The sequence below is a fragment of the Mesocricetus auratus genome, unplaced genomic scaffold, assembly GCF_017639785.1.
Source record: "Mesocricetus auratus isolate SY011 unplaced genomic scaffold, BCM_Maur_2.0 Super-Scaffold_100707, whole genome shotgun sequence".
In the NCBI taxonomy this organism is placed as follows: Eukaryota; Metazoa; Chordata; class Mammalia; order Rodentia; family Cricetidae; genus Mesocricetus; species Mesocricetus auratus.
In genome coordinates this window covers 359,959-432,047 of record NW_024429269.1, presented here as the reverse complement: position 1 = coordinate 432,047, position 72,089 = coordinate 359,959, and the positions used below count along the sequence as shown (strand labels likewise).

General features: G+C 43.2%; 2 protein-coding genes and 1 pseudogene across 2 annotated transcripts; 2 read left to right on the top strand and 1 right to left on the bottom strand.

The window, feature by feature from the left end:
- Nucleotides 1-22,321: 22,321 nt before the first annotated feature.
- On the top strand, nt 22,322-26,081 carry Nefl (neurofilament light chain). The gene is made up of 4 exons (XM_040740592.1): nt 22,322-23,537; nt 24,237-24,361; nt 24,758-25,077; nt 25,526-26,081. Exons 1-4 carry the CDS (start codon nt 22,491-22,493, stop codon nt 25,639-25,641), a joined length of 1,608 nt encoding a protein of 535 aa, XP_040596526.1. The 5' UTR covers nt 22,322-22,490; the 3' UTR covers nt 25,642-26,081.
- A 23,621-nt stretch (nt 26,082-49,702) lies between these two features.
- Nucleotides 49,703-50,324, top strand: LOC101830790 (annotated as a pseudogene).
- A 9,400-nt stretch (nt 50,325-59,724) lies between these two features.
- Nefm (neurofilament medium chain) lies at nt 59,725-64,899 on the bottom strand. Its single transcript, XM_005075222.4, is given in 4 exon segments — nt 59,725-60,609; nt 60,612-61,540; nt 62,893-63,017; nt 63,774-64,899. Coding segments are annotated over 4 exon segments (2,526 nt in total). The 5' UTR covers nt 64,848-64,899; the 3' UTR covers nt 59,725-60,211.
- Nucleotides 64,900-72,089: the final 7,190 nt, after the last annotated feature.

The following is a 72,089-nucleotide window of genomic DNA, read 5'->3' as shown; positions in this document are numbered from 1 at the left end:
GGCAGAAGCTGGGCCACTGTTGAGTGTGGTTAGAGTCAAGGCAGATCAAAGTGTCTTATTAAAGATGTTGCCCATCACAGACCTGTCAGTGGTGGCGAACGCCTTTAATCCCAGCACTCGGGAAGCAAAGGCAGGTGGATCTCTCTGAATTCGAGGCCAGCCTGGTCTACAAAGCTACACAGAGAAACCCTGTCTAGAAAAACCAAAAAATTAAAAATTAAAAAAAACGTTACCCATCACTGAGAGTGACTAATGAGAAAGCATCTAATCTATGGTTCATATCCTCCGTGCATTTAGGTTTCTGCTCAGATATAACTCCAAGGAAGAGCCCCTTCATCTGGGACATGCTACCCTGCATTAGTTTTTCTTTTTCAGTTGTCCATAAGACATTACAGACTCATTATTGTACATAGGTAATTTTTTGTGAGACTTATGTCGTCTGTCCCTTCAGATTCTAGAAAGGCTGCTTGAGAAGGGAAAGGACCATCCTGTGCACACTGTGCTTCTGGGGGCGGGGTAGGACTGATCTGTTGGTTGGTGCTTGGTAAATACAAGGCCACTGGGCACCTATACCAAAGTAATGTTTCCTTTCTCCACACACTGAACTACACCCTTGAATCACCCAGCCCAGGCTTTCCATGGCGATCCCATCCTTCCAGGGACACCTGTGTTCCTCTTACTAAAGCTGAACACAGATGTCTTCCTGACACCTTTGAGCTTCTCTCACCTCAAGTTCTCAATCCCATGACTTCCTCTAACTAACTCACAGATTATATTATCTTCAGACTTAATACAATTACATGCCATGAACTTCCTGGACTGTACTGGGGGATACTTCATTAATTTGCATGTTTATTAGGCATCCCGGTAGATTCTCGTGGGTTCTTGCTCAGTGAAGGTTGATCATCACAGTGTCGGTTGTCCCTGTTGGGTCCCTTACTCTGTGCTACATACTGTACCGTTGGTGCAGGTATTATGGTCCACCCCACTTACAGACCTGGGGACGGAGGAGGCTTGCAGTAGCTGGGTGTCCTAACCCGATGCAAGACATGCACGGTGAAGTGGGGGGGGGCAGACACTGAGTCTGGCCAGCTGCCACAAAGCTTTTCAGACCTCTCCTCTGCCGGCTACAGGTCCTGCTGTGAACCGCTCTAGACGGGGTGGGGGGTGAGGATGGGGGGTGGGGGTGAGGGATGGGGGCTGGGAGTTGGCAGGTGTCTGCACTTCCTCTTCTCTCAGCTTGGCAGAGGAGAGGAAAAGTGCATTACATAGAGAAATCTGTCAAAATTCTGCTTCTCATGTAATGCTTCAGTGGTCTGATATTTTATTTTATGCCTGCATCTGCAGTTTTGGGAACACCAATTGATCTTTCATGTCACAATTAGTCCAGTGACAGCTTTCATGGTTTATGGTTCTAAATGGGAGAACTACACCAAGATTCTTGTTAAATATCTTTCCTCGAGGATCACAGGATCTAGCAAAGTATATTGAATTACCTAACTATCTGATATTTTTATTTTGATTTTTTTTAAGAAATGGGAATTCTTTACACAGACCATAGGAAAAAAGTCAATGCACACAGCACTGAAGATTATAATCAACAAATGACTGCATACTTCCAGATCTCCGAGGACAGGATTTTTTTTATTTAAATTAGAAACAAACTTATTTTATATATCAATCCCAGTTCCCTCTCTGTCTCATCCTCCCATGTCCCCCACCGACCCCTACCCCATCCTTCTTCTGTTCCACAGAGAGGGTGAGGCCTTCCATGGGGGATCTTCAAAGTCTGTCACATCATTTGGGGCAGGGCCTAGGCCCTCCCCAGTGTGTCTGGGCTGAGAGAGTATCCCTCTATGGGGAATGGGCTCCCAATGTCCACTCATACACTAGGAATAAATACTGTTCCACTCCCAAAGGTCCCATAGACTGCTCAGGCCTCCTAACTGACACCCACGTTCAGGGGGCCTGGTTCCGGAAGACAGGATTTTTAACCCAAAAAAAATGATGAACGTCTGAAGAGATAGCTCTTCCAGACATCTTAGTTTAATCATTATTGCATATTGAAAATGTCATATCTCAGCCCATAAACATGTGTCAATTAAGATACATTTCAGAAAGCTACAGTTAAGAAAGATTTAGCATGCATTTCATAACAGAAGATTTTGAATGTTCCCAACACGAAGGATGGTAAGTGTACACATATATTAAAATATCACTTCAAACTCCACAAACACGCATCATTATTTTACATGTCAATTAGCAGTAGTGCCAGAGGAGGACGATGGGAAGCTTTTCATGGGCAGGTGTCTGTTGAAGCTGCTTTCCCAGCCCTAATCATTTCCCAGGGCTCTAGAAGCACCTCTTCCCTCCAGACGCACCTGGCTTCCACCTCCAGGCCTTAACGTGTGCAGCTTCACTGATCTTAAACGCTTTTCCACAGTGACCTAACCACTGGGCGTGATGGACTAACGCCCTGCTTCTCCAGGCTCCTGGAGACGCACAGAGCTACTGCAGCGGGCTGGAGAAGCCCTGTTAATTTCGGTGTCATAGACCTCCCTGGAGTTCTGCTTCTGTGACCTCGGTATGTACCTTAACGTCAATGAGGCTATGAGAGGAGACCATATGTGTGAGATGGCTAAACGATTCAGGGGCAATTTTACCACTGCAGGGAAGTGGGCACTAGGTGGATGTAGGCTGCCTAGACTCTAGACGCCTTTCCTGTCTCTCCTCTGAGCAGCCTTGCTGGTGTTCAGTCCCACCTGCCACAGGAAAGAATGGCCTCCATTTACATGTCTCTTTATTTGCATTGGGAACCCTTCAAGGACAACGGTTGTGAATTCAACTTCTTCACTTAAATGCCAGGTGCAGTACCTGATCCTGATATACAGTAGGCATCTAGTAAAGAAACGAAAGAAGAAAGCAAGTTATAAAGTGCCTCTGTTCCTTTGCTCATTGCCTGTGACGTAACGCCATCTCAGTTGAAATCCTGTGACAAAGGTCTGGCAGTCTGGGCTTTATTGCAGATGCCTTAATCTGCAAGACAAGAAAGCCAAGAAGAATGCAGTTCAAGAGCATGGGTTCTGCCTTGGGCCCAAGTACTTAATGTCTCAAACATCACTTTCCTGGTCCTTGTGATAGGGTAGGCCAAGATACTTAGGACAGCCTAGTGCCAAGTTCTGTGTGGCAGATCACCCTATGGCAGCCCTTATTATGGAGCTGAAACCGAATCCTTCAGTACGTTGCAGATGGCAAAAGCTCCAGAATGTATCACAATCATTCTTGTGGAACACTGTCCCCTGAGCATGTAACGGCGATTGCTTTTTCAAACTCCCTGCACCGGTGACTACCTCCATGAGAACTGTACACGATAGGACCCATTACATTATTGTTCTGTAATGGTGGAATCTCATGAGGCCCTATCTTCCTGAGGATTTATAGGCATGTCTGAGAGGGAGGAAGGCATTTTCTTCAGCTACCCAATAGCTGCCTATTCTCTGGTAAATAACCGTAATTAAACTCATTGATTCACCAAGCTAGACTTGGGTGGGATAATTTTTGTTTCTTTGGTTTGCTGTTGTCCTATCTTGGGGTGAATAAATGTTTGTTGTGGTGGTGGTTTGAAAAAAATGCGTCCCATAGGCCCATAAGGAGTGGTACTATTAGGAGCTATAGCCTTGTTGAAGTAGGTGTGGCTTTGTTGGAGGTGTGTCACTAGTAGGTGAGCTTTGGAGGTCTCAAAGCTCAAGCCAGTTCACTTCCTGCTGCCTTCGGATCCAGATGTAGAACTCTCAACTCCTTTAGCGTCATGTCTGTCTGCATGCTGCCATGCTTCCTGCTATGACAATGGACTTAACCTTTGAAACTGTAACCTAGCCCCAAAGAAACCTTCCCCTTTATAAGAGTTGCTGTTTGTAAATTTTGGAGATCAGCCCTCTGTCAGATGTGGGGTTAGCGAATATTTTTTCCCATTCTGTGGGCTGCCTTTTTGTCTTGCTGACTGTGTCCTTTGCCTTACAGAAGCTTCTCAGTTTCAGTAGGTCCCATTTATTAATTGTTGATCTCACTGTCTGTGCTACTGGTGTTATGTTCAGGAAGCTGTCTCCTGTACCAATTCGTTCAAGGGTACCACCCACTTTCTCTTCTAAGAGGTTCAGTGTGGCTGGATTTATGTTGAGGTCTTTGATTCATTTGGACTTAAGTTTTGTGCATGGCAATAAACATGGATCGATCCGCATTCTTCTACATGCCAGCCTTCAGTTATGCCGGCACCATTTGTTGAAGATGCTTTCTTTATTCCATTGTATATTTTTAGCTTCTTTGTCAAAGATCAGATGTTCATACATGTGTGGGTTAATATCAGGGTTTGATTTCATTGGTCTATTTTTGTGCCAATACCAAGCTGTTTTCAGGACTATAGCTGTATAATAGAGCTTGAAGTCAGGGATGGTGATGCCTCTGGTCGTCTCCAGGTATACAAATGGACTTTGTACTCCCATCCAACAATGTGAGATGCACTCTCACTCTGAACTCTTGGGGGAGGGTCTAGGCCCTGCCCTGGATGAAATGACAGACCATGGACACCCCCATGGAGGGCCTTACCCTCCCTGGGGAAATGAGGGGATATTGGAGGGGGCTGGGGGTAGGGCACAGGAGGAGGGGAGGGAAAGGGAGAGGGACCTGGAACTGACTTGTGAAGCAACCTTGTTTCTAATTTAAATTTAAAAAAGAAACCTTAATGTAGAACCTAAAAAAAAGTAACATTCCTATTGGGTAAAACATATGGACTTTAAATAAATTAATAAAATAAATCGAAATGTTAAAAAAAGAGTTGCTGTTGCCATGGTGACTCTTACTACCACAGTTGTCTCCCTCAGAAGTGCACACAACGATCTCCCAGCAGCCAGTCTTAATAGAGATAAACCTGTGAGAGGGTATGAGTCTCGTCCCCCAACCTGTATCATAGACATTTTTCTGTGAAGAGATACAGGGGGACAGGCTTCCTCATTCTCTCTCCTTCCCCAAATCTGTATCATAGACACTTTTCCGTGAAGAGATACAGGGGGACAGGCTTTCTCATGCTCTCTCCTTCCCCATCTCTCATCTGGAGTCATTCTTAGCAGAGATGTGGCCACTTGCACCATGACTTCATCTTCTGGCCCTAACAGCTTAAGTCAGGCTAGTCACAGATAGCTTCTTCTATGCATCGTCAGTTCAGTTCTAACAGTTTTATTATGGAATGGAACCACTAGAGCAGATCAAAGAAAAAAGAAAAGCCAAGGAGATGTGATATTATTAAGATGTTTCTTACATTCTAAGAGACTGGAACTTGTGCTGGACCTCACAGCCATGGTTAGTGATATGCCTTGGGTCACTTAAGAATTAAGATCACTATCCTACTAAGTACTCAGCCCATTTGTTTAATCTGTCTTTAAGAGAACAATGTGACAATCAACCTTACTTATCTTGGATTTCCCTACAACCTAATCCAATGCATAGCTGCAATCTTAAATTATGTAGTCTTCCATGCACCTGGCCCAGATCAATGCATATGTGTTCTGAGTTACCTTTAGAAGCAGTAAGCCTAGAAATGACTATCCATCATAAATATCAAATGAAACCTATGGACAGTGCTCTATAAACAGTGACATTTGTAGTACTGTGCTCTTTGTGTCTGAGTCCCTACTCGTGTCATTAGAAAGGGGGTTTAGAGACTGGCTTATAGGTGTCTCAGAAGGAGAGAGATCCCCAAATTACAGAGCAGAGGAGGGGAGGCAAGGTAGGAAGGAATCACTGGTGTCAGAGGCTCAACCCTCTACTGCCTCCCCGCTGAAAAATTTTATGCATTAAAATAAAACTGATCCTGAGATGTAAATGATAAAGAGAACATCTCACAAGGGCTCCAGGTAAATTTTATAAATTCCAGAGAAAATATGTTTATTTGCTAAGGCAGCATGGCCCCAAAATTAACATAAAAGTTAACTTACTCCCTATTAGAAGCCTTTTTTTTTTACATTAAAATTAGTTTGAAGCATCAGGAATTCTGCTCCATAGTAGCAGAGCCAGAAAAAGAAAAAATTCAAGCTATATCTTTTGCATTGATATGAAATTCCTCTAAAATACAGTAATTGCCACCCTGGTGAGCCTTCAGAAGAAAGCTGCGTCACCATGTCCTTTATTATGTAAACCGAACACCTAGACTTTTATTAAATGACAGTTTGGGGGGAAGCGGGGAGGTCCTCTACTAGGAATTCTGGTTTTTGAGAGACTGTAGGTGTCTCCGGAAGTCGTCCACACGTTCCATAAAATCTAGAGGCTAAATTCATCCTGCACTGTACAGCTTTCACCACTAGATGGTGGTCTTGTGGCTTCCTATCTTCGAAATAAATTAGGCTTCCAGATACCAATGTGAAACATGCTGTTAGATAAAGCGTTAAAAAAAAAAAAGAAAAGAAAGAAAGAAAGAAAGAAAATTCCTTTAAAAATATCCAGCTAATTATTTGGCTGTTTTTTAAAAAACATTATTTATTTATTTATTGTTTCCTTGTTTATGAACGATGTGCATGCCACAGTGCAAGTGTGATCAGGGGCTCAGTCAGTTGTCTCCTTGTGTCACGTGGGTCCTGGAGAAGCTAACTCAGGTCTACAGGCTTGGTAGCAGGTGCTTCTATAACCTGAGCCATCTCACAGTTCTTAACTAGTTCTTAGTAAGTATCATGTGATATAAAAACAGAGAAGTCAACACAAATTAGTCTTGTATACTGGATGCAAAGTTTGCTGTACTTTTGAGGAGCATAGAAATTTGACGTCAGCCTAGGCAGCATAGCGATATCTTGTCTCAAAAATAAACATAATGAAATATAATAAACTATATCACCATAACCCAATAGTTCCAAGCCAAACCATTCCAATCTAGTGCTTCCAAAACCACTCAGATCCATGTCCAGAGTCATACGTAAGTGACCTGGGCCATCTGTGAAGGGTTTGGCAAAATCTAGACCTCAGATGCTAACATCCAATGTCTCATAAGTTTTCCCAGAATCTTAATTTTTCAAACTCATCAGCCTGCAGTTTGCAATTAGCTAATTTGTGTTTACTTGAAATAAATTGTTCTCAGTTCACTAAGAAGCCTGTTTCCTGATGTCTTTTTTCTACTCCCTTTCCACAACAAAGTAAAAAAACAAAAAAAAAAAAACAATAATGTCAACTGTAAAGTGAATCTGTCCCTTTGATTTGTGGGTGGTCAAACTGTTTGATTCAGCAGGACAATCTCTTATCATTTATAACCACCTAGCTCAAGGAAGATTTATCAAACTGATGGGAAGGCTGGGGATAGGTGAGCAGTCCATTTGGGGAGAACAGAACACCAGTGGATTTTACGTTCTGATTCCATTTCTGAAACTGACAGGTTGCAAAGTAGTATTGATTCCTTGTTGCTAAAACCAACCCAGAATGATGCATAATGCATAAAGAAAAACTCATAAAAGAATCAAAACACAAAGTTTCCATTTAATAATCTAGGACTCAAGATTAAGACCTTGAAAATAAACCAGCAGTGGAAATGCCAAACACCACCTGGCATCGCTCTCCCGGCAATTGGATGGTCTGCACGCATTGCCTTCCTTCAGCTTCGAGCATGCAAGCTGGGCAGCTTTGATTCTGCTTACAGATTAGAAAGGGAAAATCCCTTGTTCAGACCTTCCACTTAATTATGGAATATAGAGGTGTTAAACGCCTGGTCCTTTTTTGTCTCCTATAACTTGTACTGAGGAAATAATGTACATGCGAACAGTAATTCACTGTTTGAGTGACAGGTGGATAAAGGGCACTGAAGGGTAAAAAAAAAAAAAAAAACCAAGGGAGAGCAAGGCACATGGAAGGGCTTTTAAAAATGATAGGAATAAGTCATCTGTGGACATGCACACCTTTGATCCCAGCATGAGGCGGGCAGGGGCAGGCAGACCTCTGTGAGTTCAAGGTCAGCCTGCTGTGCACAGCAGGTTTCCAGGAGACATTGGATAAAATTCCAAAATCTTCCACTAAGTTTTGATGTTGTGTAGCTATTTCCTTAAGACTAATGACTTTTGGGGGCTTGGAGAGATGGCTCAGTAGTAAACTGCTTGCTCTTCCAGAGGACTGGTATTCAGTTCGCAGCAGCCATACGGTAACCCACAGCTGTCTGTAACTCCAGTTCCAAAAGACCCAACACCCACGGCAAAACACCAATGCACATAAAGGCAAAACAAAACTAAATAAAAGACTCATTAAAAAAAACTAATGACTTTCTCGTTGAGGGAGATTCTTTAAGACTAGGGGAATGAATAAACCTAATGAAGTTCAAGAAGTAAGTAAACCTCACACGTGTCAGAAAACTGAACACTGCATGATCTTCAAGACCCCTCCCCAGGGTTACACAAGCAGTGAGGACCCTGGTTCTCAGTCAGATTGTGCTACCTGCAAGTCCTCTGGGAAACTCTGCAGAGATGCAGCTTTCGTGAGTCGTCACCCGGGCTGGGTGACACTGTGAAGTGACACAGCTATCTTTGAGTCACCCATCCTCCAACTTTGTGAGATGGAAGCTTGCGGAGTTTTACTCTATAGCTATGTGAATACTTGACATGGAACTGTATACTTAAAAATTGTTGAATTAGGGAACTGGAGAGATGGCTCAACGGTTGAGCACTGGATGCTTTTGCAGAGGACCAGGATTCAGTTCCTAGCTCCATGTGACAGCTTACAACCTGTAACTCCAGTTCCAAGGGATCTGATGTCATCTCTGGCCTCTTTGGGTACTTACTTCATGCATATGATGGGGGAACGTACATGTAAGCAAAACATCCACCTCCATAAAATAATCTAAAATATGATTGGAGATAGTATATTATCATGGAGTTTCTACCATACTTTAAAACTTTAAACAGAAGACACAGATAAACAAGGAAGGCATACCAACCCCTGCACCCCCCAAAGAAACACACACATGGAAGAAGGAAAGAGTCTACCAACGCCAATGACTTTATTGATAAAACTGAAAATTTACAATGAACAATTGATTGTAAAAATATGGGTATTGATGTATACAATGGGAGAGAGAACCTAATGGTACTACAACCATGAGGATAGTTTTTCAATAGTTCAAATTCATACAATATGAAAATACAAACCTGGATGATTTTAGAAATAAATTTAATGAAACACAAGAAACCAATAGCTCAGTGGTCTATGAATCCTCCAGAAATTAATACATGGCAGGACTCTGCTGGGATCAGTTAATGAGGGCAGTACAACCTGTTCTCCTGATCAGGCAAGAAGGGACTTTAAGAGAAAGCAGAGGAAACCTCACTGGATGAATATAAATGCAAAACTTCAAACAGATATAGACAAAGTTCACAGAGGAAAAATTAAATGTAGATACAAAGAAGAGTTTCATTCTTTTAGTTGCATTTGTTTAACTCTGTGAAGCTGTGCTGCTTTGCCTGTCTAAAACACCTGATTGGTCTAATAAAAAGCTGAATGGCCAATAGTGAGGTAGGATAAAGGATAGGCAGAGCTGGCAGGAAGAGAGAATAGATACACAGAGAAATCTGTGAAGAGGGATTGAGGAGCAAGAAAAGGAGGAGAGGAGGACTCCAGGGGCCAGTCACCCAGCTACACAGCAAGCCATGGAATAAGAAGTAAAGAGAGGTACATAAAATAAAGAGAGACAGATGGGATAATTTAAGTTAAGGAAAGCTGGCAAGAAACAAGACCAGCTAAGGCTCGGCATTCATAAGAGAGAATAAGCCTTCACATGTGATTTATTTGAGAGTTGGGTGGCGGGTCCTCAAAGAGCAAAGAGCAAAGAGTGAAAAACAACTAACTACATAAGAGTGCATCAGAAGATAATGTTCCCAGCCTGAAAAAGCCGATTCTCCCAAACCTAAAGAAAAATCTATCTTATGAAAAAACCTTTAAGAACATTTCTTTTAAATTGGGGAAGAAATAGAAAAGGCATGCTATCAGAATTTAAAATAGGGAGCAAAATGAGATAAAGAATTTAAGGTTCTAAGGATTTGAAAGGATGCAACATAATCATGTTATTTATTATTTACAAACCTATATTCTGTATCCACTTTACCTACAGATACGACTTTCAATAACATACAAGAGAAGGAGTAACATGGAATCAGTGTATGGTTTGCCTGTGGGACAGAGAGGCAGGAAGGGGATGGAGTAAAGTTATGTAGAGGTCTTTCATTATGCCCACAAAACTTTAGATCCTAACTAAATCTTACAGAGCATTAAGGCTTGACAAAGCATAGGCTCTGTGATGTTTATTATAATACCTTTATTCTTTTCTACAAACTTCAACAAGAATTATCTTGGCAGTGAACTCCACCCATGTGTGCCTAGGAGTTTCTCAATAAAAATTGTTTTTCATATTTATTTTATGTCTCTACTTGGGACTTTTGAGACAGGGTCTTGCTTTGTAGCCCTGACTATTTTTAACTTGTGTGATCCTCCTGCCTCAGATTTCTGAATGCTAGAGTCACAAGCATAAGCCATCACTCCTGACTGTCACCTTCTTTTTGGATTTTTATCGAGTCACAGTTCTCTGTGTAGCTTTGTGAATCAGGCTGACCTTGAACTCACAGAGATCCACCAGCATCTGCCTCCCGAGTTCTGGGATTAAAGGCATGCACCACCACTGCCCAGATGGCTGTCACTCATTTTTAAAAGGACTGTTATCATTGTCTCATCTTGAGTGAAACAGCCTGGTGAATATGTATGATCTTCAGATGCAGACACAAGAGAGCAGTTTTTGGGGCCACTGACAGTGGGGCCAGGATCTATCCTTAGTACATGAACTGGCTTTCTGGAGCCTATTTCCTATGGAGAGATACTTTGCTCAGTCTAGACACAGAGGGGAGGGCCTTGGTCCTGCTTCAGTGTGGTGATGGAACTCCCCATGGAATGCCTTACATTCTCTGAGGGGCAGATGGAGTGGGGGGGAAGACGGTGGGAGCAGGAGGAGGGGAGGGAAGGTGAACTGGGATTCATATGTAATAAACAAACAAACAAAATATGAAGACACAAACCTCTAGGGAAAAATATACATGAGGATGCATAGGTATATGTGTTTACTTGTATTTATGTGTGTATATATGCACATATTTATACATATATAAATGCATATTTTATGTGAATGCTTCATGTTCATGACCTCTGATTATCATCTCTCAGGCCCAGCTCTTGGACTTATGAAAAATGTGAATAGATTGTAACACTTTATATGCAAATTGGTTTTCAATATTTGAGAAATGAAAATGAGATAATATGGCTGTCTGGTTTAACATGGAATATTTATTTTGTGTATTGAGACACTATTAAAATGAAAATTAAGAAGTGAAAAAATGTACATTTCCGCAAGTGTTCACATGGCGTGAGTGAGAACATATAAGTTCGACACGTTCATGAAACCTCGTAAGAGGAAGGGCAACCAAAAGCATTTGGAAGGAAGCAGGTCATCAAAAATGCTCGTGAAATAATCTGAACAGAGTTTTTTTTAAATGCCTTTATAAAAATTCACTCTTTTAATCTATTATATTAAATGGTTTTAAATATATTCATATAATTGTGCAACCACCCAAATAATCTAAGTTTGGATGATTTCAACACTTAAAATGACCTTGTGTGGGTGTTTCCTGTCATGACCCCTTTTCTCCCAGTCAAAGTATACAATTCCAAATTATGTTTTCAGAAACAAACGATAAACCCAAATATTATTCTTTTGTGAAAGTTTATCTTGTAAGATTTTTTAAATGGTAGCAGCTTTCATTTCAATTGTGAGTGCTGTTTCTAAAGAAATATTATGTGGTTCTATTAGACTTGCTGAATTTCATGAATGCAGAAGGAATGTAACCACTGGGTTCAGCAGTCTAACTACTGGTAATTATTTCAAGAATAGCACACGACATTCCTGCTCTGTTACAGCAGACTGATTTTATGAAAGAATATAGCTGATTGGGTATGAACATGTATAGTTGGAGTTTCTTTTCAGCCTGATTCCTCAGCTGATTAGCCACAAAATGAACACAAAAAGACTTACATTAACTTATAAACTGTTGGTCAGTGGCTGGGCTTCTTATTGGCTAGCTTTGTCTTAATTATTAACCCATTCATATTAATCTAAGTATTTTCATGTGGTCTTATCTTGTGAGAGAAGGATCTAGACATGTTACTCCTTCCTTGGATACATGCCATCTCTGGCAGCCTCTCTCTGCCTCTCTCCCTGGCATTCTCTTTGTCTCCTAGTCCTACCTATCTTCCTGCCTCTACTGGCCAGTGTTTTATTCATCAACTGGTAAGAGAAACATTTATACAGAAGAACATCCCCCATCAAACATGCCTGTAAGACCAGTCCTGATGCAGCAGGAGGCTGAGTTCAAGACCAACCTAGGAACATAGAGTGATTCCATCTTAAACATAATTAACTAAAAATTAGATTATAACCGGCTGCTTGATGCTTGGAGATCCTCTAGCATGCTCTGTGCCTGTGAACCATGGGACATTGCTCTAGACTCCCTAGGAACAGTTCAGCTTGGGGACAGTTGCACTTGGTTGCTGGCAGAGCTAGATCTAGGGTCAGTTCCTGGGCCCCCATGCATTGTCATTTCAATCATATACAATTGTTTCCCCAAACTTTGAAATAGATGGGGCGTGGGAGGGCAGTGATCAAAATGTGATAGACACACTAAAGGCAGTCACAATAAAACTCACCGTTCTGAATAACGAACACACACACACACACACACACACACACACACACACAAAACCATCTGCAGAGAAATAGCAAGTGTACAAAATACAGTTGTTAGGCGAACATGACAATGCATTTAGACAACTTAGGTGATTTTCCAATCACTGTGCAGGATGTGTTTCCATGGTAACAATTACAGATTATTCTCCTGTCCTCTCTATAAACCTCAGACTTCAGGGTTTATGAGTCCCTAGCCATCGACTTCAGACTGTTCGTTTCTATTTTTCAAAGGGAAAGCAACCCATAAATCTCAGGAAGATATACTGAAAAAGAGAGATGAAGGGTGAGGGATTCTTGGATTTCTCACACTGGACTTTGGTCCTAGATGAGACCGGTAAATAGATGGCAACCTGCTTTAATATGTAATCCTGAAGCTATAGTGAAAAAGAATATGCTTTTCTTCCCTAATTTATAAACAATCCACGAAAAGAAAAAAAGAAATGGGAGCACGGATTCATCGTCCTGTGGGAGGGCACCAATCTGACTGATAAAATAAGGGCAGTCATCCAGCTGTTTACGACTCGGCCCCTCGCGCAGGAAGGGCAAATTTATGCAGATAAGCAAATGTGTATGTCCCACAACGACTCCAATTAATAATTCCCTCCTCAAATACCTCATTCTGCAAGTTCCTGCTCAGAGGTGGCCAGGTACTCTCATCTAAATCAAACACATGCACGCCTTATCCTCCGAATAACGCTGGACTTCCAAACCCTCATCACTGGTCTCTGGGCCTCGTTTGTTCAGTATTTCCTGCCTTTTTGTTACTTACGAATCAGACTATCAGGCTGACCGAGCACCGGTCAAGGCCAGCTCAGAGGTGCAATGATTCTTTCTGAAACGCCCTTGCCTCATCCTTGGGGCAGCCCTTCCGGCTTGAAATGGAGCCGGGTCTCCATGCTCTGTAGCTGCCATCCTTCTGTGTGTCCCACAGCAGCCCGCCATGCCCTTACTTAGGTAATCTTTCTAAATTTCACTTTGGAAACTGATTTGGAAATCAATTTTAATTTGGATGACTTCTAAAGTATATCTTAATCATAGTAATGGGCAGAGCATCTTTTTGTTTTGTTTTTGGCAGGAAGCAAAGGGGCCACTTTGCAAATTGAAACATCTAAGGCCGTTCAAAAGCGCATCTGTTATGCTAACATGATTTGGTTGGTGTGCTATTAAATTTGTAGGGTAAAGTGAAACTGAAATATTCAGGGGATTTTTTTTCTAGTGTGCTTTTTTTCTTTTTCTGGACAACCCAATAAAAAAGAGAATTTCTGGCTAGCAAAAAAGCATCCAGCCTGTATCTGAAGAGAGGTCTCCGATACAATATAGTTCTTATAATTATTTCAGTGATGGTTATCTACGTTAGGAAGCTTCCAGTAGAGTGATATATGTATTTGTAAAAGGTTTGAAAATTCTTGGCTGAATATTTCAGCTTTGAAAAACCTGAATATATGTTTAAACTTTATAGGGGGGGGGAAGAGATCTTATTGGTATAACAATTCCCCAGAACATTCTTGTACTTTGGTCATAGCAGGAAGTGTGAGAATTCAGAAAGATCATGACTTAACTGTGTGACCATGATCAATACTCCTAAACTCTCCGAATTTCATTTTGCTAATTGTAGAATAAAAACAATTCTCACAAATGTGAAGATTTAGTGACTCAGAATGTCCACACTCCTTAGATGTAGTGTTTAAACTCTTTCTGCTTGCTGGCCACTGCACCTCAAAAGTGAGCATGATTCAGGTATTCAAGTCATTGTGAGTTTGTGATGATGAAATGAAGCTATCCAAGCAAATCACTTTGCACAGTCCTTGACCCAAAGACATCATTAACAAGCATGACTGATAACACAAAAGTGTCCTAAAGCAAATCCTCCTTTCTCTTCTCCTCTAAGAGTATAGGATTATGCTTTCATTTCCCATCAATCATTCAGGGCTGAATACTGGGTGTGGGGCTTATCTGCCAATTTGTTTCTTCTTTGTCTACTTCCTCTCCTTTTGTTTTTTGTTGGATGACTTTCAGGAGTGCCTAGGAAATAAAGTTGAGTTGAAACCTGCACGTGTCAATGCCCAGATTTTTTTTTGGTTGGGAATGGTATCCCCAAAATAAAACTCTAAAGTGCTCTCCTAAAGATCTGAACTCATCCCAAGATGAATTGGTTAAAATGAATTTAGATGTCACCCTGGACCGATGATGCTGCAGACACCGAAGCCTTTCCTGGAACGTAGTGAACTCCAGTCTGCAAGGAACGTTTTGTCTCCATCACGGCTAAGCTTCTGATTATTCAATGGCCATACACTTCATCCCACAGGGATCACGTAATGCTCACTGTTCAAATGCTTTCAGCATTCTCTTTCCTCTCCTTTCTCTCTGAAACTATTCTGCTTAATCATAGACACAGAGCAGAGGTATAAAGGTTAATCTGTACGATCTCCCTTGGCAATGGTCTTTTAACAGTGAGTCAAGCAAAGGGAATGGAGTTCTTATATTTGAGCAGTAACACATTAGATAGCATCGCTAAGTAAGGGCAACCTAAGTCTTCCTGATCTTTTTATTTGTTCATTTAATTTAATTTTTTTGAGAAAAGCATGTATGAAGCAGACTAGAGTATCGTGGAATTCTTCATGTAGCACAGGCTAGCTTTAAACTCTAGATCTTCCGGCCTCACCATCTCAGTCTCTCAGTTACAGGTATTCACCATTACATTTGGATACTCCTTTGCCTTTTCAGAATTGCACTGTGATGAGGCCTGACACACAAACCTATGAAACTACAAGATTTGGAGAAAGAACCACAATGACAATGATGACGGGAAATCTGGATGACAGACCTGGCTTTGAGGCTATAGCACTCTGAGGTACTTCCTCAGCCCTCTCTGCATCCCCTGGGGACCAAACACTCCCAGAATCATCTCATGCCTCACAGAAATGCTGCGTGGAGTCAGTACCATAGCTCACAGCCTTATCTCCCTGAAACGTCTCTACAGTTGCCCATTAGAAACAGAATGCTGTAGACTCACACGGAGAATGAATTAAAATTTAGGGGGAAGGAAAAAGCATAAACCCAAAGTTGTTTTTTTGAGCATCAGTGTTCTTGTGTGTCTTTAGAAATGTCAGTGTCTGCTCCTCTTAGAAATAATGTCTGGTGGCTGCAGTATGAAAAACCAGAGAGAAGGGTTAATCCACAACTTGGGAGAGATAAATAAAGCAGATAAAGGTTAAGTCCTGAGGAAGTCAAAGAAGCAGATAGAAGACTTGACTGAAATCATATGAATTATGGATCCTTGTAGCCTCTAAAATAGTATATAAGGAAGGACTCTAAGAGTGTTAAGCCGAAAGCATCGTTACCCTGAAACAGAATCTATTATCCAGTTTAACCTGATGTTGGGAGGTTTTGAATTATTTCATCAGGTTTGAATAGACCAAGATATTAGAGATCAGAGTTAAAGAAAATGAATAATAGTTACATCTTAGGATTTTTAAAAAGATTGTAAATAGATTTTAAAGCTTTTTAAAGTCAATATTAACTCAACATGAGGCAGCAATGTGAGATTGAGCTGAAAATTTCTTTAATGCTACATGAAGCCGGGGTAACTGAAATACAATACCATGCCTCTCTAGAACAGGAAAACATCCTCTACTTAAGCTGTGTGAGTTTTAAATATGATGCCTGCAAGGCATGGAGAATGGGAATCAGCCACACAGACACCAGCTCTGGGCCACTGCCAAGCTTTCCTTCCCCAAATCATATCAATCACTGCTCATACCCGTCTCATCCTTATGACAACTCTTAGGATTTTGCTTTTTTAACTTTTATATCATTCTTTGAAATTTCATGTGAATAAGATTTTCTCTGTTTATCTGTTCTTGAAACAATGTCCCATATTTATATATTTATAATATATTCAGTTTTATAATTATTAATATAAACATGCACACATCCATGGCTTTATTTATTTCTTCAGACACGAGTAAATTCAATAAAATGCGTGGCTCCTAGTGGCTTGCTCCATCCTGACAGAGACAAACCCCAAGTGCACAGTCCAAACTGCTAAGGAATAATCACATCATCATGAAGAAAGTCCCTTTGTCATTTTTTCCTTTGGTGAAGCAGCCACTGCTCTAATTTCTCCTAGCATGGGTTAATTTGTCTGTTGTAGAATTTCATGGAAATGGAAACATACAGCATGTAATCCTTTGTCAAAGATTTATTTCAGTAAGACCCCAGCTTTCTATCTTTGATATTCATTTGTGTCCTGTGTTTTCAGTAGAAGCTTCTTTTGATCATGTTCAGATATTTCTTAAGCTCTTTGAAGGCTGTGACTGAGTTGCAACTCTCCATACCCCTGAGACATTTGCACAGAATTTTGGCACAGTCTATGTGTTTTGTTGACATTTTGTGACTCAATGGGTAAACGAACTTATGAGTTATTTAATCAATTGATAAGCATTTAGACACAACTTTTGTAAAGCAAATGGTGCCTTAATGTTCAACTTACCAAATAACCTGACAGACACATGGTTTCCATAGCCGGCCTGCCATGTCTTCAGAGCCCGGGGATCCACCCCTTTGTAACTTCACAGCATCTGCTGCCTTCTTGCAGCAAGGCGAGCTGGTGAGGGAGTGACCGTCTGTCCTGGCTGGGCTCCAGCGTGCCTGTGAGGGCGCCAGCCTCAGGCTCTGTCTCTGGCAGGTGGAAATGCTTATTCTCCGTCTTTGAAAATGTTATGCCTCACATTCCTCTGATTGATTTATTAAACCACAGTAGAGGTCAGCAAAGAAACCCAGGTGCGGGCGTGGATAGTTCTGCAGCCGCTTATGCCCTAGATTGCAGGAGCAGCATGTATTTCTCTGCAATCAGGAAAGTGCAATGGAACAAACAGGGTTAGTCCTGTCAGGTTGCTTGAAACACTGTCCCCACTCTGACTCTGACTGGTGACTATGATGGAGGGTGAGGCCCTGTGGAGCAAGGCCTCTGGGGATAAAAGACATTGCCTTGGCTACTTCTGTGAGTGGAACAAGCCTTTAAAGGTCCGGCCCCATCACCATCATTTCTGCTCAGACAGCACTAAGTCCCTGTCACTTGCAGTGGTGAGCGTGCTCTGAATAGAAATGAGTTTCTCATCTTTAATGCATGCATGCGACATCCGCCCTTCTGCTGCAATCTAAAATCTATACAGTGGCGCAGCACGTTTTTTGTGATGCATCACTTTCAGAATGTGAGGCTTCCAATTAGATACTATTTTCTTTCAATAGCATGTGTTCTTTTAAGCATTGATAGGAGGGAGACCCAACCATGAGTCTAATGATAAATATGGCCTGAGTAACACAAAGAAATTAACTGGCTTCAATATACATAGAGGAAAGGTAACTATGTCGTCAACAAAGTGTACCTTCCAGTTCACTTTTTGCTCATATTTCTTTTGGAAAAAGTAAAAAATATATGGCAAGTGTGACACATTTTAATCATGGACTGCTGAGTGCCCGCACTTTTCTTTTATTTATCTCGGTTATTTTATAGGTATTGTTTAGGAGACCTGTTTATAAAGGCAAAGAATGAAGACAAGTGTATCGAAGGAAAGGGGGTCAGGGTGTGGTGACTGCAGATTTAGAGGGGTCAAGATGCATTTTGGCTTAACAACTTCTGAAAAGGTTATGTTACAAATGGGTGATGAGGCTGTGTCTGAAAATTTACACCATGGGAAATAATAAAGTCACATTATTGTGTTACTTGTTGTGTATTGTCTTTTACTAGGAATAGCCATTTTATTTTATGTTGGGATGCTTAGGGAAACTTGTAACAATCACACAGTTCATTGTCCTTGCTAGCCATTCAAAGAGAATATTTTCAGCCATTGCTTCACAGTATAGATCACTTCCTGTTGGTATTACCCAAATGGGAGGGGTTTAGTGCATGCATGTTATATTTTGCGGCCTACAATATGCAATTAATGAACTTTACAAAGGCAGGGAAGATGTGAATTCCAATGAGGAGAGATGTACTCAATTTGGAAGAAGACACAGCTTGAGCTTGAGGTTGCTGTGTGATTTCAAATGACTGAATATCTTTGGCTTCAGCTGTTTGCTCTGAATAACCTTCACATGGAGATTTTGTCCTTATTAAATAATAGATAGCAAATGCCTGTTTCTTTGTGAGCACCTTTTCTGTGTTTACTTCCTTCATCCCTCCTTGGATTGATGTATGGACTCTGGCACTAATGCTATTGATGTATCTGCTTGTTGATAAGGGGGATGGAGACCCACCTGCTATTCTGATGTAGGATTATTTGACTGCATTGCTATTGGGAGGAGAATTTGACTCTCAGGACCATGGACAGAAACCTTCTAGGCTCTATTTAGCCTGTAAGAATTCCAGCGTAATGCTGCACTTGAAAAAGGAAACGCCAATACCGAAGTTCCTGTGCCTAAAGGATTTCAGAACAAGCAACAGAAAAGCTGGAGTCACCAGGTGCCCACTTGAAGCTTATGGATCCAAGAAGTGATATATTTTTAGTGGTCCTAAAACAGTTATACACTAACTATGTAACTTTAATGCAAATATATTTTGCTTTCGACTAATGGATCTGAAAAAGTTGTTTGAAGGAATATAGAGGTGTTTGGAGATAACTAAAAGAGCAAGAATTTTGCTAATGATTCTCACCAACTAGTATTTATTCCTATTTTTCTAGTATATCTACTAGATGGGGTCCTTCTGGAAACTCTCAATTTTGTGTTTGTCCTATGCTTATAGGAAAATCAAAAGATAGAGATAAGACTCATAGACCTTATGGAGATAAATAGAGAGAGGGCGACACACATACACACAGAGAAACACACAGAGAGACAGAGAGGTAGGAGGTGAGCCAGCAACCTACTGTAGAAGTCACCAAGGCAGAGCACTTATGGACAGGGAAAAGGAAAGTCAAGCTGTTTCTCTTTAAAGTGTCTTAGTCTACCTTGGCTCAGACACACCAAGCAATGTCATTTGGGCTCTTGGAGCAAATGCTTACAAAAGGACTGGAAAGGGAGGATGACTGGGCAGAATATTTAAAAAAGAGGCCAGCATCTAGCAGAGGAGAACACAAAGCAGGGTAAAGTAGGGTGGGGTGGGGGACCCAACATGGATTCAGGACCCCTCCCTCTACTCCAAAGCAAGGCAGAAGGGAAGCAACTATAACCAGTGGCTATTGTTGGATGCTATGAAGAAAGAGTAGAAACCCCCTTTCATGAATGCTAATACTGTCCCTCTCTTCCATTCGTTCCTGATCGGGATTAGCAAGAGAATCAGTCCTGGATGCTCAATCAGATTTGCAGATGCCAGTCTTGCCACCAAGCTCGAGTATCTGCTTGCTCACTGAACCACAGAAAGTGCCCCATAATTTATTTTGTCTGCAGCATCTCATGGTCTCTGCAGCACCAGCCGCACTGTTCCCTTCTGGGCAATCTGCTCTGCAGTCAAAGGTGTTAGCAAGAAGCCCTGCCTCTCCCTCCAAAGAAACCACACACACACACACACACACACACACACACACACACACACACACACACACAGAGGCTTAAGATCTCTGAGGATGACCTGTAACTCCTGAGGAAAGGCACTGGAAGGATGGAAGTGAACAATGTCCAACAGTGGTGTGTGAGACCCTCTACAAAGATTGTGAAATGACACAGGTTACATGGAGCTAGCTTGAGGAAAAAAATCTGCAGCTCCTCATCTTTGGGAATAATAGGAAGCAAGGAAAGCTAGTCAAGATCTCTCTCTCTCTCTCTCTCTCTCTCTCTCTCTCTCTCTGTGTGTGTGTGTGTGTGTTTCTCCCCCTTAAGTCCTCTTGATCACTGATGAATGTGAAAAAGGATATGCAGGCTACAGAGAACCATCTGAATAGGACTTGACCCTATATGCCGGCCACGTAAGTCCCAGGCAGCCTGGAGACTTTAGGCTTGAAAGCATAGCATTTAGGCAGGGGTGGACTTCTAATATGACTTAACAGATTTAAACCACCAGCAACCCCATGGAAGTCCTCTGCGTCAGTCCGTTCCTCTTCCATGAAGGGGACGAGTTATCAGAACCACAGCAAGTATAAGGTTAGAAAGGAACTCGAAAAATAAACCCCACCTCACCCTATTTTCGGTTTCCAGAAGTGACCGGGCACAGCTCCAAAAACTTCACTTCCCAATTTGAAAACCTTTACCCATACCCCCTAACTGGGCCATTTAAAGAAAACAGTAAGCCAGTGGTATGTTGAACAAATTAAACAAAACGCCAAATGCTTGCTTCAAAACCGGTTTTAGTTACTTCCTACGAATCTGAATCTCTGCAGTATCTTCTCGAAACTGCAGGAACTCACGGCGCGGCGCAAGTATGAAAATGCTGCACCCACGTGCGTTTGGCTTGCCCGCTCTGGTATTTGGGGTATCTGGGTGCTTCCCGAAGGAAGCCCATAGATTCCCTATTGCATCTGTTACCTATAAATTTCAGCCGGCTATTTATCTTCATTCCATCTCTAGGCTGAATTCTTGTCCTGGGAGACCACACCCAGAGCTGGCGGCTGTTCGCAGCAGCGATTTCTCACCCGAACCTTTCTCAAAACAACAAAACAAAACAAAACAAAAAACCCAACAACAACAACAACAACAACAAAAACCCATCCACCTTCATGACTTGTTGAAGCCGTCAGGTTGGGGTACCACACAGGTGCAAAAGAGGGGAAGAGGCTTTTGATGCGAAGGAAGCTGGAATAGCTCAGTATGCGTCTTTGCCTTGCCTTGCAAGTCTTTCTTTGCCTGATTAGTTTCAAATCCCTCCCAAGCACTCCAGGCGTCATTCCCCACAAAAAAAGGAGAAATTTTATGAAAGGTGCCAGACAAATTAACTGCTTCCTGTAAAGGTTTTAAAATGTTGAAATGGCCACCCGCTGTCCGGAGGTTTCAAGGGTGTGTGGTGAGGCATATCCCCCGGTGTGTTGAGAAATGGAGTGATAAGGAAAAATAAATAAAAGGAGGCAGGAGAAATGGAGGAGAATTTAAGAAAATGTCAGAAAATAGCTATAAAGACATGCAAAACTTTCCCGCAGGAATGTCGCATGGACACTACCCTCAGCTATTGTCAGTAACATAAGCGGCCCAGACTCACAACCCGGCTACGTAAACCCAAAGCAGGATGCTTAAGAGGGTCCCTGATGGAGAAAGGGAGAGCTAAATGTGGGGTGGGATCAGGGTGTCTTTGAGACATTGAATATTAAAAATTGATGTGTCAGTCGGGAGCGAGAACCTTTTATTTGGAACAGTTAAAGATCCCAGTGACTGAGGGCTTTAGGTATTAATAGGCAGGATGGGCCGGGGGAGTGGGAAAGGAAAAGGAATGAATAAGAAGGTTATGGGGGGTCTCAAAGAAAGTGGAGGGTCTCAGAGCAAAGCTGCCAGGCGGAAGCTGCACCTCTCCAGCCGCCTGTCGCTCGCCCCCGCCTTCGCTTTTGCGCAGAATCCTCCCCTTGGCTGCAGCAGCGCGCTGCCCCCACTGGCCTGCGCACCGCGATCGATCGCAGTCTGCGTCAGAGTCCTGGAGTATAAATAGAGGTGGCAGGACCGCACAGAGCTGCACACAGCCATCCATCCTCCTCCTTCCCTCTTCTTCCCCGTTTTTCTCTCTAGGTCCCCCACCTCCGCCCCTGGCCCGAGGGGCACACCGGCCGCCACCATGAGTTCGTTCGGCTACGACCCGTACTTTTCGACCTCCTACAAGCGGCGCTACGTGGAGACGCCCCGGGTGCACATCTCCAGCGTGCGCAGCGGCTACAGCACGGCGCGCTCCGCGTACTCCAGCTACTCCGCACCTGTCTCCTCTTCGCTGTCCGTGCGCCGCAGCTACTCGTCCAGCTCCGGCTCGTTGATGCCCAGCTTGGAGAACCTCGATCTGAGCCAGGTAGCCGCCATCAGCAACGACCTCAAGTCGATCCGCACGCAGGAGAAGGCACAGCTTCAGGACCTCAACGATCGTTTCGCCAGCTTCATCGAGCGCGTGCACGAACTGGAGCAGCAGAACAAGGTCCTGGAAGCCGAGCTATTGGTGCTGCGCCAGAAACACTCTGAGCCGTCCCGCTTCCGCGCCCTGTACGAGCAGGAGATCCGCGATCTGCGCCTGGCGGCGGAAGATGCCACCAACGAGAAGCAGGCGCTGCAGGGCGAGCGCGAGGGGCTGGAGGAAACTCTGCGCAACCTGCAGGCGCGCTACGAGGAGGAGGTGCTGAGCCGCGAGGACGCCGAGGGCCGGCTGATGGAAGCCCGCAAAGGCGCCGATGAGGCCGCGCTCGCCCGTGCCGAGCTGGAGAAGCGAATCGACAGCCTGATGGACGAGATCGCCTTCCTGAAGAAGGTGCACGAGGAGGAGATCGCCGAGCTGCAGGCTCAGATCCAGTATGCGCAGATCTCCGTGGAGATGGACGTGTCCTCTAAGCCTGACCTCTCCGCTGCCCTCAAGGACATCCGTGCTCAGTATGAGAAGCTGGCTGCCAAGAACATGCAGAATGCCGAAGAGTGGTTCAAGAGCCGCTTCACGGTGCTGACTGAGAGTGCTGCCAAGAACACCGATGCTGTGCGCGCTGCCAAGGATGAGGTGTCCGAAAGCCGCCGCCTGCTCAAGGCTAAAACCCTGGAGATCGAAGCGTGCCGGGGTATGAACGAAGCTCTGGAGAAGCAGCTGCAGGAGTTGGAGGACAAGCAGAACGCGGACATCAGCGCCATGCAGGTATGGCACGAGTTCAGGCCCAGAGGGGGCGGGGAGGCTGCACAGTCCGGGTGCAGGGTGTACCCAGAGAGTGAACGCTAGGGGGTCCTCCAGCACAGAGCTGCTAACAGAGGGCTTGACTTCCGGGAGGTTGTGGAAAGGGTGGGGCACTTGGAGGGGGCGGGGCGCCACTGGGGCCTGTTGTGTTGGGAGGAAGGGGCAGAGGGAGTCAGAGTTGGGGCGTGGCCACTAGTCTGACGTTTTCTCTGCTGACCACTCAACTCAAAGTTAACCTGGCACTTCTGGATCTCCTGGTTAATAAACACAGCGGCTAGCTCTCACTAGTTCTGGACCACCCAGCCTTGGAATAGTTTTGTTTTTAGCAGGGTCACTAGAATACTGTCAGAATATTTAGGTCAATTACCGCAACCCATTTATTTTTTTTATTATTTATTTTTAAGTTCTCATCTTTGGGGGAGTAGAAGCGAAGTGGTGAAAGCATGTGGCCTGGTTCAAAGACAGAAGTGTCCCTCCCTCCCCTTCTCATGCATCACTAGACTGGACATTTTAGGCCATAAAACCGTGCAGTTATTTTAAGGGAGATTTTCTTGAAGGTGCACACTCTGGAGTTAACTGAAGCTAGTCCTCAGCACCAATATCACAGTAAAAAGAAAGCAGTAGCCATTTATGTTTTGGAAATTTAAAACAATCTTCCAACAGGACACAATCAACAAACTGGAGAATGAGTTGAGGAGCACGAAGAGTGAGATGGCGAGGTACCTGAAGGAGTACCAGGACCTACTCAACGTGAAGATGGCCTTGGACATTGAGATCGCAGCTTACAGGTAACATCGAATAGTGCAGGCAGTGGGCATGACACCTCGGAGAAGATCAGATAACCGGAGTCTGGGCAGAGGTATGCTGAATCACAAGTGTTCTAGAATAGTTCTACTTTGGGGTTCCTCCAAGAAGGTGCAAAGGAATTAACCCTGAAGTAATGTAAGCTCTCTTATTATCATTTACATTTTAAATCTAATAGGGGTACATAGAAGATTTTGAGGGGTATGGTCTCTTGTGAAATCTCTATTAAATCTTAATTATGCCTATCCCTGCTTATCGTTGTTTGCTTTTGAGGTTGGCAGTGGGGGAAAGTGATGAGTGGTGGGCTTAGAGCAAGTCATGAACACACACATACCCAACGGTGATTTAACTGTATCCTTCACCTGCCCCTTCTCCCCCAGGAAACTCTTGGAAGGTGAAGAGACCAGGCTCAGTTTCACCAGCGTGGGCAGTATAACCAGTGGCTACTCCCAGAGCTCGCAGGTCTTCGGCCGCTCTGCCTACAGTGGCTTGCAGAGCAGCTCCTATTTGATGTCTGCCCGCTCATTCCCAGCCTACTACACCAGCCACGTCCAGGAAGAGCAGACAGAGGTGGAGGAGACCATTGAGGCTGTCAAAGCTGAGGAGGCCAAGGATGAGCCCCCTTCTGAGGGAGAAGCAGAAGAGGAGGAGAAGGAGAAGGATGAGGGGGAGGAAGAGGAAGGAGCTGAGGAGGAAGAAGGTATACAAAGACAAAAACCTTTAGATTTCCTAGTGCATACTGGCTGCGGGTACTCATTGGGAGATGGATGAGCTACAGGGCCTTGCTCACTACCTAGGGATTTCTATGAGAGCTTGGCAACAATAAAAATTAAACGTGTGATGAGGACACACATTTAATAAGCATCTATGAAAAATTGTGGAAGGTTCATATTTTAACACATTCATTTAACATGGTGGTTTGGAGAGGAGGTAAGCTCCTAGCACCTGGAAGTAATCTTTTATTTAAATACGTGTCTCCAGCCAAATTGTTCACCACAAGCACTATAACATGTCCTTCGGGGGAGTGGGTCAAGAGGTTTATAGACCACTCTGACAATAGTGTTCAGTAGCTTACAGAGTCTTGTGCTGAAATGTTCTGCCTGGACTTAACCTAGATTTGGATTTTGTATTTTCTTCTTATGTTCAAGCTGCCAAGGATGAGTCCGAAGACACAAAAGAAGAAGAAGAAGGTGGCGAGGGTGAAGAGGAAGACAAGAAAGAGGAAGGTGCTGGGGAGGAGCAAGCCGCTAAGAAGAAAGATTAAGCCCCTGTTCCCAGCTATCCCAAGAAAAAAAAGTCTCCCCAAATCAGGTCAACCTCATCACCAACCAACCAGTTGAGTTCCAGATCCTATACAAGTTAAGAAGTCCATATATGTATAATTCTGAGATGACTTAGGTTGGACATTCAATGTTGTGCTATGAATTTTCTCCGTATGCAGAGTATCCGTTTGCTTGCAGAGTGGCTTTCTGGCTTGCTGCCAGCCTGTGCATGGTCCATGCTTATGAGTTCAGGATCTATGGCAATATGAATCACACAGATGTTTACAATAATAAAAAACACACACATGCCACGAATAAATGAATTCACTAATGTTCATGTGCAACTTCATGGGAAAAATAGTCATTTGAAACTTCGGTGGTTAGAAATTAAAGACCTCGAGTTATGTGCAATAAATAGTAAATAAAGTTACACTGAATGATATATATTTTGCTGTGTTTTTTTTACTTAATTGAAATACCTTAAAGAAGGCACCAATACAAACAAGTGTATTACTGATCTCCAATTTTTTAAATAATATACAAATTTTAACAAATGCAGTTCATATTTGCACATTCTTAGGGATAGAGAAATAGGTCAAGACTAGAAAACATTCCCCTGTACACACTTTACTGATAATAAATAAGGATGAGAGCTTTCATAAATGACAATGTAAAACATACAATGTTGGCTGGAGGGGTGGCTTTCTAGAAGGCAATTTAGAATATATGGTGGACTAGCATACAGTAAGTAGTACAATCTGGATAGACTATAAATCCCACACAGTTGTCACTATGGTTACATTTTTAATATATTCTTGAATATCATGGGCAGAAATGAAAATCTAAGCCCATGATATAATTAAGAGGAATGACTTAAAAATCTATATTTGATTTTGAGTGGGGCAAGTAACCCTATCAGAAGCTATCTGCCTCCACAAACATGTTGCCTGGAATCCTGAGCTCATGAATGGTGTGTTGTTTGCTTCTTTCTACTGCCTCACATAAATTGCCTTTAAAGCTATAAATTTTAAAACCCTTTAAAAACCGTGCAAGCAGGTAATGGAATTATATTAATGTTACTTCTTGGGGGAGACAATAAATTTGTATGTCGCGTTGGCATTGCTCTGCATGTCTTAATTGGTAAATATTTGGATTTCAATGTCTGGTTGGACACTGCATCACATCTATACCCCATCTGCCCCCATCCATGGTAAAGCTATGATAACTCTTGCACTTGTGTTTGGTGTGGAGCATAGATGAAGTCTTTGCCTGTCTACTGCTCTGATGTTCTTAAACAACTGTTTGGTCTGCTGATTTCTTCACTGTATTTTAGATGACCTTTGAGACTTAGGAATTTTACCTAAAACCAAATTGGTCTTCACTTAAAGTTCCGTGGTCTCTTTGCATCACTTACTTCCAGGTGAATATATGTTACTACACAAATAGGGAAGACATTTCTTTATCTACCATGATGCGACTTTGAACAATGAAGGCTCTTGACATTCCTTCGTAGGTAGGAAACCTCCTAGACAGCAAGCTTTTCACACTTGTGCTCGTTAGTTATGAGTTGATGCAAACAGCTGGTTGATTTAAGAAATGCTTGATTGAAGAACACAGTTCCATATTCAATCCTGTGTGCCATAATAAATATTGAAAAAAAAACTAAATTCAATGAGTTTGAAGTCTTTTTTAAAACGTCTCTAAATTGAGCCACTGGCCAGTCTTTCTGTTTCTGTGGTTCCACACAAGCACGGACTCCGGCTCTCACTCCTCATTCCCCTTTTCAGTGGCCCTGCTCCCCAGTTATCCAGCCCATAATCTAATTAAGAGGAATAACTTTTAATGCATATTTGATTTTGAGTGGGGAAAATAGGACTATCTGAGGTTATTTTGGAGACGTAACAAACCAGACACTTTTCATGACATTGTACTCTTGTTCTCTCTCCTTCACCCATCTAGTCTAATCTTTCCCCATCCCACTGATTTTACTGCTAACATTTTTTGTTACTTTATTTTTAAATAGCTTGCTTCACATGTCAATCCCAGTTCCCTCTCCCTCCCCTCCTCCTGCACTCTCTGCCATTCCCCCCAGCCTCCCACCCTATCCCCAATGCCTTCCACATAGGGGATATCCAGAGTCTGTCATTTCGCCCAGGGCAGGGTCCAGGCACTCCCCTAAGAGTCCAGGCTGAAGCTGGGCGGTGGTGACACACGCCTTTAATCCCAGCACTCGGGAGGCAGAGGCAGGCAGATCTCTGTGAGTTCGAGGCTGGGCTGGACCGATAACCTCCAAAACAATACAGAGAAACCCTGTCTTGAAAAACCAAAAAAAAAAAAAAAAAAAAAAAAAAAAAGAAAAAGAAAAAAAGAAAAAGAAAAAGAAAAAGAAAAAAAAAGAAAAAAAAAGAAAAAAAAAGAGTCCAGGCTGAGAGAGCATCCCTCTTTGTGTTATGGACACACGAAGTCTGTTTGTAAGCCAGAGATAAAAACTGATCTACTTCCCAGGGCTCCCCACAGGTTGCCCAGGCCTCCTCACTGACTCTAACACTCAGGGGGTCTGCTAACATTTTTTGAAGCCATGCACATCACCCCAAGCATTCTGCCGCCACCCTAAGGTCTTCCTCAGTGTATCTAAGGTCCACCTCCAGTTTGTAGGTGACACTTAGAACCTCTAATGCCATCTACACAGCTTGCTGTTGTGTAACAGTTTCCTCTGAGACAGAATCATTCTATCTTCCAGGGAAGCTCTTTAAGCAGGATGATAACTCAAGATAACCTGAAACTGACCAGATTCACTAGACCCCCTCCCTGCCAGAGTAAGCAGTAAAACCAAAGGCCCCATCAGATGGAAGTGAGCTTATCTGCAAAGGAAGCTCTCAGACAGGCAAAGCTGCAAAGGAGACACAGATCACTCCAGCCTCCTGGGAGAAGCAGAGACCAGCTGAGCTGCTTGGAAGAGGTTTAGACAAACCCAGGTGCCTGGAAAGGACACTCTCCAACCCGTTGAGCCACCTACAAGCTGTGCAGGGTGCTTCAGGTTCCCAGCCTTGTGAGCTGTCACCCGTGCTGGAGGGGCTTTGGTGTTGCAACACATAGTCTTTGAGTCATTTCTGCTCCTGCTAGTGACCCTTCACCCATATTTCTGTGACTTCCATAAAATTACTGGTTTACCAAGTAATTTTAGGTGGTGTCTCTACATTGGTCTGTGATAGAGACAGGATCTCTACCTGGAGTGAATGTGTGTTGCGTCTCTGCAGGGAATATTTTGTCACACAACACACATAGATATCTCGTTTCTACCTATTTCCGTGTCCTCAGCCTGTATGCATTTCTCTGCCTTTCACTCTGAGTGTTCCGGTCACCTTGATCTTTCAATCCCATCCTCACGACTGCCTGGCCAGCTCATGCTCGCAGTTCAGTCACAGGCTTATGCCATTCTCTGTAGGAAGCCTTCCTGACCTCATCAGTGGGCCACATGCCTCTATTAAATAAGCTTACAAAACTTTGTATACATCTCACACTTGACTTTGTTATCTGTTTTGTGATCATTGGATAATTTTCTCCCCTATCATCAGATTATCAGGGAGTTGAGAATCTGATCTTTGAGGCTATAGTTTTAAAGTTGCATTTATTTTGTTTTGCATGTATGAGTGTTTTGCCTGCTTGTATGTACATGCCCCATGCATAGTCCCCACAGAGACCAGAAGAGAGCATCAGATCCTCTAGAACTGGAGCTACAGATGGTTGTGAGTATCCATGTGGATGCTGGGAACTGAACTCAGATTCTCTACAAGAGCAGCAAATGTGCTTAACCTCTGGATCATCTCTCTAAGCCGGCTCACTGGTCTTTGAATCTTTAATTAGTGTACATTCATCACGTAAAGTTTCACACTCTTTTATTACCCTCCCTTCTCCTGCCTCCTCACCACTGTCTAGTCCTCTTCTTCTCCAGCAACAATTCTACTGCACAGGGCATGTGCACATATGTGTGCATATGTATATTCCATATATAAGAGATAATATGTGTTACATCTTTCCGAGTTGGGTTTATTTTGCTTAACATGATAGTATTAGAGTTCTCTAGAGTAACACAATTTATAGAATGAATCTCCATATAGAAAGGACATTTTCAAGAACAACTTACAGACTGTGGTCCAGTTGATAACTGTGTGCTATTGATCTCATGATTTGGTTTCTTTGTGTTTAAGTTTTTCTCTATATATTCTAATATGAATTGTCCTAGCTGGTTTTGTGTGTCAACTTGACACAAGCTAGAGTCATCAGACAGGAAGAAGCCTCAGTTGAGGAATTGCCTCTATGAGATCCAGCTGTAAGGCATCTTCTCAATTAGTGATCAGTGAGGGAGGGCCCAGCCCGTGGTGTGTGACAGCATCTCTGGGCTACTGGTCTTGGATTCTAAAAGAATTAGGCTAAGCAAGTCATGGGGAGCAAGCCGGTAAGCAGCATCTCTCCATGGTCTCTGTATCAGCTTCTACCTCCAGGGTCCTGCCCTGTTTGATTTCCTGTCCTGACTTCCTTCAGTGATTAACAGTAATGCTGAAGTATAAGCCTAATAAACCCCTTCTTTCCCAACTTGCTTTTTGGTTGTGGTGTTTCATTGCAGCCATAGAGACCCTAACTAAGACATTAACCATCTACCAAATTAATAGCTAGCAACATTTTTTCTTCCGTTCAGTATGTGAAAGTTGTCTTTTCACTCCATTAATTCATTGGTTTTCTGGGCAGGAGCTTTTTGATTTCAGGCAATCTCATTATCAACTTTTGGCTATTATTTCCTAGGCTATGTGAGTACTACTGATGAGGTTCTTGCTATGCCTGTTCCTAGAAACTTCCTCTATATTCTCCTCCAGAAGTTTCTAAGTTTCAGATCTTGCAAGTCAGGCATGGAGCCCACTCCTGTGATTCCAGCACTTGAGAGTACAACACAGCAGGATTGACCTAAGAGTTTGAGGCTATTATGGAACACACACTGAGTCCTGTGCCTCAGAGTGAGACCCAAAGCAAAGTAGCAAAACTAAACCAAAATAATAAAACACATAAAAGTTGGTTTCAGTCAGTGCGTTATAGTCTTTCCTCTGTTGTGGATTCACTTTTATATAGGACAAAAGGCAGCAATCTAGTTTCCTTCCCTTACATGTGTATGTTCTGAGGAACAATACTTTTTATTGCTGTGATATAAACACATAGTGCTCCATTCTATTTACAGGAAATACTCAGTCTTTGCTTCTCTTTTTTTTTCAATTATTCATGTGAACACATGAGCTATTTGTGGGAGTCCACAGAATTCACTCCATTCCATTTTGACATAAGGTCAGAGAGCTTTTACCTGCCCTTGCTCTTTCAAGGTGAAACAGCAAAGATGTCTGTCTTAAGATGTGGAAGCAACAGAGTATTTGGCCTAAGTTGTGGTCCCCCACATGTCCTGCCTAAACAACAGAATACTTAGCTCAGGATATGGCTACTTGATGTTTCAGGTGTTGAAGGGTAATTACTCTGTCCCTTGTATCGTTGGAAAGGAAGTCTTTTGCCTTCTCCCCCTCTTTGATGGGGCTATAAAAAACTGAATAATAAACTTGGGTGATTCAGTATTCACTGGATGACCTCCTGACACTATCTCTTGTTTCTTGTCTGTGTGTCAGGACCCAACCTTTAAAACAGGGGTGAGACTGAAATTCACCTTCAAGGATCTCAACTCCGAGGTGCCGTTCTCAGCCCCCTGTCTTTGCTCTTCTCATAAGCCACCGGTTGTTTGTTTATCTTTCCTCCATCTCTCTTCCTTTAGTCTTCTCTACCTCTCCTCCTCCTCTTCCTCCTCCTCCTCCTCCTCTTCCTTCTTCTTCTTCTTCTTCTTCTTCTTCTTCTTCTTCTTCTTCTTCTTCTTCTTCTTCTTCTTCTTCTTCTTCTTCTTCTTCTTCTTCTTCTTCTCCTCCTCCCCCCCCTCCTCCTTCTTCTTAATTTTTGCACATCTTGTTGAAAACTACTTCATGATACAAAAATGCTTTTCTTTCAGTCTATGTCTCAATACCTTGGATTATGTGGATTTTGCAAGGAGTGTTTTTGGAAGGTAAAGCCTTAATATTTTGAGTAATTCATGGGCATGATAAAGAATTTCTTCTTTCTCCTTTGGGAAAGCATAAGGTGTCAGAACCGGTATGGTCAAGATTCATTTGCAAGATATTCTCAGTGGAAAAGTCAGGGATTTTTTTCCTCTTAGGAAGTAAATAGTTCTGTGGAGTGGACAACAAATGTTAGCAGCTGTGTAGCATGAATTGTTTTCAATTTAAAATCCTCTAGATAATTCTAATGAATGAGACCCAGAAAGCCAAAGGGCCACAAATCAAAAGAATAAAGAAGTCTTCAGTAACCCTTGGAGATAACTACCAGAGTTTCACCAAACTTTAATTCTAATTCAACGTGGATGCCTGCTTGGAGGAAGAGGTTCAAACACAATGCATTGACCAGAGTCTCACATTTAAAAAGGAAAGTCAATTATTCAAACCCAATTATTTTTCCTCATATGTTATTTTACAGCTCTTCCTTCTATTTATGCATATTTTGATGTAAATATCTATCCACTTGTTGAGATTCATTATAAGCTGCATTGCATGTGTTCTCAGACTGCATGAAAGAAAGCAGAATAGTGTCCCTGCTCCCAGGTGTAAGTCTTTATTGGGCCCAGGTAGGCAATGATCTGGGGAGCAAGGGTTCCTGGCAGAGGGGGCAGCAGGTATAAAGTGTTAAGAGAAGCTTTTTCTTTGAGAGGAGCCTTCTCGCCCGCCTGGTTCCAGAGCCGCTTTCCTGCCAGCCTGGTTCTAGATCGGCATCAGTCCCAAATAAACACACAGGAGGCTATAATAATTATGAAGCTGTTGGCCTTGCTTGTTTCTTACTGGCTAGCTCTGACTTAAGTAATTACCCCATAATTGTTAATATAAGTATGTCTCTTACCGGAGAATAGTTCCAGGCTTCCTACCCCCATGGCGTTACATGTTGACTCTCTTGTCTTTCTCCTTCCCAGAATCCTCCTGGACTCCTAGTCCCACCCATCTAGATTCCTATTGGTCAACAGTGCTTTATTAACAAATGTACAGGACTTCCCCCATCAATAAAGGCTTGGCTTCTTTGAGTTCAGACACTAAATACTGAGACAGACAGACAGAGAGAGAGAGAGAGAGAGAGAGAGAGAGAGAGAGAGAGAGAGAGAGAGAGAGAGAGAGAGATGCTTATAATCCAGAGAAAATTTGGGTTAGGCTGTGATGTGTTCACACATCCATGTGGCAGTAGAAATAATGTGGCATGTTGCATTGAGAAAATTTTTGATGTAATTTCTTTTTCTCCTTTTATTGAAAATAGATTTTTCTCACAATATATTCCGATTATTGTTTCCCTTCCATCTACTCCTCCAACTTTCTCCCTAACTCCCCTCTTATCTGGATCCACCTTCTTTCTGTTTTTCATTAGAAAGCAAACAGACTTCTAAGGGATAATAATAAAATAAAAACTAACACATCAAAATAGGATAAAACAAACAAATAAACAGAATGGAAAGAGTCCAAGAGAAGGAAAACAAGAAACAGATATCTATGTAGAGACCCACTCATTGGGACACACAGGAATCCAATGAAAACACTAAACTGGATGGCATAATGTATACACAAAGGACCTGTAGGGTATAAAGAGAGAGAAAATATAAATAAAATAAAAATAAAACATAAAAACATACGACAAAATACTTGACATGACATCATGAAACAACGAACTCCAAATATATCATTGAGTTCCTTTTCTGATGTACTTTTACTTCTGGGAATGCATCTGTCTCTTAAGAGTAGTTTGTTTTCTCAGTGAAATTCCTTTGGAGAAAACTAAATTTTCTTTTGCAAGTACTTACAAATTGGGGATAACTTTTGGGTTAGGGATGGATGGAAGCATGTGTCCACTTTTTCTTTCAGCTCTAGAACCCTCTCTAGCACAGACTCATGCAGGAGCTATGCAGGCTACCTCAGTCTCTGTGAGGTCATATGTACATCTGTCTTGTTGATTTAGAGGGCCTTGCTTTATTGGTGTCCTCTATTGTCTCTGGCTCTTGCACTCCACCTCCTCTTCCACGTGGTTCCTTGAGCTCCAAAGGGAGGAATTTGATGGAGACATCACATTTAGGGCTGAGTGTTCCAAGGTCTCTCACTCTCTGCATACTGTCTGACTGTGGGTCTCTGTATTTGTTTCCATCTGCTGCAGGAGGAAGCTTCTCTGATGATGGGTCAACAAATTGAAGTGCTTTGAATAGGCATGGCTCCTATAGATTCATGTGTTTGAATGCTTGACCTATAGGGAGTGGCACCATTAGGAGGTGTGGACTTGCTGGATTAGTTGTGGACTTGCTGGAGGAAGTGTGTTACTGTGCCTGTGGGCTTTGAGGTCTCATATGCTCAAGCTGTGGTAGTCAGTTTACTTCCTGTTGCCTGATGATCAGGAAGTAGAAATCTCAGCCACCTTTGTAGTACCATGTCTGCCTTCATGTTGCCTTACTTCTCACCATGACAATAACGGACTAATCCTTTGAAACTGTAATCCAGCCCCAATTAAGTGTTTTCCTTTATAAGAGTTTCTGTGTCTTGGTGTCTTTTCACAGTAATAAAAACCCTAACTAAAACACAATTATAGCAGAATGTCATTAGGAGTCATCTTATTGCTGCTTTTTACATCTATCCATCTATCTATCTATCTATCTATCTATCTATCTATCTATCTATCATCTACTTGTCCATTTATTTATTTTTAGAAAAAGTGCTATTAATTTTGCCCTATGTACCTGGGCTGTATAATCTCAGGTTTTTAGTCACTTCAGCAATGTCAGAAACAGGTTTTAACTCATGGAATGGGCCTTAGATCAAATCAGATATAAGTTCACCACTCTTACAAGCTTTGTGGCACCCATTGCACTATCATATTCCCAGGTAGTACATCATTATAGAGCAAGGGCTTGTAGCTGTGTTGTTATAAACTCTAGCACATAGAGGTGAAAGCTTTATGTAGACACAAGTTCAACTTTTCTGTGTTCAATGAGTTCTGTAGGCATTATCTTCAGCAATAGGATCTTGCCGTCAGTGTGTGGAGAGCAACCTACAGCTTGGCAATAGTCTAGGTTGTGTGGGGGTTCCCATGGGACACTTTTGGCCAACAGCTCAGTTAGATGTAATCCATTCCCAGTACAGGAAGCTTCGTTTGGTGACAAAAAATTTCTAGGGACTTTGTCTCTCCCAACATTTGGGAATTTCATTTAGATTGCTTTCATAGATGAATGAATTTTAGGAAGCCAATGGTGTTCTTTTCAGAGAATCTTTTCTATGCTAATGAGTTCAAGGATATTCCCTACTTTTTCTTCCATTAGATTAAGTGTGTCTGGTTTTATGCTGAGGTCTTTGATACATTGAGACTTGAATTTTGTATTGGGTGATAAGTATGGATCTATTTGGATTCTTCTACAAGCAATCATCTAGTGTGACCAGCACCATTTATTGAAGATGCTGTCTTTTTCCAGTGTGTATTTATGGCTTCTTTATAAAAAATCAGGTGGTCATAGATGTGTGGATTTATGTCTGGGTCTTGAATTCAACTCTTGATCAGTATGTCTGGTTTTGTGACAACACCAAGGTATTTTTATATAAAACAGTTTCAATATATATTATATATAATATATTTTAGTAGATAATATATCATATATAATATGTTATATTACATTACATTATATTTTATAATATAAACTTCTTAACATAATAGCAGTTTTAAGTTGGAGATTGTGATACATTCAGCAATTTTTTATTCAGAATTGTTTTATTTATCCTGTTTTTTTCCATATGAAGTTGAAAATTCTTTTGACATATATGAAGAACTGTTGGAGTTTTGATAGTGATTGTATTGAACATGTAGATTGCTTTCACTAGGATATCCATTTAAAAATGATATTAATCCCATTGATTCAATATCTTAGAAGATCTTTCCATTTTCTAATGCAAATACTATATTGAATAGGTATATAGAGGAAAAAGTGAACAACCTTGTTTTGTTCCTGATTTTAGTAGAATTGCTTTGAGTTTCTTTCTATTTAAGCTCTGTATTATCTACGGGCCTTTTATAAACTGCCTTTACTATATTAAAGTATGTACTTGTTATTTTTTATCTAGTCAGGGCTTTTTTTTATAATGAAGGAGTGTTGGATGGCATCTATGTGTCTAAAGGGGGAACAGCATATCAGACTGATGAGGAAAATCTCAATTACACAGCTTTCATAAACAAGATCCCACATTATAAGTACAATATTCAACATCCCTGGGGATGTTAAAGGTGGTTATTGGGGAAGGGGAGGCTTCTTTAATATATTCCAGAAATGTAAACTAATCTACAGGACCTCTATCCATTTACACACAGACAAAAAGATCTTTGTATACCAAGGCATTGCTTATCTCCTGTGTAATCAAACATAGATTAATGTTGTGTGTTTGTTTAGTAGAAGTTGCTCATGTGAACTCATGTTTAATAACTAAGACTTTTTTTAATCTAAGGTGTTATCTGGGATGAATCTAAGTACAGAAGAAAATAATTAGCACTATCATTTTTCAGTCACAACTTACCATAAGTTCTATATTAACTGCTGTCATATTCATCCATAATAATTAGAGTAATAATAATTTCATTTCAATAAATTATAGCAACAAAGGTCTTAAAGTAAAATGTCAACTTTTGTGGAAGAGAACTATGAATGTACAGGGAGAAGGGTGGTACCTAGGTGGATAAAATATTGGTTGTGCAAGTGTGAGGACCAGAGTTTGTGTCCTCAAATCCCAAGTAAATTCCTGGGAGTAATGACCCACTTGTGATTCTAGATTGCTGGGAAGAGAGAGATGGAATCCCCAGGGCAAGCTGGATAGCCATGCTAGCCCCATACCAAGCAGCCTGGGGTTCTGCTGAGAAACCCTGCCTCAATGAGTAAGGCATAGAGTGATATAGAAAGATTCTACATGTCAACCCCAGGCTTCCAAACAGACATAGGTGAACATGCACCTGCACACACATGTACACTCACACACATATGAATACATATATAAGCATGCACACTAACTATAAACACATGCAACAAATGGCAAAACAAACACAACCCGCACAAATATGGAGAGCTTCATCAGGAGTGATTGAAATGAACATAATGCTTTCTAAGATTCATGATATGAATATGAATGGTTTGCCTGCATGCATGTATGTGAACCACAAACATACCTATACTTTGTGAAAACCCCTGGAACTGGAGTTAAGGATGGTTGTGAACAACCATATGGGTTCTAGAAACCAAATCTGGGTTCTCTGCAAAAGCAACAAGTGCTCTTAACCTCTGAGTCATGTCTCCGGTCCTCTAATACCTTTCGAACCCATAATTTCACTAGCAGAATACTTGAATAAATACTTAATAGAAGATCATATATTTAGATGTTCATTGGGTAGAGATATTCATTATCAAACTGCCTATAATTTTCATAACATGCTCTGAAACTTAAATTGGAACGCATAATCTAATAATAATGAGCATACTGATGAAGACAGGGTGGAGGAATATTTGACATTAGCATTGTGTCAGGACCTCTAGAATGGAAGCTTGATAAAGCATAATAATAATCAAATGCTCCACATCCTGTAATGGCCACTGTGCCCAGGAGAGTGGTGGTGGTGATGGCGTGGGACTTTCAAGGCTAAGTTGTAGAGAAAGTACATATGCTGCTGTGCCTTGCTTTGCTACCTACCATGTTGTAAGGATGCTGAACCAGCTAAGCAGGAAGAAATTGACAGCTACAGCAAAGAATCACCTTGAAACAGATCCTGCACCCTTGGTGAGGGCAAAACATGTCAGTATCTAATGAAGGCATGCAATGATTTGTTACACAGCAATGAATGACTCAAACATGCTGCATATTGCTTTGATATAAAGTTATGTTGTTACCAAAATAGCACACTATCTGCTATCATTAAGAAATTACTTCAAACTCCAGCACATATTCCCTAGGAACTCACTAACTAAACCTGCCAGAAGCAAGTAGACCAGCAGATTAGATGGGCAAGCTGTCACTCCTCTTCTCCAAATCTAATCTTCCAGTCTCTTCCCCTGCTCTGTAACAGACTATGTGTTGTGGCTTCTCTGGTTAGCTGTCCCCATTCCCAAGGGACAAAGCAGTTCCTGGTGCAACATCCTGCTTTTCTCCCTCCTGTGGACACTTTCATTCCCACCAGTCCATCCTCATTCCTAAGTGTCAGCTGCTAATACTTAGAAACACATCTTAAAGCTGGGTGCTGGTGGTGCTTTTAGTCCCAGCACTCAGGAGGCAGAGGCAGGCGGATCTCTGTGAGTTCGAAACCAGCCTGGTCTACAGAGCGAGTTCCAGGACAGCCTCTAAAAGAATACAGAGAAACCCTGTCTGGAAAAACCAAAAACCAACCCCCCCAAAAAAACACATTTTACTGGAAAACACCTAGCAGGATCCCAGAAAACTCCCTACTAGGCAACACACAGCTACCACACCCTCCTAAGAATCAGAGAGGACAACAGAAACCAAGGGAAAAAGACCCATCACAGCTTAAGTTATCTGCACCTAGAATTACAATTTTCCCAAATCCATTGCCTAGAAACCAGCATAAAAATGCAATCAGTAACAGCCGGGACATTATGTCTCCACTAGAGCCCAGCAATGCAACCACAGGAAATCCTGAGAAATGCAACATAGCTGAAGCATCAGATTAATGACACCCTAATTGTCATCATAGAACCTACATCCAGTAAGTGATGGATGAAGATGTAGAGACCCACAGCCAAGCCCTGGGTTGAGCTCCTGGAGTTTAGCTGAAGAGGGGGAGGAGGGATCAAATGAACAAGGGAAGAATCACAGTGGGGAAACCACAGTGATAGTAGACCTGAACTAGTAGGAGCTCATGGCCCATGGACTGGCAGCTGGGGAACCTCCATGGGACTGCACTAGACCCTCCAAATGTGTGTGACAGTTTTGTGATTTGATCTGTTGGGGGGGACCCTGGCAGTGCCACCAGGACCTATCTCAGGGGTATGAACTGCCTTTTTTGGAGCCCACTCCCTACGGTGGATTATCTTGCTTAGCCTTTATACGGGGGAGGGGCTTGATCTGTCTCAAATTGGTATGCCAAACTTTGTTGACTCCTCTAGGAAGGCCTTACCCCCTCTGAGGAGTGCATGGGGTTGGGAAGGATGGGAGGTGGAGGCAAAAGAAGGGGAGTGAGGGGGAACTGAGGTTGTTACATAATACGAAAAATAATTTTTTAAAATTAAAAAAAGAAAAGTACATGTGATTTATGTATATATTGGTACTTTCTGGATAGGCTCTGAAAGTACCTGTTAGTGGGAATGCCACAGGTTCTGCTAATCCAGCTATGGCTTAGGACCTAACTCCAGTTGAACTCAATACAGAGTATCACTTACAAAATCCAGAGGGAACTTTCTCTTCTATTGAAGTCTATCAGTCTTCTGGATTTGAATTCAAATTGAGCCCCGGCTAAGGCTCGCACAGTGATTAGTTGTGGAACCATCTGAGAGACACAATAGTAGTTAACACTTGTCAACACGCCACTACCTGTGATGGAGTTAGATATTACACACTTGCATTCACTTGAAGAAGAATCCATCCTAAATGCGTTCATGCTTTAACAGTGAGGCTAAGAGAAGAGGGGTCAGAGAATTAACATGCCTCAGAACTTGTGGGGTGCTGTTTAACTTTTTCCAAAGAGGTGCTGTTCTGAACACCATGTCAGTGTGGTCCAGAGATGTAAATGGGTCTGGAGAGAGTTTCTGAGAGGCTCGAGAGACGCAGAAGCTTTTCATAGTGATCCTGAAAACTCCTTGTCCCTTTTCCGTGCTCATGTTCTAGTGGGTATTTGTGGGACCTTGCCCAGAGTTAGGTGTGACAGGGCAGTGGATCGCAGGACCGCAGGCCCCTATGAGAACTCCAGCTGCCGTCTGTGAAGCCAGACATTAAGGGGACACACAAGGAGCCTAGAGAGACGGCTCAGTGTCTAGGAGTACTTACGGCTCTAGGAGAGAACCAGTGTTCAGTTCCCATTGTTGTAGAATATTGTTTAAAGAAGGGTGTGTTACGTTTGTTTATGCTGTGGAATATTTGTTTAATGATGCAAAGATGTATTGCAATCTTTTATGTTGCATTTGCTTAACTCTATAAAGTTGTGTTATTTTGCCTGTCTAAAACACCTGGTTGGTCTAATAAGGAGCCAAATAGCCAATAGCAAGGCAGGAGAAAGGATAGCAGAGCTGGCAGGCGGTCATTATATAAAGAAAGAGAGAAAGAAAGATTGATGAGCAAGAGAAGGAGGAAGACTCCAGGGACCAGCCACCCAGCCACACAGTCAGCCATGGAGTAAGAGTGAAAGTAAGATACACAGAAGTAAGAAAAGGAAAAAGCCCACAGACAAAAGATAGATGGACTAATCTAAGTTAAGAAAAGCTGACTAACAACAAGCCAGTTAAGGCCGGGCATTTGTAAGTAATAATAAGACTATGTGTGTATTTATTTGGGAACTGGGTGGTGGGCCCCCAAACAGGCAAAGAAAGAGTAAAACAACAGACCACCCATGTGGTCTCACATCATCTGCGATTCCTGAGGCCACTTCTGACTAACGTGAGTACCATACTCAAGTTATACTACACATGCAGGCAAACACTCATACACATAAAAGAAATAAAAAAAACTTAAAGTTGCATTAATATGCCAAATGCATGCTTCTAAGTATTTTCATGTGAAAAAAATTGTTCCTAAAAGAATATGTATTAATGTTCCCATGTATTGATTCTTGACATTGTGAACATGACTGCAGACGATGCAGACAGTAGCCAATTTCTTTCCCTTTTCCCACCATTTCTTTTTCTTTCCAAGGACGAGGCTCTACATTGATGTATTGAAGACCCTTGAATGGGTTCCTCTGGGACCCTTTACAATGACTATGTACTCCTTTAGGGTCATGTCAACATTTTCTGGATTGTTGGCAGTCTGATAATGGTTTGCATTCTCAAAGTTGATACCATAAAGAACAAACAAACAAACAAACACACAAAAACAAAATAAAACAAAATCATCTGTATTTTGATGGCCAGAAATCTCTTTGTTCTTAGCTAAATGGCATCCTTTCAGTTTATAAACACCCATCACTATAATTTCATATGGCACAGACCTATTCCTGATATGACCACTGAGAAACCAAACATGTCTGAGCAGGATTCCATTGGCAGAGACAACCCCATGATGAGGACTTTGTTTCAAGGAAGAAGTGACCTGCTCATGTTCAGTGTGACTTGGCACTCCTTTCTAATCATTTCTTCCCTGGAGAAATGTCACCATTTTATTACAGCAACACACACACACACACACACACACACACACACACACACACACACACACACACCATGCACAGCTGGAGAGAACCCCTATACTGCTCATACTACTCAGCCACACAGACTTTAAGTGTTGAGAGTGTCTCACCTAAACTACAAATTGTTAACAGTTTAAGGCAGAAATATTTGGGTGAGCATGTGGGACCCGCAGGCAGTTTTGAGAGGTATTTGTAGTCCTGAATTACCTGGCCCTCGCACTTGAGGGGGTGGTGTCTCAGGATCCACCCCAATGTGGACCGAGTTTCTATGGGTCAAATTTAAAAACACCCAGGAAAGTCAAGACGTTCTAACAGGTTCTGAATTTCCCCACTAGACAGTTGGCACACACCTTTACTGTTCACACCCAGCAGCGAAACCAGAAAACTTGGGGTGAGAGGTTCTTTAGTAGCCTCAGGCCTGAACCTTGGGTCACTAGGAAGGAGAAGTTGACTCAGTCAGCAGTTTCATCTGGGTAGGGTCGGGAGAGGGGAGGGAGACAGGGACATAGCAAGGCCTGTGTCAACCAACCAACCAACCAACCAACCAACCAACCAACCAACCAACCAACCAACCAACAAACCACAACAAAAATGCCTCCCTGAATGTGAAGTACCAAGTGTCTCAGTTAGGATTTTTAATTGCTGTGAAGAGACATCGTGACCACAGCAGTTCTTATAAAGAAGACATTTAATTGGCTCTGGCTTACAGTTTCAAAGGTTCAAGTTCATTATCGTCATAGTGGGAAGCACAATGCCATGCAAACAGACATGGTCTGGAACTGAGAGTTCTACATCTTGCATGCAACAGGAAGTTGACTGACACACTGGGTGGTATCCTGAGCATAGGAAACCTCAACCCCACACACAGTGACACACTTCCTCCAGTAAGACCACACCTATTCCAACAAGGCCATATGTCCTAATTCTTCTCGATAGGGCCACTCCATGATGACTAAGCATTCAAACACATGAGTTTATGGGGGCCATTCTTATGCAACCACCACAGTGGCCATTTTCATTACTATTCAAATTAAAATCACAACTATGAAGAATGAAAGGAATGGACAGATGGGGAGCTGGTGCCATATGGACAGGGGTATGAAACAGGAGAAATCAAGCCTGATCATAGAGATGTAAAATGCATTTGCTGACTTTAGTGGTGAAACACAGCTTTATAGATAACAGAGTCTTGGGCTGCCTGTACTCTCTCTGTGATTAGATCTTTCAAAGTTGTTTTTTTTTATTGTGATGATTTACCACCAGGCTTCTCAGGGATTACACTTGTTCTGTCTGGAATGGATAGTCTCATAGCTATCTATGTGTCTCTGACAAGCAGTGAGTGACATACGTGCTTTATATATGCTAACTCTCAGCAGTTGAAGATTTTGTATTCAATCTTCACAATGTCAATGGTATGTTTGTGTGTAACATATGTGAAGTTTTCTCTTGTCATTTTTGTCTAAATAATATAGTAGAGTAATTATACATGTTGCATTTATACTGTGTTAAGTACTATATAATTTAGTAATGACTGACATGTGTGGGAAGATGTGTTTAAGTTTTATGTAGATGGGCACATGCATCTCTGCATAGCATCCACTTAGTTTTTTCTCCAGAAACAACATTCGCTTTTGGCTCCTTTTTATCCCTTTAGTTTCCTCTTACAGGTCAATGAACTCCACTAAGGCAGGGATCAAATTTATTTACTATTATATTCTCAGAATCTGAACTATGCACCTCAAAACATTATTAACTGATACTTGTTGACTGACGAGTTGGTGAATTCTAAACTGTAGGAGGAAGTCTGATGCCGCCATTAAACATGTGACTTACTAAGTCTATGCCACCACTAAACATGTGACTTACTAGAGGCGCATACAGATGAGGTAATAAAAGGGCGGTTTACCACACCGCTAACCACACCCACTTTAGGCAGGACTAAAGACGTATACGGCTGGACGTAAAGACGTATACGTACGTAGGCGGAACTACGTCACTAGCCAGGCCCACTTTTGGGCATGGCTAGGGGCGTTACGGGGGAAGGCATAAAAGACAGCGCACAGGAAGTCTCGCTCTCTTTTCCTGGAGTTCGGCTTCCGGTCCAGTCGCTAGCTGAGATCTGCTGGGCTTCTCGGGGTTTGGTATCTTGTGAGTAATTTTCTAAATTAAATACTTAGCTTCACTTTCCTTAATTGTGTGTCGCGTATCGTTACAGCGTCCGTAAAGCCAACATAAACTACCCAAAAATGAGTATGCTGCCTTGATCGACATCACCAAGATTTTACAATATTTTCAGGATGGTATAAAATGAACATAAAGATGCTAAGTGTTGTATAGAACTAGGAAGCAACAAAGTAGAACCAGGGACACATATCAGAGACAATGGGTTTGGATCTGTTCTCTGATGGCCATTTATTTTGTCACATTGGCTACTTTATCTAGGCTCCTTAATCTCAGCTTCCTTGGATATTAGCATGGAATTAAAACAAAATCTCATTTGGCTATATTGACATAAGCCTTTGATACCACCACATGGGACGCAGAATCATGTGGATCTCTAGAAGTGGTCTGCATATCGAGTTTCAGGACAGCCAGGGCTACAAAGTGTGACCCTGTCTCAAAAAACCAACCAACCAATCAACCAACCAACAAAAAAATCTCTGTTCACATGCCTGCATACATAAATGCTGTATTCAGAGCCCAGAGAATCTTAGGTGTTGGTCCTTACCATCTTCCTTGTTTTCAGGCAAGGTCTCTGTGTTATTTTTTCTGTTGAAAAGATAGCTGGCTCAGGAGCTTCAGGGTAGTCTCCCTGTCTCTACTTCACATCATACTACAAACATTTTTTAAAATCTGGCTTTTTATGTGGTGTCAGGGGCTTCAAACTCAGGTCTTCATGTTTGTGTGGCAAGCACTTTACTCACTGAGTCATTTCCCCACCTTTTAGAACAGACTTTTTACTTGCATCTCTGGATGATTACAGTGTAAAAATAAACATTGCCTACAAAGTCCTTAGCCTGGTGTGATGGTTATTCTTGGTTGTTAAATTGACTACATCTGGAATGACCTAAAACACAGAAATAGAGGGTCATACCTATAAGGCAGTTTTTGTTTAATTTGAAACGGGAAGAACCACTTCTAATCTAGATTTTTGAGGTGGGAAGATCTACCTCTTCTCTGGACCATGCCTACTGTTGGAAGCCTGTATAAGGACATGGAAGAAGAAAGTTTTGTTTTTGTCTACTTGCTCTTGCCTTGCTAGCAAGTGCATTCCTTCATTGACATTAGAGATCACTTCTTCAGGATTTTAGTGTGTACTGAAGATCAGCCCCATGGACTGAACATGAATTCTTGGTCCTCCTTTTCACAGACAGCAATTGTTGGATTAGCTGGGCCACAGCCTACAAGTCATTCTAATAAATCACATTTCTCTCTCTCTCTCTCTCTCTCTCTCTCTCTCTCTCTCTCTCTCTCTCTCTCTCTCTCTCTCTCTCTCTCTCTCTCCTCTCTATAAATATTCATTCTACAAGTTCTGTTACTCTAGGACAGTGGTTCTCAACCTATGGGTTGCGACCCCACAGAGGGACCAAACTATTCTTTCACAGGGGTCCCCTAAGACCATTGGAAATATCAGCTATTTACACTATGATTCTTAGCAGTAACAAAATTACCATTATGAAGTAGCAACAAGAATAATTTTATGGATGGGGGTCACCACAACATGAGGAACCGTATTAAAGGGTAGCAGCATCAGGAAGACTGAGAACTACTGGTCTAGAGAATACTGACTTATAAGCTTGGATTTTAACATTTAAGTGACATGAAACAAATGATAGATATGATGATAACAATGTCACTTCCAGCTTTGGATTCAGAGAACCTATGAAGGGATGCAGCCAACAGATGAGCGTCCTCCTGAGCGCACATGCCACTGTTTGTCCTTTATCTTCAGACTTCCTGCTCTAGTTTCTGTGAGATTCTTCATTCTCCCAAACTTTCCTCAATCTCTCAAATTGATTTCTATTTTGGTGTTTTCTCCAACCCTGTGCTTCCCACATCTTGAGCTTTGCCACTGCTATTTACTTTGCCTAGTGCCAAGTTTTGAACATCAAATAATCCCAGCACAGATTGCTTGCACTGACTCAGATTTAAGTGGGCTGAATCAAATATCCATGCACTCACTGCTAGTGTCAGCGTGTTTTCTGCATCATCTCAGTGCTGCTTGTGCGGTCACAGCGAGGTCTTTAAGAAATGGCAAGTGTAAGAGCCATCACAGTAGAAACCATTATTGTGGATCAGATATGCTTATTTTCATAATTTATAGTTTGAGGCTGTATTATAATATAATAAGCATGAAGCAAATGAATCAATTGGAATAAACTGGTTTCTCTGACCACAGGTGGAGCTATTTAGATGGTGGGATATGAAGAATGCTAAATGTCAAGTGACATGTACTCACCATGAATTTCAAATAAAATGGGGAAACAGTTATAATACATTGCTACTGAGCAGGTGGGATTTTAAGGGATGCATTTGGAGTGGCCAAATCACTTCCAACTGGTGTATGAAAGAAATGATTAGAAAAGTTGGAAATACTCGGAAATACTCTGAATTTCACAGTTGAGATCAAGAGAGATAGAAATATGCATGAATGTCATACAATACCAGCATTCTACATCAAATATCTATTGCACTTAGAATTTAAAGTGTAAAGCATCCTTTAAAACCAGTCCCGAGTAGTGCACCTGCTGGCGACTATCCTTTGATCTAGGTAAGCCATTTCTCAGGTTCTATTTCCGTGGATTAAAAAGAAAGATCCAAATATCTGACTTATGATCATGAGGATCAAACAAGATAGTGTGTCTAATTTGGAAAGAAACATACATGCTTTAGGCTTTTGAAATGTGAGCACAGCTACAGAGTTGGAGGGTATATAATGCAGAGCTGTGTTTGACCCTTCCTTAGCATTAGACATCAACAGGTATTATTAGGATTAGGATAGGATTAGGGTTAGCATTAGGGTTAGGGTTAGTTTGTTGGGTGACTATGCTTTACCCGATGCTCACATCTAACTCTCAAGGATAAAAGCCTAGAATAAGGGAATTACTATTGGTCCCAACAGGAAACTGGTTTCTTGGCAAGGCTTAGTTCTCAAATGGCTGCTCTGGAGCATCACTTTGTAGTGGGTAGCAACTGGGCTTTTGTCCTGTCACTCACTCTGCTGCATTTTGATGACTTAATGCATTTTCATCCTTTTCCTGTCCTTGTTTCTGTTCTGCAGCCTGAGCAGGTGCCTTTACTTCAACTGAGGTAGGGAACAGTTCCATTCATGCCAGGAACCTCTGCTTCTTTGACAGAACTCTATTTTACACACCTTTGAATCTGGAGTATGCACTTTTTTGTAGAGTATCAGACAAAATAATGGAGATTCATTCTTCTATAAACAAGACCTCACTGGACACTAACATTTGTGTTCTTAAAAACTATGTTGTACTCCCTTGATTATTTAATTGCCTGTTCATGCTTGATGGAAGAGCCAAGTGAATAATGCAAGAGATTAATGGTCCCCAAAGAGATTCATGTGAACATATAGTTCAGATTTTCAAGATGTTCAATGCAACATTCCAGATACAGTCTTTCCAATGACAAGTTGGGGGTTAGGGTTCCTACTGATATGGAGCACAAAGAAGGATGGGGGAATGGATTTATGGAAAGGAGATATATAGACCTCCTCTTTCCAGTGTGGTCATATGTGTCATAAAGGCATGACAAGGTCTCAACCATAGGAAATGTCAGCTTCGTGGTGATATGTATGTAACTTTCTCCTCTCTGATAACATGGAATTATAGGGTGTTGATGTGGAGAAGGTCAGGTCTTTAATGCTAGTGCCTCTTCATCCTGCAACAAATCTTTTCTATTAAAGTTTCTTTCTTTCTTTCTTTCTTTCTTTCTTTCTTTCTTTCTTTCTTTCTTTCTTTCCTTCCTTCCTTCCTTCCTTCCTTCCTTCTTTCTTTCTTTGCCTCTCTCTCTCTCTCTCCCCCTCTCTCTCTCTTGTTATCAAGACATATTTAGGGGACTTTGGGAATGACTCTGTTTACCTTTTTTGATATCTCTTGATAGAGACATTTGTTTCCCCAGAAAAGCCTCTAAAAATTCCTAGCAAAATATCAGCAACTGTATTTCTTCATTGCCAAGGAGAAGGTGACAAGTTTTGAAGTGTTCAGTGGCATGTTTCATGGGAGGCTGGTGAAGAGCTGAGCCTTGGCTCTTGAAATGCCAGGACAATGTGATTTCTTCTAATTATAAGCTCATCCTGGCCCACCAAGAGGATGAACTCAGTGGGTGGACGTAGCTAACTGCATTCACAGGGACACGGTGATTATTAAGCTTCATAACAATGTAGCGGAAATCTCATCCCAAGCTGTGATTGTAACAGATGACAGTGGGCGGGAATTTGAAATGACTTATCCAAAATTGGCCAGATTTTTAATATGTTACATTCAATCCATGCTTTATCAGAACTGCCTGGGCTTGTTGGGTTGCTGATAGATAAAAAATAAGTTTTATTGGAGATTTGGATTTTGTGTGCGCGCGCGTGTGTGTGTGTGTGTGTGTGTGTGTGTGTGTGTGTGTCTGTCAATCACTGAAGAAAAGTGTTAGTCACAGCCGATATGTAGGAACATACTGCTTTACTCTATGGGGTAATCACTATAGGTCCTAACAAGTAGTTCCCTTTTATTATTTCTTTTAAATGTCATTTCTAACTTACAAGTCTAAAAAAGATGGAAACATAGACACTGAGTCTCCTCAGCACCAATTAGACTTGATACATTTGGCACTAGTTTCCCACAAATTAATGTCACATACACAAACAAAGGATAATGGAACCTGGTGACCAAGGGACCTGATTTTTTTAGTGAAATAATTTTACCACTTCTGTAACAATATGACATACAGTAAAACTTCATGAACACCACCTTATCTGTAAACTAAAAAAATGGAGAATAGGGTCTATTATGTATAAGCTTGGCTCATCCAATAGATGGTTCAAGTGCATAGACACTTACATATACTATACAGTCACATGGACTTGTCTTATCTGCAAGAGCATATAAGAGAAAATATTGAACTTGATATAAAACTGGCCTGAATGCTTATTGCTCAAAGTTCTTCAGAAAATAGTGATAAAAATAATGTGTTTACATATCTTGTTATGGGGACTTGGTGGTTTATTACAGGGAAGGTACTAAGAAATGTTTGGGCTGAAGAGACAGCTGCAGTTCAGTTCCCAGAACCGACATGGTGGCTCACGATTTTCTGGACCTCCAGTTTCAGTGCATTTGGCATCTTCTTATGGCCTCCTTGGTCACCAGGAATACACATGGTGCATATACATACATGTAGACAAACACTCATACACACAAATGAAAATAGATAAAAATTTTCTAAAAAGTGTGCCTAGTGAGTAGGAGCCACAGTAATTTTCATCATCTGTTTTGGACTCTTTAAATTTGGGCACAGGCCTTCACTTCTCTGAAGGTCCACTCTGTGGACTACTGGACTCCAATCAAATTTGTCCCAAAAGGATAGAAGTTACTGGGATTCAGAGATTAGAAATCTTTGCAAAAGCTATCAAAGCTACCTGTGGGAGCCATTTTCTCCAAAGAGCTTCTCAGTTACAGTTAGGGGTGGGAAGGGTGGGTTAAGGAGTAAAAGCTAAGCCAGCCTTTAGGGTTCTGAATCTAAGTAGCATATAGAATGTGGACATCAGTGCAAAATTGGTACCTAATGGGTTGAAGAGATGGCTCAGTGGTTAAGAGCACCTGTTGCTTATGCAGAAGACCCAGGTTCTCTTGTCAGCACTTACAAGTGTCTCAAGTCCAGGTTCAGATGTTCCCATGCCCTCTTCTGGCCTCTGTTGGTGCAACACACGTGGTGCACAGGCACGAACAAGCAAAACACCCACAAACATTAAATACGTCTCTAAAAAACAGCAACCCACTCTTCTACTTCTTGAATCTTTATCATAATAGAATTTTTGCATGTATCTCTTATAGAAATGGCAATTTAGTAAATGGCTATTTTAGTCATTGCTCTTAAAAATAGTAAGAGTGGTTGTGACACATGCCTTTAGTCTCAGCACTCAGGAGGCAGAGGCAAGTGGATCTCTACACAGAGAAGCCTTGACTTGACACCCCCAGCAATTAATAATAATAACAATGGGAATTCACTATTAGGGACCTAGGATTTTTAGCTATTTGTTCTGTGAGTCCTACATTTGTAATTTTATTTATGTCACTCAAAAATGTGGTATAGAAGGAAGCAGACAACTTTGGTCAGAATGAAACTTACAGAGAAGCTGAGACAGGGTTGAGATGTTCATACATGCAACATTGTTTAAAATAATTTGTGTCAGTGAAGGGCACCAATCTTCAGGCAGGAAGGACATTTGGACACTGTGAGCCAAAACCTCGCATAATAAGCACTTGGGTGTTCCCCAATGTAGGCAAGGGTATGTTCTCTTTGGAGGTGCACCTGGCATGGGCTAACTCCTTTGGGCTCTTGGGCCTCTGCAACCTCTGACCTGTCTCCATGTTCTTGGTATTGGATGCTGCTGCCTTGGGAGAGTACAGTTGTGAGTTTGACTCCATGATGTATTTTGCACTGTGTGGCTTTGGTGAGGTCTTACGTTGCAGGCTGTCAGGCACTGCTGTTGTTCCCCCGAATTTAGGAAAATGCTAAATGCACAAGGACCCTCAAAAGTACAAGGGCATATTGAATGAATTCTCTATTACACCAAAGGAAGACTGTTGTTCATGTTGGCTAAAGGTTGGGCACTAACTTTGATTGGCCATTTCATGCAAGGGCTCTGCAAGTTTGGTGCTTTTATGGAGTTGCAAGCCTCATAAAACATGCTAGGTGAGGAAAACTCCTATTTATGGTGCACGGCACTGTATTCAGCTGCTCTTGACAGCGCTGAAGTTTTGTCCTGGTGCCTATAGAATCTGCTCAAGATTGAATTTAAACCCAGCTTGGCTGTGCCTACACATTGAGGGAAGCCATTCCCAAAAGGTATAGAGAAAAATGTTTAAATGCATTCTGCAAGGGTGTTGCACCTCTGTGAATGAGATAGATGCCATACACCATGATAAAAATTCATTGGTCCATCTATGACTCTGTCTGCTTCAGGCTCCCTCACCCTCCTCCATCTTAGATGTCAAAGTCTCTGAAGAAGCAGCTTGGGTTAACTGAGTGGATATATCAAAGTGACATGGACCGAGTCTGTTTGCTGATCAGTGTTGAAGAAAGCACAAAGAAACTTTTATAGATTTGGCAGTGTAGACAATTGTGTGTTCCTGGTATAATTGCCATAGTATCCTTGCTTAAGGCAGAAGTTTCAAACTTGCTGTTAAATAAACCCTTCCATTCCTGGAAAAATGAGTCAAGGAAATTGATGGTTGGGAAGATGGTTCAATAGGTAAAAACATTTATTCTGTAAATCACCTGAGTTCAAATCTCAAGCACCCAAATACCAGGCATGGCTATTCATGTCTGTAACTCCAGTACTGGGGGAGATGGGGGCAGAGATAGGTGGATTCTGAAAGACCACTGGCCAGCCAGCTTAGACTATCTAATGATAGCTTCTGGTTCAATGAGAGACTCTGCCTCAAAGCATGAGGTGGTTGTCACCATCAAGACAGCAGTGTCTTCTGGCCTTTGCATGTGACTGCATGGGTGTATACAGCCATATACTTACATGTGTGTACCACAAAATGCAATACATACATACATACATACATACATACACACACACTTTGATGCTGGAAATTATGTGTACACCTGAACACATATTTTATGTAATTATTAATGCTATTTGATTTGCATTGAAGTCATACATACGTAAATTAATGCACCAGTTAGTTTCTTTTTAGCTTTCCTTTTAGTTATTTTTTGTGTTTTTCACATTGCATTTATTTCCCCATCCCTTCATGTCTTCCCTGTGCCCTGGCAACACGCACAAATAGAATAAAATTTAAGAGAAAAAAAAACAAAAGAGAAAAATAACATCATGGACGCTGTAGTGGGACACAGTGAGTCACACAGAAAACCCTTTTGTCTGTATATCTTACTTGCAAGTGTTCATTGCCAACAGACATTGGTCTGATTCTAGGCCTCTGGTTTCTGCTATGTTATCATGCTGGGATCTCACTGGGACTCTTTGATATCCTGTTGCTGCCATGTGTCATGGAGGTCCTGTAGCTTTGGGTCTGGAGGACCAGCCCCTTCATGTACTCCAGCAGATCATAGATGGGGTGGGACAGCTCACAATCCTGGACCTGGATCTGAGTAGTGGCAGGCTTGGTCACCAGGGTGAGCTCTCCTGCATTGCCCTGGCAAGTTCACCTCTTGCAGCAATGAGCAATGGATGGGGTCAGGTCTCCTGATTTCATGCCCTCACGGTTGGCTCTCCCACACCTGGACCATCAGGGCCAGTTCTACTGTGTGGCCCAGGCAGCGTGCCGGGGCCACTCTCCCGAGTGCTGCAGCAGGTGAGGGGCAGGGTCACCACCATGCAGGAGATGAGGGGACAGATCTCCCATGCTCATGTTCTCACAGAGGTTCACCCATTAACCACTCCCACTCCACCAATGGGATAAGCTCTGCTGTGCTGCTAGGTGAGGTGCAGGGTCCATTTTCCTGAGTGCTGCAGCTGGGAAGGGGCGGGGCCGGCTCCCACATCTGTCACAGGCAGCAAGAGGCGACAGATAAGGAGGACGTGTCTCCCTTGCCCATGCTGCTTCATGACCGACAGGGTAGTGGGTACAGCTCTTCCATGCTCACAACTTTGGTCCTGGCTCACCCCCATATCTGCCAACACGATGGTCTCTGCTCTGCTGGCCAGGAGAGGGGCAGGACCTGCTCTCCTGAGTGCTGTACCTGGTAGGAGCAGGAGCAGCTCTCCCATCCTTATAACCCCAGGGCTAGTTCTCCCACCCACCTCAGACACAGAGGGTTGGGGGAGGGCACCTTTTCCCTCCCCATGATACCATTCGGCAGATGAGGGGTGGGGCCAGATTGCTCATGCTCACATTCTTGTGCCTGGCTCGCTCATGCTGCTATAAACAGGGTCAACTCTGTTGTGCTGCCCAGATGAGGTGCATGGCCCGCTTTCCTGATTGTTGTAGCTGATAAGGGGAGAGTCAGCTCCCTCACCAGCTGGAGGCGGTCGGGGTGAGGGAGGCCATCTTTCCCTCACTCTTACCACCACATCATTAATTAGTTTTTTAGCTTCAAAGTAAATGAATCATTTATCTGTTACTTTTTTCAATTTAATATTGAATATGAGCAAATGCTTATGCCTGCTATAATACTGGGAATTTTCTATTATTATTATTATTATTATTGTTATTATATTTTGGTTTTTCGAGACAGGGTTTCTCTGTATTGTCTTGGAGGCTATCCTGGAACTAGCTCTGTAGACCAGGCTGGTTTCGAACTCACAGAGATCTGCCTGCCTCTGCTTCCTGAGTGCTGGGATTAAAAGGTGTGTGCTACCAATGCCTGGCCTATTATTATTGTTGTTGTTGTGTGCGTGTTCTATGTGTGGGTGTGGGTGAGCACATGGTATGGCGCTTATGTGCAGGGTCTGATAGTAGCATTTTTGGAGTTGATTCTGTCTTTTCACTGTGGGAACCAGGGATGAAATTCAGGTTGTAAAATCAATCACTTTCACTGATTTTGAGATCTCAAAGGTCCAAGATGTCAGTGGAAGAGCTCAACTCTCAGAGTCTGCAGGTGCAGAAGGGGAAACTTACAGGACAAAAATGACTCTAAGGTACACAATTATGCTGTCCATGACTTTACGTGGGAACTCTAATCCAATGCTGTGGTCAAACCCCTGCACTTCTAAAGATAGAGGGATCTTGGAAATGGAGGAATTTTGTGTCTTAATAAAATAGCTCACTTAAAAATAACTTTTTCAAACTGGTGCAGGCTATCACAGGTGCAGGTCAACCAAGCCAGAAAAAGTGATAGGCCAACTCAGGCGGAGACTCTCTGCTGGACTAGAAACCACACCTGCCACTAGAACCACTCATTCTAACTCCCCTCCTCCTCATCGCATCCTATCCCCCCAAATTTGGGCAGAGACCCCCTGCTGCACCAAAGGCCACACTCACCACCAGAAGTCCAGGCCCCAACTTGGACAGAGAGTCACTATTGGATCAAAGGTCAGACCTGCCACCAGATATCCAGGCCACAAAGACCAAAAGACCAAAGAGGAAGCAGAAACCAAGTAACAAAGCACCTATCCAACAAAGACAGACTCAAAACTCAGCACCTAGACCCCAAACTCACATGCCTATACACCAGTGTAAGAACACAGTCACCAACAGCCAGGGCAATACGGCAACACTATAGCCCAACTATCCTATAACAGCAAGACCTGAATATTCCAAAATAGCTGAAACACACACACACACCACCACCACCACCACCACCACCATAAAACCAACTTTGTGAAGATGATAGAGGAAATGAAAATCCTTTAAGGAAACTGAGGAAAAGGCAAACAAAAAATTGGAGGAAATCAATGAATACCTTAAAGAATTCCAAGAAAGCCAAGAAAAAGCAAACAAACAGGTGAAGGAAACTAATGCAACTGTTCAAGACCCAAAAAGGGAAATAGAAGCAATAAAGAAAACACAAATTGAGGGAATTCTGGGAATGGAAAAACTAGGTAAGTGATCACGAACTATAGATACAATATCACCAACAGAATACAAGAGGTGGGAGAGAGAATCTCAGGCATTGTACATATGATAGAAGAAATAGATTCATTGGTCAAAGAAAATGTTAAATCTGAGGACTATGTCTGGATCTGTGTTCCTACCAAAGCCAGGGTCTGTGTTGAAGTCCATGGTTCATGCTGCCACCAGGGGCAGTATGGATGCCTGGGTCAGATAGGCCACCAGAGTCCATTTTAATGACTGAGGATCATGCTGCAGTTGGTCTATGCAGATCTGAGTGGCCTATGCTGCTACCCAGTGCCATGGTGATGTCCTGGCCAGAGCTGCAGCTGAGGGCCATATCTGGGTCTGTGGCCCTACTGCAGCCAGGGTCTGTATTGATGTAGGAGGTTACTGTTATCATTGAAGGCCGTTTGGTGGCAGCAGGGCCACACTGCCACTGAGCCCATTCCAGTCTGAGTGGCCTGCATTGCTGCTACCTGGGGCAATGGTGACATCTGTACCTGGGCTGTTGCCAAGGACCATGTCTGGGACCCTGGTCCTACTGCAGTTGGGGTCTGTGTTAAGTCTGAGACCGGTGTTGCCACCAAAGGGTACACTGAAGTCTGGGGTTGGGGCAGCAACCTGTGGGCTTGTTGCTGTCTGGGGGCACCCCACCACCAGAGCCTCCAATCTATATGGCCTTTGCTTCTACCAGGAGCCAGGATGTCCTCTGGGCCCAAGCTGCTGCCAAGGGCCATGTCTGGGTTCATGGTCCTGGGTTTGTATTGATGTCTGTGGCCTGAGTCAGCTCAGAGGGCCATAGGAACCATGTGTGATGAAATCAGAGGACCATGCAAAGCCAGCCCTGCTCTTAGCTGGCCCTGGGACAGCTGGCCCTGCCCATTGTTGGACGCAGAAGCAAGAGAGCTGGACCTATCCCTCATCCCACTCCTCACCACAGGAGAGGGAGAACTAACCCAGTGGCATGGGTGTAGGGTAGCTGGCTCTGACCCTTGCCTGAGTGGGGACAGCCCTGGTGGCCTGAACTGATGAGCTCGACTACCATTCAGGCCCACAGCTGGGTCTTGGGTTGGCTCACCCTAACTTCTACTCCCTCTAGGACCTGCTGGGGGCTCCACAGAACCTCTATGACTTGAGGTGGCCTTGGGATATCTGAGGGGAGTTTTGGTGAGCATCCAGTGATGATGGTGTACCAAAGACCAATGACTCATTGCAATGAACATTTGCAAGTAAAGCTGATTGGACAAAAGGGTATACTGTGTGACACACCAAAAGTTCCCAATGCCATCAGGACAAATGAAAAGGTGTTAGAGATGTGGGAAAGATGGAGGAGTAAAGAGGGGTTTTGTTTGTCTTATTTTTCTTTGTTTTAGAAGAATTTCTTTGGGGGGTGCTGCAGGGGTTAAGGGAGGATATGGAGGGACTGGGAGGTGAGTGGAATTAGGGTATGCAATGTGAAATTCCCTGAGATTCAATAAAGAAATTATGTTAAATAAAAATCAATATGGGGCCAGGCGTTGGTGGCGCACGCCTTTAATCCCAGCACTCAGGAGGCAGAGGCAGGTGGATCTCTGTGAGTTCGAGGCCAGTCTGGTCTACAGAAAGAGTTCCAGGACAGTCTCCAAAACAATACAGAGAAACCCTGTTTTGAAAAACCAAAAAAAATCAATATGGATGGAACTAGAAAAATAATACTGAGTGAAGTAACCCAGACCCAGAAAGACAAAAATTATGTACTCACTCATTAAGTAGATATTTGCTATAAAGTGAAATATAATCATGCTAAGGTCCACAGACCCAGAGAGGCCAAGTAACAAGGAGGGCTTAAGTGGGGACAAAAGTATCTCCCTGGGAAGGAGAAATAGAATAGATTTTGAGGGTGTACTGGAGGTAGGTGGGCTTAGGAACAGGAAGGATCAGCTGTGGGGGTTGGATACTGGGAGAAACAACTGGAATTGAGGGTATTTCTGGTACAAGGTAGAAACCTAGAGCAATGGTGACTCCACGGCATCTATGAGAATGACCTTAGCAAAGATTCATGGTAATGGGGGACATGGAGCCTGAACTGGCCATCTTCTGTAACCAGACAAGGCCTCAAGTGGAGGCATTGGGACACCAACCCAGACACAAAACCCTTGACCTAGTTTGTTCTGCCTGCAGAGGGTTCTGAGACCAGAGCCTAGCACTGAAGAGACCAGAGAGACTTCATCCAGCAGCCGATGGGAGCAGATGCAGAGTCCCACAGCCAACACAGACAGGGCTTGGGTGGTCCTGAGGTGGAGGGGGAGGAAGGATAAGAGGAGTCAGAGGGATCAGGGACACCAGGAGAACAGGGCCCACAGAATAAATTGCCCTGGACTCATGGGGCTCACATCGATCAGGGAGCCTGTAGGGGTCTAACCTAGGTCCTCTGAACATATGCTGTGGTAGAGTAGCTTGGTGTTCTTGGAGGATTCCTAACAGTGGGAGCAGGGGCTGCCTCTGACTCTGTTGCCTGCTTGGGGGACCCTTTTCCTCCTACTGGGTTACCTTGTCCAGCCTTGATGTGATGGTGTGTGCTTGGACTTATTGTAGCTTGCTATGCTGTACCTAGCTGATAGCCCTGGGAGGCCTGCTCTTCTCTAAGGGGAGACGAAGAGGAGGATGGATCTGGGGAAAGAGGGAACCTGGGGGTGGGGGAGAAACTGGGGGAAGGAGAAGGAGGAGAAATTGTGATGGGGATGTAATGTAGAAGAATAAAAAACAACAGAACAACAAACAAATAAAATTCCTTCTTCTCTTTAGGCAAGTTATGTAAATCGCCAGGAAAACGGAATGTGTTCCAAACTGGAACCAGTAATCTATTTGTTGTGGAAACGACTATCCTAATGTTTTAATACTGTCTTGCACTGACTGGCAGTAGACTGAAACACACCAGAAATAACTCCTTGAAAAAACTGAACATGCAAGTTTACCACTAGGAAAGCACTTGTGGAATTTTTGTACACTGTTGCGAGCTGTGTGGTGGAAGGAATCACCACTTATTTTGTGCGTGGGCATCATCTTACGATGTAAGTGAGGCCCTAGCGATGGGAGTGTTAATAAGCACAGGACTCATGGTACTGCTCTACTCTCTCTCCTCTGAAAAGAAACAAAGGAATTGGATGGACATCCTTATAAACTGAGGGGTCCAAGTGGGTGCATCTGAGGGGTGCACCTGAGGGGTGCATCTGCGGGGTGTGTCTGAGGGGTGTATCTAAGGGGTGTGTCTGAGGGGTGTGTCTGAGAGGTGTGTCTGAGGGGTGTGTCTGAGGGGTGCATCTGAGGAGTGCAGTTGAGGGGTGTGTCTGAGGGGTGCATCTGAAGGGTGTGTCTGAGGGGTGTGTCTGAGGGGTGCACCTGAAGGGTGTGTCTGAGGGGTGTGTCTGAGCGGTGCATCTGAAGGGTGTGTCTGAGGGGTGTGTCTGAGCGGTGCATCTGAAGGGTGTGTCTGAGGGGTGCGTCTGAGGGGTGCATCTGAGGAGTGCAGTTGAGGGGTGCATCTGAGGAGTGCATCTGCGGGGTGTGTCTGAGGGGTGTGTCTGAGGGGTGTGTGAGAGGTGCGTCTGAGGGGTGCATCTGAGGAGTGCAGTTGAGGGGTGTGTCTGAGGGGTGCATCTGAAGGGTGTGTCTGAGGGGTGCATATGAGGGGTGTATCTGAGTGGTGGATCTGGAGGGTGCATCTGAGAGATGATGTGATGTAGGGGTTTACAGTGTGTACTCTGGAGCCAGACTCTAGGTTAAATCTCAGTTCTATGATCCAACAACTGATCACAGAAAGATTTTCAAGAAAATCCCTTTTTTTGAATTAGAAAAAAAGTTGAAACCCAGCTGACTTTGATACTTCTCATAATATATAAAAGAAACAGAGTCTCAGAGGCAATCTACTGGCCAAGTAACAACTCTCCCTTTCATTATCTTAGTGTTCCTGTAGCCAGAGGTGGACTATAGTCAGAGATATCAGCCTCTAGCTTTCCATACACTTTCTCACTGTCACTGAATGTATTTGGAAATAGGAATTTCAGGTTGGTCTCCTTTAAGTTAGAGTGTAACATTTGTCATTCACAGTTGAATCAGTAGTTATGCGAGAGAAGAGCATGTGTCTCTATGGGATTCTTAATAAACATTAGTTTATTTGATGAATCAGCAAGGCCATTTTTTGATTTAGAAGTGTTTACGTGGATTATCAAAGAAACGTTTCAGTATTTGTGAGGGGTCAAAATAGTGATTCTGTCTTTTACAAAATCTGAAAGTATCCCTAGGAAAGAAAATGAGGTGTCTGAAAGCAGTTAGGCCTGGTGGGGTAAGTACACAGTTCCGGCTGCAGAGAGAATTCAGGGGACTGATCTCATTTTTAAATAGTACATGCTACAAAAAAGAAAACAATGTAATACAACAACAATATAAAAACTCAAAAAAGGGTTTTGTACCCCAGGAACAGAGTTGAACTCTTCTCTCTCCCCACTGGTACTTTTATTTGATGAGATGGTTTCAGGGACAAATAATTATTTGTATAATAATGCTCACTTATTAATAGCTACTTAAAGTTTACATGGATTAGATCATACAGCACCAGCTTCTTTCGTCACTTCTGGTTGGTTCCCAGGCCTTGGGGAAGGGGAGTTGCCGCACCCCACACCATTGGAGTCACTTTTGATTAGACTGCTAATCAAGATGCTCCTCCTGTTATTGGTCCAGATGGGAGGCAAGCATCATGCTGCTTTCTGGAACTTTCATCAAAGCACCATAGTTCTGGGCTGGGCCAGACTCAGGGGCTGTCTGTGACCTTGGTCCCAGCTCCTCTTTCCCAATACCCGCTTCACCAGCTGATAGCTGTGTTCCAGGTGGTACCCTGGGTCCCTCCAGAATGCTCATTTTATTTTTAACTTCCACATAGAGTTGGGACTTGTGGCTGGTTATATTTAAATAACTCTGTTTCATCTCGGGTATCATGGATATTACTTCATCTGGGAAAAATGAGTCTTTTTACACAAACCATGAGTTGTTTTAAGGAAGAGCTATACACAAATACGTGTGCAGGTTTCGTAAAAACTGGGTACTGGCAAGTGGCTGGGGAAACACCACTGCAAGAACTGCCATTATCTCAGAGTTCAGGAGGATCTTGTAAAGCCATTTACACAGAACATCAAAGGAGGATATCCTTGGGCTGGTGTCATTGATAAGAAATGGTAAAGACTTGGAAAAGGTAATATGATAATTTATACAGGAGTGTAACAGTCTAAGGCAAATAACTTTGGAAAGGAAATAGTATTATTTTCCTTTGGTTCAGACCAGGGCTTTTCACCTAAATCTGTTTACCCCCTAAATCAAAGACTCAATTTTTTAAAAAATCCACAAAGAGTATTTTATTTATTTTTTGGTATTATTTCCTCAGCTAATAAAAACTAACAGTAAATTGTTTCCAGCCAAATCAAGAGTCAGCAATGGAAGTGCTTAGCAGCGTGGACATTTCTTGACTATTTAAACCTCACATCTTCTAGACACACATGATATCCCTGGGCTGTAGCTCAACTTCAGGGTAGTTACCTTGAGATACTCTACAGTCCCCAGGATGGACTCATCTAGAGACTGAAGTCTTCTCTCTCTCCACATTTCCCCATGATGTTTTTACTTTTATTTTAGAACTATAGTTTTAAAGTGTAGGGATGCAGCATGGGCTAAGTAAATGTGTCAACACATGAAACCATCTTAAGCAATTTGTTTTGCAATGAGAACTAAGAGGTGCAGGTCACTAACAATCCCCATAGGCAATGCATTCTGGAGGAAGGCAGCTCCCAGCAGCTGACACTTCCCTATGAAATAATGTATCACCACACACTTAACTTATGTTTCCAGTATGACCTTTATTGAGCAAGGACTGATGTGAAGTTTAACATTGATCAACATAAGGTTGCAAACTGTGCAGGTCAGCAAGGTTCTCCCATGAACAGAAGTCCATTTTAAATGCACCAGTGAGGTAAACGTAAGTATTCATATATAGCTTTCTTAAGGCTAAGAGAGTTCTGTTTCACTTATTATTTTTGGCTCAGTTGATACTTTGCATAATACATCTCAAGACATCCCCCCAGTGCCCCTCTTCCAACAGCTTAGGAAACTGGCAAATTCCCCAGGTACATACATGATCATGCATTTAAATCCCCCAGAGACTGTGGAGGAGGCACCCTGAGCTTGCATGCAGTTCCCTCCTATTGCACAAAGGAAAATACAATGTCTGGAGCCCCCATGGGAGAACCCATTCTGTTTTGAAGCTGTCAATCACATGCATTTTGAAATTGTCATATGGCTTAACCTTTTGCAATGGACTCAAATCTTAGTCACCCTGGGTGACTTCCTTGACTATGGCGTGTGAAGTGACTTTTTCTACCTTTTTAGTTGACACTAGTTTCTCCTCAAAGGTCTCCTCATGCTCTTCGACCTTTTGAGTGACGGTTACAGATTTGGTGATGTATTTGGTAGCACCATCACCCCCCTCGCTGGTGATTTTTTCTACCATCTTGGTCACCACCACTTTGTCATCCCCCTTCTTTTCATCCACTGGACTCACATCTAACCCATTAGTGACCACTCCTTTTTCCTCTTCCCGCCCACTGCCCTTGTCCTGAGTTTCCTGCTCCTCCTCTTTTCCTTCGACCTCCCCATTGATAGCTATGTCTTCCTTCCTGGCTTCCTGTGGGCTGCGATCACTCCCTTCCTCCTCACTGCCCCCTCCTCCTCTACCTTCTCCTCTTTCTTCTCTTTCTCCTGCTGCTGAGGCTTCTCCTCTTTGGTGTCTTTCTCCAGGCTCACCTTTACCGACTTGGTGACGGTGATCACCTCTTCCACGGCTTTCTCCTTAACTGGGGACTCAGCCTTCTTCTCTGGTACATCTTTTGGCTTCTCCTCTTTTTTCTCCACCTTCTCTTCCTTGGGTGTTTCCTTGACGATTTCCTTCTTTTCTTCCTTAACTTTCTCTTCCTCCTTCTCCTCGCCTTTTTCCACTTTGGTTTCTGGTTTTGGCTTTACCTCTTCCACTGGTGATTTTGGCACAGGGGACTTGGCTTTCTCTGGCTTCTCCACCTTGATTTCCTCCTTGGCAGCCACTTCTTCAACTTTTTCTTCAGTTTTCTTTTCCTCCTTAGCTTCTGCTTCCTCTCCTTCAGCTTCTGCCTCAGTTTCTCCCTCTTCTTCCTGCTCACCTTCATCTTTTTCACTGGAGCCTTCCTTCTCAGATCCTCCCTCTTCTGCCTGGTCTGATTTGGCACCTTCTTCTTCCTCTTCCTCTTCCTCCTGGCCTTCCTCTTCCTCCTTTTCCCCTTCCTCCTCTTCCTTAGCCTCAGGAGTCTTCACTGGAGACTTTTCGGCTTCCTGTTCCTCTTCCTTTTCCTCTGCCTCTTCACCCTTTTCCTCTTTGGTGGAGGCTGCCAACTCCTCTGCGATAGCTGTGAGGGTGTCTTCCATTTCTGACTTCTCATCTTCCACTTTTGTTTCTTCGATTATCTCTTCCACAAATTTGTGTTGGACCTTGAGCTTGGGAGCCTCGACTTTGGTCTTCTGAATCTTACTGGATATTGTGATTGAGGGCTGTCGGTGTGTGTACAGAGGCCCGGTGATGCTTCCTGAAAATGTGCTAAATCTGGTCTCTTCACCCTCCAGGAGTTTCCTACAGAAGGATTCAAAGATGATGAGACATCATGGAAGACTTATGTGGCCTTCTAGTCTTCATTATCATAAGGCCAATGTGCAGGCCTCTTTAGAATAAATAGAACCACATAAGGAAAACTTTCTGTCTACCAGTGCAGTGTCTACTCTCTTCATTGGTGTATTATATCATATCCAGTGGCAGATTCTCTGAGAGTTCCCACTAGTCCTCTGCTGCAGTATATCGCCACTCCCAATAACCACACCCATACATTAAGTCCAGCTCTGCAGCAGTCACGCTATTGGTGCAGCCCGGATGTGCTCAGAAGGTTCCCTAGTAGCCATCTCCCTCCATCCCCCAAATTGTGACTTCCCTTGTCATTTGAATTGTCAAGATTGGTATGAATGGTTAAAGCAAATAAAATGTTTGATTTAAAAATTAAAAAACCTATTGGATATAAATCAGAGTGTTGATGAATTTGAATTATAGTTAGATGTTAATACAGGTGAACCCAGTTATAACTTGTTTTATGATTTCAGTGACAGAATGTCTATTTGTACAATCATCTGGTTTTCTTAAAAAGAAAGTGCAGTTTATTCTGGCTGTAAAATGTTGCAGGAAATGATTGCTTTGTCAAGAACTGTGTGCTTTGAATCTGGTCAGCAGAAAGACGGCATTAATCAGGAGACCTATAACCAGTCTGCTGATAAGGAGAACAAACCTCTAATTGCCTATATGTTTAGCTGTATATGTTCCTATACATACATGCTTGTATAGTTCTAGCTATATGAGAATCATATATACTGTAGTCGGGTAGGCTGCATGTACATCGCCCATAGACTTAAAATAAGTCTATCTATATTCTAATGTGTCTATAACTAGTCTCAGCCAGATGATGGCAACAGTATGCTGTAAGAGAAAAACAGAGGCAGAATGACCTGGTGTTTGTCCTTGGCATTATAAAAGAGAGCATCAGATGAAATACTAAAAATCAAAACTTCATCTGCCTGTCAGATGTACAAAGACATTTAAAACAAAATGTTTAAGCCTATTGGTGTGGCCCCCAGAAACTTCAAAAATACCCGTTCCCCACTTTTTTTGTGTATTTTTGAGCTTTTTAAATACAATTATTTTTTGATCATCTTCATTCCCTCACCCATCTCCTCCCTCCTTCCGCATCCTTCGCCTTTAAAGACGAAGAAAAGTGATAAATGCACATTTGCAACACTTAGGATTCTATTTGTTTTTAACCGAGCTGGGGAAAAAGGCCTCTGAGCTAACACTGTCAGCTTTGGCCTAAGTGGGGAAGGCTGTGAGCCAGCAGCCTCTGCAGTGCGGATAGCGCCTGGACCAAGGCTGCAGAGATACTCTACCTGTATGCGGCAATTTCGATGTCCAGGGCCATCTTGACGTTGAGGAGATCCTGGTATTCTCTCAAATGACGAGCCATTTCCCATTTTGTTCCCCGAAGCTCATTTTCCAATTGCTGGATGGTGTCCTGAAAGGCACAGGGTATCTCCAGAAACTTCCTTCACAAGACACTTGCTGTCCTCCCCCTCCCCCCCCCGCCTTCCACCCACCCCCACCCCCACCCCAGTCGCCAGCTCCACAAGCCTGGCAGATATCACTCTTAGTCCCTCTTCACCATTTCTTTCTTTTATGGTAATGGAATTCAAAACAAACCAACAAAAATCAACCAGACATTTCCCAGGAACTATGTGCAGGGAAGTCAGTAAGCCTAGAACGCCCCCAAAGGGAACACTCGGGGACCCTAGGAAGGTCCCTGTTGGACCTGACCCTCCAACCCCACCCAAACTCTGGACTGAAGCCAGTTTTGAAATCTTGTCCCATCGCGGCGGCGGGGAGTGGTGTGTGTGTGTGTGTGTGTGTGTGTGTGTGTGTGTAGAATACAAGAGACTATCTGTGCTTCTGTTTATTAAATGACGTATTTCTCGATCACTGGAATGTGCCTCTTACTTTAAAAGTAGAATCTATCTACCGTAGGAAAGCAAGTTTTTGAAGGAGATGGGGGTTTCTAAGCAGTTAAGGCAGGTGGGTGGGGCAACGAGGAAGGGCGGGGCAAGGGCCTTGGGACACAGCTAACTCTGGTCTGCGGCGCTCGTGCGCGCTGGCGAGTCGCCACCAGGGAGCGCGACCAAGAGGGCCTCTGGGCGCGTGCTCGATTGTCGTGTCGGGGGCGCGCGGCGCTGGCGCTGGCGCTGGCGCCGGCCGGCCGCGCAGCCGCGGTTCCTACCTGGTAGCTGCTGAGGTCGTGGTTGTGGCGCTCCTCGATGTCGCTGAGCTGCCGCTCCAGGGACTCCTTGGTGCCACGTACCGACTCGAGCTCGATGCTCTTTGACTGCAGTTGGCGCCGGTACTCGGCGATCTCTTCCTTGGCGGAGCGGATGGCCTCCTTGTTCTGCTCGGCCGCCTCGGTGAGCTTGGCGTAGCGGCATTTGAACCATTCTTCGGCCTGGTGCATGTTCTGGTCTGAGTGACACTCGAGCTGGGAGCGGATCTCCTTCAGGGCCGTGGAGATGTCTGTCTTCAGGTAGTCTTTGCGCTCTACCGTGATGTGCGACGCCTGGATCTGAGCCAGCAGGTCGGCCACCTCCTCTTCGTGATTGCTCCTCAGGAAGGCCACCTCATCCTGCAGCGACTGAACCTTCTTGTCCAGCTCCACCTTTACCATCGACGACTCCTCGATGTCTTTGCGCAGCGCGCGGATGGCAGCCTCGGTGTCGTCGCGCAGCCTCGCCTCCTCCTCGAAGCGCTCCTTGAGCCGGTGGATGTCTTCCTCCAGATGGTCGGAGTCCAGCTGCACCTGAGCCTTCTCGTGGTTCACCATCTCGAGCGTGGCGCGCAGCTCTCGGATCTCCTGGTCGTAAGCGTCACCCAGCTGGGCGTGCGAGACCTGCTTCTGCCGCAGCGCCTGGATCTCCGCCTCGATCTCCTTGTTTTGCTGTTCCAAGTAGTGCACTTTCTCGATGTAGCCGGCGAAGCGGTCGTTCAGTCCCTGCAGCTGCTCTTTCTCGTTGGAACGGGACAGCTTGTAGTCGCCGCCGGAGCCGCCGTTGAGCAGCGAGGAGGACTGGCTGAAGTCGAGGCTGCTCTCGGCCGAGCTGAGCATGGCCGAGCTGTAGGCGAGGCGCGGGGCGAGAGCGCTGCGCTTGTAGGACGAGGACACCGTGCTGGGCGAGCCGCGGGACCAGGACTGCGAGCGGAAGCCGCTGGACGGGGACCCGCTCACGCGGCTGAAACTGGAGCGGGTCTCGGAGACCCGCCGGTAGGCGGACGGGTTGCCCAGCGAGTCCAGAGTGTAGCTCATCTTGGAGGCCTTGGGGTGTGTGGCTGTCACAGCGTTCTGCGGGCCTCGCCGCAGCCCCTTTATAGCGGAGCAGCTGGTCCCGGGCCAGGGCCCCGCCCCGTGGAGGCGGCGGTCGAGGAGGCGGGGACTGCGGGCACCGGGCCGGGGGTGGGGGGAAGGGGGAGACAAGCCCTGCGGTGATTCAGCGGCCGCTCCACGCTCCACGTGGGCCGGCGCCACGGTGGATCCCGCACTTGGGTGTAGCCGGGCCGGCCCTTCCCCAGCGTCCCCTTGGGTCCCGGACCCTGTAGATCTCCCTTTTCTGGTTTTCACCTGCAGTTTGCAGTTCATAGCCTTGGTCTAAGTGCCGACCCAGCGCCCTTTCTTTGTCTAGCCACTCTCTGGCCCGTTGGGCAGTTCTTCTCCGACCTCCTGGCTGTTCTTTGGCCACCTACCTCTTTCTTGCTTACTTTTGGCCTTAGGATTTGCTGTTCTTTATCACCCCCCTCCAACCCCCTTGTGGCCCTTCTTCACCCTTCTCTCTCTTTAGTTCCCACTCGGCATTTCCCTTGGAGCCCTTTACCCTGGGGCTTTTTTCTTTGTCGCCACATCTTTCACCCCATTCTCTGCCCCCTCACTCTCCTTTTTCTTTCCCCACTCATCCTTATCTTCCTTGTCCACCCTTTCCTCCGCCTCCGCCTTGTCTTAAAGCAGGGGGAGATGAGTTGAGAGTTGTGCAGAAGAAAAAAAAAGAGAGTTTTTGAGGAATGGCCGGCCTGAAACCCCTGGGAAGGGGCAAAGAGGACAGGTTGGAGTAGTAATTTGTGTTAAAAGTGTGATTTGGCACTCCGGTCTGCTTAACGGTTGGTGGACCTCGGCAGCTTCCAGAAGGTAAGGCGCAGGGGCGCCCAGGGATCCGGCAGCACCAAGGACAGCGCCCAGCGGGGCTGTGGGATGCTGCTGGTTTCCTGACTACCAAAGCCTGAGGAGGGTCATTTTTTGGTTCATCTCCCCCACTGAATACTAAACCTGTTTGTAGTGGCTGTTGGTTTGTAGGATCTAAGCTGGATATCCCACGCTAAGACTTCTCTGCAGTGCAGAGTTGGCACACTGAACAGACTGCAGATTTTGAAAACAACTAAAATTCCTTAAACTCAGTTAAGGGAAGTAGAGACTTGAAAACCAGTTTGACTTTACCAACCAATGATGGATGCTGGGAAAGGAGGAGACACAAGGCCTGAAATTTGAAGGTCAACTATTCATTGGGAAGGAGAATTTGAACTCTGAGATGAAAAATCCATGGAGATAGAATGTATGATAAGTTTGAAAAATGCTTTGTCATCTTTTTGCCCAGGCACTGCTTTTGTGTGCTGTAACAATTGACGAGGCGACTCAATTAGTTTTAAAGTAATTGAAAGGTTACAGAACAGATTCATCCCTTCTTGAATAAGCCAGGCATTTCCCCTCCCTTTAAAAAAATATGATGTATTTCCCCATGTAGATTTTGATGACTGATTTGGAATAGGTCAACCATCTTTTAAGCGTTGTTTATTTAAACCAGAATTCTACAGAGGGTTCCCTCAGGTTGTGTATTTTTAAATGAAAATGCACTTCTATTTTGGGTTACAGTTTGGGGAAATTCAGAGTGAAAGGCTTCAGAGTCCTGCCAGACAAAGTGAGGGGCAGAATGCAGTCCCAGTGCCAGAGCTGAGGGCCACACACAGTGGGGCTTGCAGTGGGCCAGAATAAACCTCTGCTTGGAGGGAAGGGCAGCAAACTGCCTTCTTTTTTTGGTATGTATTTTTCTAATCTCTATTTCATGGTATGACGGAGTTGTATTAATCAATAAGGAATCACAGATGGCATCCTCTCTGGAGGCTTTAATTTTGTAGTTTTATAAGCTCTCGGCCCCAAGCATTTTTTAAGGTAGAAGTGAGATTTTTTTTAAAGGAAAAGGGTTCATCTGAGGAGTTCCTTTTGGTTCTAGAATGAGAAACTGCAGCATTGCGGGCTGCAGGCTGCGGGGGTGGAGGGCGAGGGGGTTGGGTATCATCAGGCCCATCTGATTTGCTGAGTGTTGGTTACTGCTGAAGCAGGGAGAGCCCAGACTCAAGTCACGAAGAGACTCACTGCACAAAGTGGAGGACTAACTTGTAACTATTGTAAAGCCCAGATCTGTGGGTTTCCTATGGAAAAACAAATGAAGATGAAAACTCCGTGGGTCAGTTTAATGTGGGCTGGTGGGGTGGGACTTCAGCAGGATGCTGTCTAGATACTGCCACATCCCGACGATGCAGTATTGATGCTTGAGCTGGGCATTGCTGTCTGCTTTTACTAAGATAAAGAAAGCTGCCGGCAGCATCTTGCTGCACTCACGGCAAGAGCTCTCTTCCTTGATAGCACATGGGTGACAAACAGGCTTCAGCTGTGAGTTTTCTGTGGGGCTTTGGCAATGAGATGACTCTGCAAAGACATTTACAAGGAAACACATGTTTAATTTCACAATCAGCCTGTTTTGCCTCATATCTAAACTAGCTCAGAAATTGTTAAACATCCAACTGGTTATACAGAGGAAAATGCTGCTTACAAACCAAGTCACGGCCGATTACTTAAGCTAAAGCTGGTGCTTATACCTTAACATTGCAGCCTCAATGTCACCGGAACTGGTAATTAGTCTGGGCCCTTATGGGATGATGCAGGGACTTACTTAGAAGTCCCTCTGTTGAGAGAAATGTGCTAATGGTTTAAAAAGTATTACTTCGGTCCCACCACCATCTTTCACTTTGCTCTCTCATTTCTGTAGTTCTCCTGAAGGTGACTTGAAGGTTGAACTCACCGTTCAATTTCTTCAGTGTTATTTTTTAAAGAGGACCATAGAAGCTGTTCTTCTTTACTTTTCCATAGTGGGTGTTTGAAGAAAATTTATTTTCTTAATGCTTTTCATAGAAAGAAATGTTTTTGCCTATTTCCACCCCTCCTCCCTGTGACATTATAGCTATAGATCCAGAACATACTAGCAACGGAGGGATCGAGAGTGAAAGGGTGTCTGATTTACAACACTACAGGGCTGGCATTGAGTTTACTACGGTGCTTTTGTGGTTTATCTCAAAGAGGGAAGCTACACATAGGATCCAGATATAAGAGTTTTAATGAAATTATCTCTGAATCGTTGCATAATATACCGTCTATTTTGAATTGCTTTTTTCTTGGACAATGCAAGAACATTTTTCTATTCCTACATTCCTTCACTAGGCAAATTCGAATGTGAACTCAAGTTGAGAGCGTCAGTGTGAGGGATTTGAGGGTGTATGATATGGAATGGAAGTATGGTCTTTGCATAAGAGGTTCATTTCCTGGCCACAAGTGAAGACATGTGTGTTTTTAAAATGAATCAGGTGTTTTCTCCTCTTTTCTACTTTCTTACTTTTTTCTTTCAAGTTTTTAAAGAGTGTGTACACAAAAATAAATGGAGGATGATAGCAAACAAGGGCCCTGGGAAGATGGAAGAGGAAAGAGAGGAAGGAAAGAAGGGAGGTAAGGATGGAGGGAGGGAACCACGCTGCACAGTTGGTAGATTGCATCTGCCTGTGATGAGATCCCACAGCCTGCTGTGATGGGAGTCCCATCCTCCTGCCTGGGATCTGCTTCTAGAGCCTGCAATGAAAAATTATTTATAACCCGTCCTTTGCTAATTATTAAGGGGTGGTTGATGTGGGAGGACCAGAACAGTGTCTGCCGGGAAGGAGAATATGAGGGAAAAGAAAACCAGACCACTTATTTCTGCTTGAGCCTCAGATGTCAAACTTTACAAGCAGGTCGGGCATGCTCATTTGTTTCAGTTGTTGGAAGCAGCATAATAATGTCCTCAGGAGAGAAAGACTGTCCCACCCCCAGGACAATTGTGTCATATGTGCATGTTGCCATTGTTTTTTATTAGAACAATCCCCCTGGCCCGGCATCCCGTTTCTGATATTAAGTCACTGACAGTATGCTCACTGCTCTTACCAACTACTTTATACATTGAATGCTACATTGTATTTCTGACAATGACTACCATTATAAAGTTAATTTGAAGTCTAAAGAAATCTTAAAAATTTCTTCTTTATGTTTCCTAGACATGAACTGAATCAGCTTAGGAATTTCATGTTTTCTGGGGGGAAAGCTTGGCTTTCAGCTTAAAGCCAGCTCTCTGGTTTTCCTTTTTGCTGTGTAATGCCTTCACTCCGCTGCGAATCAGCTCTATGAAAGGCAGAAGAAGGGGACTCGGGCTTCATAAAAAAAAACACCAGAGCTTTGCTGAGAGGAATTCTATAGGTAAGGCTCAGCACAGATGAGTTGAATGAGTATTATGATATTAATTTGCAGCATGTTTTAATGGTCAAGCTGGCTTTACCTCAGAGTCAGGACAACTCTTGATTAGGTGCACTTGAATTCTTAAAGGTGCAGTGCGGGAGACTTCATCCCAGGGTAAGCCCTGTAACAGTGTATCTTAGTTCAGGCTTACTTTGTTCTGATTTAGTGAAACAGGATTCTTATGGGAGACATTTCATTAGAATGGACTTTATAACTGCAACAGATCTGTAATCTGTGGTTTGGGGATCAAATTTCCAAGGAGAACTTAAATACAGGGATATAAATTTAAAAATCTCACCTAATAACTGTCATCATTTCAAACACAAGTTCTCCATCTTGACTGTCTTGCAAAGCTTGTATTCTGCAGATAGCTCACGAGCAGAGCCCGGGGTTGCCTCTTAGATTGTCAAGAACAATATAGATTTTAAAATATTTTGTTCTTTTTGTTGTATGTAAAATAGAAATTTGCAAAATGCAGAGAGACAATGATATATCTTTTATTTTAGTTAATAAATGTATCTGTTTATGTAATATTATGCATATTTTCAAAATAAATGGAAAATACCATGCCATGTGTCATGGAACCTGGGTTTGAGCCTTGTATTTAACCTGTACTTCCCAGTCTAAGCAAAAATATTATTATAGATTCTTTAGATCAAGAATGAGAGAGCAGGACAGATGTGGATGCCCTTGACTGTAATCCTAGCATTTGAATGGCGGAGGCAGGAGGATCAGGAGTTGAGTTCAGACCAGCCTGAGCTACTTTTGTCCTTGCCTCAAAGAACAAACACAAACAAACACACCCAAACAATCAAAGCATAGCAACAGTAGCAATCAGTGGTGTTGCCCTTCAGGAAAGCCTGACTGGGTTTGATATTTTCCTATATGCCTCTTCCGATTATTGAGATGAACACCACTGGGAAGTTGAAGGCTGTGCATGGTGCGGTCTGTGGTGTGGTTGCTGCAGGTAGCTTGTAGCCTGACCTAGTAAAACTGGAGCGCTCTATTCCTTTATGCTTAATGGGAGCAAACCCCAACATCTCCACTGTCAGGCTTTAAGATGCTTTACAAAGCTTTATATCAAAGAAGTAAGATGAAACAAATCAGACCTGATAGCAAAGACCTGTAATCCCAACTACTCAGGACCTCGAGGCAGGAGAATTGAAAGTTCTAGGATAGCCTGGTTCAAAAGGAAAAGTACGAAGAAGGACGGAGCTACACTGATGGCAGGCTGCTTACTGTTTACCTAGTTTATTGTCCGTGAGTGAAGCCCTGGGTTCCGTCTCCAGTATGGACTGAAGCTGAGCCCAAACACACACATCAGCGCGATCCCCAGGTGTCTCCAGCACTGGGACAGAACACAAGTGATTCTTCACGTTTTACAGTTGATCAAATTGACTGGAAGGTTTGTGTATGACCATACATCTGGTAAATGGTGGATCTGGGACCAGACTCAGATCTTCTGACTGCAGTATTAGCATTACAAAACTCCTTCAGTACAGTGCCAAATTCAGCCTCAAATAGGAACTCTCAACATAAATGGAAACATTGCAAAGAGGCAGATCATGGTAACATCATTTAAGTGCGTCCAGTGTGTTAACATGTTGCTAAAACTTCCCTGAGTTATCTTATTTAATCAACACAATTTTCTTGGATGACAATCGTTATTATCCCTATTTTGTAGAAAAAGTAATCGGGTACAGAGGCCCAGAGAAGGTAAGTACACATACATCTGGAAGGTGGTAAAGGTAGAAATTGGCAGTCTAACTTTAAAAGGAGATCCTCACCAAGGTCATCAGGAGGTCATTGTATCCAATTCTAAAAACAATCTCTCATCTTAAAGATCTCCCATTATAGCCTGTCATGCCATGTTAAAAATACACAAGGCATGGCATACATACATTTTCTTTCCCCTTTCTGGAATTTTTATAAAAAGACTTTTTTCCTCAGATGAATATTTCTGTTTCATTGTGACTTTATTAAAGACATTAAAGCAAATTTTGAGTCACTTGTCTTTTTTGTTTTATTATAAATTACTTTTCTACACAATTTGAAGGATATCTATGTTATCCACTTTGTGTATAAGATCCCAAGTCATAGCATTCATTCATATTTACATATGCTTTGGGGTTTTGAAGAGATTTTAATTTGTGCTGCATGACAATTTAGTACCCATTAACTTATTTACCAACATATCTATATATTTCTATACATTTGAATTATAAAGGAAACCTAATCTTTACAATCCTTCCCCCCTCTTTGCCTCCCTCCCTTCCAACCCCTCCTTTCTCCCCCTTTCCCCTTCTTTCCTCTTTCTCTTTCTTCCTTTATTTTATGGACATCATGCCCTTTAAACTACATCTACTTTGAGAGACCCAGTAACAAGTATTTGAATTTTGGCCACTGCAATAGCTTGGCTCGGGATCCTCATTAGTAAAGGTTTGCAATGGGATGCCTGGCAAGGAAGAAGCTTTTAAAATCTATTGAAATAGGGAAAAGACAGCCATGAATAAATTTAAGTGAATCTCTTGATCATCTATTTTATATACTAAATTCAGGGTTATGTGATTGCACTTATATAGGTTGCTTGGGGACAAGTCAGTCTTAATCCACTTTTTTGTTATTTATGGGATAAAGTGCTCTGACTCACTCCTTTTACATCCGTATAAATCTACTTCTATTCATCCATTATCAGGGTTAAGGAAGAGGATCGTTTCTCATTTTTCTTGAGCAAGAGTTGACCTTGAAAAGAAGCATGTACCCTGTATTAGTCATGGAAATAATCAGCTCCTGGATTTGTATTACATAAAATTATTAGGGATTTAATGCCTAGTGATGAAAATGTTTCCTTAGCCATCCATAGTGACTCACAGAAAATAATGGGCTGGTTTTCTTTTCTTTTTTTCTGAC

Excerpts from the sequence above, each read along its gene's own strand:
- Nefl (XM_040740592.1), top strand. The coding sequence starts at position 22,491 with ATGAGTTCGTTCGGCTACGACCCGTACTTTTCGACCTCCTACAAGCGG. Across the intron at positions 24,362-24,757 it reads ATTGAGATCGCAGCTTACAG|GAAACTCTTGGAAGGTGAAG; the intron begins GTAACATCGAAT and ends CTTCTCCCCCAG. Across the intron at positions 25,078-25,525 it reads AGGAGCTGAGGAGGAAGAAG|CTGCCAAGGATGAGTCCGAA; the intron begins GTATACAAAGAC and ends CTTATGTTCAAG.